This window comes from Crocuta crocuta, unplaced genomic scaffold, assembly GCF_008692635.1.
Source record: "Crocuta crocuta isolate KB4526 unplaced genomic scaffold, BGI_CrCroc_1.0 scaffold223, whole genome shotgun sequence".
NCBI classification, from domain to species: Eukaryota; Metazoa; Chordata; class Mammalia; order Carnivora; family Hyaenidae; genus Crocuta; species Crocuta crocuta.
Window position 1 is genome coordinate 5,434,334 of NW_027529426.1, and position 72,089 is coordinate 5,506,422.

Sequence of the window (72,089 nt, forward strand, 5' to 3'; positions counted from 1 at the left end):
TATTTGTTTTTTGGGTGTTGAGTATGATAAGTTCTTTACAGATTTTGGATACTAATACTTTAATATGTCGTTTGCAAATATCTTCTCCCATTCCATCAGTTGCCTTTTAGTTTTGCTGATTGTTTGCTGTGCAGAAGTTTTTATTTTGATGAGGTCCCAATAGTTCATTTTTGCTTTTGTTTCCCTTGCCTCCAGAGACGTGTAGAGTAAGAAGTTGACGCAGTAAGGTCAAAGAGGTTTTTACCTGTTTTCTCCTTGAGGATTTTAATGGCTTCCTGTCTTACATTGAGGCCTTTCATCCATTTTGAGTTTATTTTTGTGTATGATATAAGAAAGTGGTCCAGGTTCATTTTTCTGCATGTTGCTGTCCAATTTTCCCAGCACCATTTGCTGAAGAGAATGTCTTTATTCCACTGGATATTCTTTCCTGCTTTCTTAAAGATTAGATGGCCATACGTTTGTGGGTCCATTTCTGGGTTCTCTATTCTGTTCCATTGATATGGAAAATATCATATGACATATCATCTGAGTGTTTTGGGGACAGTACCATAGTGTCTTGATGATTACAGCTTTGTAATACATCTTGGAGTCTGGGATTGTGATGCCTCCTGCTTCGGTTTTCTTTTTCAAGATTTCTTTAGCTATTCGGGATCTTTTCTGGTTCCATGAACATTTTAGGATTGTTTGTTTTAGCTCTGTGAAGAATGCTGGTGTTATTTGGTAGGGATTGCATGGAATATATAGATTACTTTGGGTAGTATCAACATTTTAACAATGTTTTTCCAATCCAGGAGCATGGAGTATTTTTCGATTTTTTGGTGTGACTTCTTCCATTTCTTTCATGAACTTCTAAAGTTTTCAGTGTATAGATTTTTCACCTCTTTGTTTAGGCTTATTCCTAGGTATTTTATGGGGTTTGGTGCAATTGTAAATAGGATTGAGTCCTTGTTTTCTTTTTCTGTTGCTTCATTATTGGTGTATAGGAATGCAATTGATTTTTGTACATTGATTTCATGTCCTGCAACTTTGCTGAATTCATGGATCAATTCTAGCAGTTTTTTTCATGGATCTTTTGGATTTTCCATATAGAGTATCATGTCATCTGTGAAGAGTGAAAGTTTGACTTCCTTCTGGCCAATTTGGATGCCTTTTGTTTCTTTGTGTTTTCTGATTGCTGAGGCTAAGACTTCCAACACTATGTTGAATATCAGTGGTGAGAGTGGATATCTCTGTTGTGTTCCTGACTTTAGGGGGAACGTTCTCAGTTTTTTTACCATTGAGGATTATAGTAGTGGTAGGTCTTTAATATATGGCTTTTACGATTGTGATGTATGATCCTTCTATCTCTACTTTCTTTTTTATCAAGAAGGGATGCTGTATTTTGTGAAATGCTTTCTCTGCATCTATTGAGAGGATCATGTGATTCTTGTCCTTTCTTTTATTGATGTGATATATCACATTGGTTGTTTTGCAGATATGGAACCAGCCCTGCATCCCAGGTATAAATCCAGTTGGTTGTGGTGAATAACTTTTTAATGTATTGTTGGATCCAGTTGGCTAGTATCTTGTTGAGGATTTTGAAAGCATGATTTTTTTTTTAAGATTTTTAAATCTGAGGTACCTGGATGGTTTAGTCATTTAAGCATCTGACTCTTGATTTCAGCTCAAGTCATGATCTCATGGTTTGTGAGTTTGAGCCTCACATCAATCTATCAGCACAGAGCCTGCTTGAGATTTTCTCTCTCTCCTCTCTCTCTCTGCCCACCTCCCACTTGCATGCCCTCTCTCTCAAAATAAATAAACATCAAAGAAATTTTAAAGATTTTTACATCTTTAAGTAACCTCTACACCCAACGTGGGGCTGCAACTGACAACCATGAGATCAAGAGTTGCAATGCTCTTCCAACTGAGCCAGCCCGGCACCCTGAGAGCACAGTTGTAATAGAGAGGAGAAGACAGAGGCTACAGTGAAGTGAACTGACTCAGCAAGGAGAGAGGAACTTTAACTGCCATATGCAAGTCTGTCCCCATCCATGTGGCCTGTTCCACTACTGCTTTAGGAGAAGACTGCGCTGGTGTGATGGAGCTCTGTAGCAGAGTTCTTATGACATGGTAGCGTCATCATACAAACCAGGCAAATTAAAAGTGTTCAGATACAATGTCGTCTGTCACTTGGACTTTTGAAGAATTCTTATTGGAGCATTATATTGGACAAGTGGTTTGGAACAGACTTAGTTTCTCCTAAGAAGACACTCAGCTGGTCAGAAGCACTTGCCACTTCCTTATTATCAACTTCACCAGTGGGAACAAGGATGATGATTTTCATTGAATTTTATATTTTTATATTTTTTTAATTTTCTCCAATAAGTGTGTATTATTTTGTAATGGGAAAATTCTTTAAGGTTTATCTCTGCTCTTCATTTGGGTTATCTCACTTGCAGGAGAGAGTCAGCCTTGTTCCTCAATATTAAATTAGAATTTGATGAAGGAAGAAGGAAGGAAAAGATGGAAACAAAGAGAAGGAAGAAAAGGAAAATTGGAAGAAAGGAAAAGTAAAGAGACTATTAGGTTTTCATACAATTCTCAACCTTAACTAGGCCCCACTGCCTCTTGGTAATCCTTCTATTCATCTTTTATCCACTTGCCCTGCAAACACTGGACTGAGCCTCAACCAAACCCAGCCAAGCCCTGCACAGGGCAAAGTTGCCTACCTGAGCCCAGCTCACACTGGCAATCCTCAGGCTCTGCTAATTACATGGCTGTTGCCTTAAGTCACTTTTTACCAGGGAGGGAGGGAGTCGGGGCGGGGGGGGACGGTGGGAGGAAGGTGGTTCTTACTCAGCAAAAGCTAATTTATACAAGTGAGTCATATGTTTTCCAAATCTACCTTTCCTGGCAATTTTCCCATATTCCACAAGTTCTCCATCATTAACACACTCTGTGTTAGGATAACATCTAGAGATGTTCTCAAAATGAAGAGAGAGTCTTCTGAGTGAGCAGTATTTTGTGTGTGTGTGTGTGTGTGTCACTACACATCAAGGCTTCAATTTCCAATTACTCTTGGCAGGCTGCAAAATCACACCTGGACCCAACACCACCTACCAATCATCACAACTCACGTCTTTCTGTAACCAGTGATAAGATTCCCTCCACAAATCTGTGCTGAATTCCTCTTTGATGTTGCAGAACCACAGAAGCTCCTATAGGTTTGAATGCCCCTTTGAAGAAAGACCCCACACCTGTCACACTGACCAGCATTAAATAGCCAAGGATCACTTCCTAGATTTGTAAATTTAGGCAAATTACTGAAGTGATTCTTTTTAAAAATTTTTAGTGTTTATTTATTTTTGAGAGAGACAGAGAGACAGAGAGAGAGAGAGAAGCAGAATGCAGGCGGGGGAGGAGCAGAGAGAGAGGGAGACACAGAATCCGAAGCAGGCTCCGGGCTCTAAGTTGTCAGCACAGAGCCCAAAGCAGGGCTCGAACTCACAAATCGTGAGATCATGACCTGAGTTGAAGTTGGACGCTTAACTGAGCCATCCAGGTTCCCCAAGTTAAGTGACTTCTATTTGTTCTCAATGTCCTCACCTATAAGAAGGGGCTAAAAATAATAGTGCTTACCAAACAATGTTGTCAATGAGATTAATGAGTTAATAAAGGTAAACTAATTAGAACAGAATCTTGCATGTAGTAAAGCCCATGTTTATCATTTTTATTCAGGGCTGCAATATTTCTTTTCTCTCTTCTCTGGATCTTATCAGCCTTTTCTATCTCTCTGCAGGCACCACAGGATGCTAAGCTAACACGTTGTTTCTTTCAGATGAAAATTAAGCAAACTCCAATCTTTTGGGAGTTCTTCAGGAAATCAGGGATTCTTCAGGAATTCAGCGGTTGTGCTGCTTCATAAATAGTATAATGATTACTGTTAAAGAAAAGTTTGAAATTATTTTCTCTTCTAAATGATCAAGATTTTGCCAGGCAAGCTTATCCAAAGCCAGTAACATTTTATCAAGTTAAAATTTCACGACGACAATTTGAAAAGATTTCAGAATTCTTTTAAGCCTTGTTCCCCCAATGAGATTTTGCCTGGAGCTGGCCGGGTATGTGGGAAAGGACCGTCAAAGGCAAGTCACTTCCGGCGACATGTAGGCCGGTGCAGGTGTGGAGAAGCCTCACAATCAAAGTGGACATTCGTGCTAGATATTTGTAAGATGCTTTAAAATATATAGGTGAACTCCATGGGACACCTGGGTGGCTCAGTCAGTTGAGTGCCTGACTTCGGCTCAGGTCATGATCTCACAGTTCGTGGATTCAAGCCCCACGTTGGGCTCTACACTGACAGCTTGGAGCCTAGAGCCAGCTTCAGATTCTCTGTCTCCCTCTCTCTCTGCCCCTCCCCTGCTTGTGCTCTGTCTCTCTCTCAAGAATAAATAAACCTTAAAAAATTTATATATATATGTGAACTCCAAAGAAAGAAAAAAAAGCTTCCTAGGTGTTGAGGAAAAGATTCCCAGATGAACTGGGAAGAGCAGAGAAGCAGCAGCTGAAACACCCATGGCCTCAAGGGCTAGGAGTTTGACACCACTCTCTCTCCCTCCTTCTCCCTCTCCCACTCTCTCCCTCCCACTCTCTCTCCTTCTCTCTCCCTTTCCCTCTCCCCTCCTCCCACCCCCACACATACTGGAGATACATATTGACCCCGGGCTTATACCAGGCAGGGTGATGTTACTGACTCAGTTGCTTTTGTCCCTCCCAGCCATGCCCCCCCAAAGTTCTATGTTTTTGAGTTTTTATTTATGTAATCTCTACACCCAACATGGGGCTCAAACTCATGTCCCCGAGATGAAGAGTTGCGTGCTCTTCCGACTGAGCCAGCTCGGTGTCCTGAATAAGTTCTACTGGATTCTTTTTTCAAATCTCCTGTTCTTCTTCATGATGTGCTATCTTATCCCAGTGTCCGAGAAACCTGAAGGGATGCTCCTCTGTGAGAGGGAACTCGAAACAAAAGTACCCCTGATCCAGGACCAGGGAAGATTGTAGTTTGCTTGAGATGCTGGGTGAGGATGGGGGTTGGGAGGGATGGGCAGCGGCAGAGGTGAGGAGAGCAAGTTCAAGATCAGAAATCAAAACTCCAAGTCTGAGTGGATGAAGTGTGAATTTATGCTCACAAGTTAGTATCAGAATCCAAAGCTAAAGAAAAAAAAAAAGGAATCCAAAGCTAATAAAATTCCCATAAACACTCATCACTAGCATTGTTAGAAGAGTTGCAAATATAGTTTCCCAGTTGTCTTTTAACTCTGTTTCTTATGGCTTTTATTATACAAAAGTTTTACATTCTAATGTGGTGGGATCTTTTTTTTTTTTTTTTTCTGAGAGAGAGAGGGAGACAGTGTGAGCAGGGGAGGGTCAGAGAGAGAGGGAGTCACAGAATCTGAAGTAGGCTCCAGGCTCTGAGCTAGCTGTGAGCACAGAGCCTGATGCGGGGCTCGAACCCATGAATCATGAGATCATGACCTGAGCTGAAGTCGGACGCTTAACTGGCTGAGCCACCCAGGCACCCCTGTGGTGGGATCTTTAATGGCACAGGCTTTTTGTCTTGGTTAAGAAGTCCTCCTATACCATAATATCATAGAGACAATCTAGTACAATTTCTTCTAAAATGCTTAAAGCGTTCACATTTAGGTTTTAAATCCAACTGGAATTCACTTTTGGATATGGTTTTGGATATGGTTTGAGGTGGGGATCTAACTTTAGCTTTTCCATTTGGATAGCTAATTGTTCCAGAATTGTTTACTCAAAAATTCTTTCCCTACAGACTTAATGATGTCATGTTGGTCGTGTACCAATTTCTTCTACATACCTGTGCTCATTTGTTGTTTTTTTCCCCATTGGTCTATTTGTCTATCTCTCTGTCAAATGTACTTAATATATCTTTAGAATAAATTTTAATATTTGGTAATACAATTCCTCTCTTCTTGTTAAGAACTGAAGAGTCTGAGAATTTATCTCATTTGTGAGCAAACAAGTTAGCCTGTTGCTGGTCCATGGATACAAGCCCAAGACCTTAGAGGCTAAATGGATCAGGAGCAAAGGACTTTCACGCTTACAGTGTAGCAACAGTGCAAATTTCAGGTTTGCCTCAGTTACCCTGGTCTCCAAGTCCCATATGTGACACAGAAGAGCTGAAATCACTGCTGCACACAGCACCGTGAGAAAACCAAGGTTAGGAAACTTTGGTTTGGGTCGGGGGGGGGGAGGCTAGCAAACCTGCCCTTCCTTTTGCCCAAGGAGAGATATTTCGTAAATATCCTGTATGTCTGACAAATCTGCCCTCTGACCTGGAGGGAGACATTATCTCTGTCTTCCAAAGCGATTTCCTATACAAACATCCTTGAAAAGACTTTCCAAAGAAAATCTGTCAGTGCCTGTGCATAGATGGGCAGAAAGGCCAGATGCCAGGGGAGCACTGTCCTCCAGTCTCTGTGCTTCTTCAGTATTATCTTGCTTCTTGGGGCCCTTTATTCTTCCATATGAGTTTTATTTTATTTAAATGTTTATTTTTGAGAGAGAGAGAGAGAGAGAGAGAGTGTGTGTGTGTGTGTGTGTGTACAAGTTGGGGAGGGGCAGAGAGAGGGGGAGAGTCAGTCCCAAGCAGGCTCCGAGCTGTTAACACAGAGCCCGACATGGGACTTGAAATTACAAACTGTGAGGTCATGATCTGAGCCAAAGTCAGACGATTAACTGACTGAGCCACCCACGTGCTCCCTTCCATATCAATTTTAAAATCAATTTGCAGGGGCACTTGGGTGGCTCAGTCAGCTTAGTGTCTGACTTGGGCTCGGGTCATGATGGGCTTGGGTGGTTTGGTTCATGAGTTCAAGCCCCACATCAGGCTCTGTGCTGACAGCTCAGACCCTGGAGCCTCTTTGGATTCTGTGTCTGCCTTTCTCTCTCTGCCTCTCTCCTCCTTGTACTCTGGCTCTTTCTCTCTCTAAAATAAACATTTAAAAAATTTTTAAAAATAAATAAAATTAATTTGCATAGTTGTTTTGGTTAAACTGTTGCCAGATATAAATCTATACAAATCATTTAAAAATATACTCTTTACAACCACATATAAATAATAACTTATAATTAATTAATCATTGTAATTATATGCATGCAAAGCAATTAACAGCTTTAAGTGAAACCACAGGGATTCCTGGCTGGCTCAGCTGGTAGAGCATTGTAACTCTTGATCTTGGAGTTCTTGTTTGAGCCCCACATTAGGTGTAGAGATTACTTAAAAACAAAATCTTAAAAAGATGAAAATAAATAAAAATAAACCACAAATCTACAACAAAAATAGTTTAAAAAGCAAACAAAACGATAGCAGTGACTATAGCAACAAAACAGAGAACCCTCTGGGATTTTGTAGAAGTAAATACAGAATAGCATTGTAGTCACATGTCTACTGAATAGGCACAAGGGACTCTCCGAAGTTTAAAAACAAAACAAAACACAAAAAATGACCTTCTGTTGAAAATAAAAACAAGCAAATTCACAAACACTGGAAAGCAATCCATTGCAAGAGACAGCCAACACACCCAACAATCTGAAGAAATATCAGAAGACTTTCGATTATAGAATAATCTGAGAGAATAAACCAAGCATATGAAAATTAAATTTTTTAAAAGCTCAAAAAGCAAAAATAGGAACCAAGAGAATGGAATGGAATAATAAAGAAAAGGAAGCTTTTGAAAATAGATCAAAGAGAACTGCTAGGGAAAAAACAATTGAAAACTGAAACTCAAAGAAGGGTAAAATAGCAGATTAGAAAAAGCTAACAAGAGATTAGTGAACTGGAAGACAGCTCTGAAGATATTGTTGATAGCAACCTGGAGATAAAGAAATGGAAAGCAACACTATTCCTAAAATCATAAGGAAACTACAAATCACCAGGCATAAAAAAAGTCTTACAGGCAATCAAATAGCAAAAGATACAATCTCACTTACATGAAGTTCAAGAACAGGCGAANGATAGCAACCTGGAGATAAAGAAATGGAAAGCAACACACTATTCCTAAAATCATAAGGAAACTACAAATCACCAAGCATAAAAAAAGTCTTACAGGCAATCAAATAGCAAAAGATACAATCTCACTTACATGAAGTTCAAGAACAGGCGAAACTAATCCTAGGATGTTAGCTGTTAGAATAGTGGTTATCGCGGGGATGGGGGGTTGGGGGGGAGAGTGCAAGAGAAGGGTTCCCACTGAAAAGGGCACAAAGGTACCCTTTCAGACACTGGAAATGTTTTACACCTTCATGGTTACATGGTTGTATAACTATGTAAGAAGTCACTGAGCCGTACACTTAAGATGCACTTTGTGTATATTACACCTTAATAAAAGTACTTTTGGGGCACTTGGGTGGCTCAGCTGGTTAAGCTTCCGACTTAAGCTCAGGTCATGATCTCACGGTTCATGCGTTCAAGTCCCCTGTCCTGGCTCAATGCAGTCAGCACAGAGCCCGCTTTGGATCCTCTGTTTCTCTCTCTCTGCCCCTCCCCACTCACTCTCTCTCTCTCACTCAAAAAAATTTCTAAAAAGTATTAAACAAATAAGTAAATAAAAATAAAAATACTCAAAAAAGGCAATCAGAAAAAAGGGGGAAATTACCTACAAAGGGGTGACAGCTAAATTAACAGAAACAAAAATAGTCAAAATATAATTCAATGGTGACTTCAAGGTGCCAGGGAAAATAGACATCAACTTAGAGTCCTTTACCCAGCAGAACGATCATTAACAAATGAAGAGGACTAAAGACATCTCCGGGTCAAAACTAAAACAACCTCTAAAATGTGTGTTTCAGCAAGAAGCAAATCACATTAGCAAACAGGTTAGTGAATATATATATATAAGCATTAAGTTTCAATAATAATTATTTTGAAGGGTTTTAAAAATTAGTTGGGTTATACCATAGACACACACTCATGTACGCACACACAAAATTATGCATGACAAGGTTATTTATTGCTGTGTTGTTCAAAACAGCAACATTAGAAACAACCTCAATATTCATCCATACATCGAAATACTATTTGGCCATTAAGTTTTTGAGTATGGCATGGAATAAATGTATTTACATATGAGTCACATTTTTCTGACTCATTAAAAACTATAACATGTTAGTTGGTTATAATAATGAACACGGATTTTTTCATACTTCCATACACTCCATCTACATGGAAGGAATAAGTAATTGCAAACATTAATATACAGGATGTCTCACTTGGTAGAGCATTGCTACTCTTGATCTTGAGGTCATGAGTTTAAGCCCCACATTGGGCACAGAGCCTACTTTAAGAAAAACTTTCACAATTGCTCAGTACAAAAAAAAAATTGCAGGACAGAGAGTACGATGTTCTACCATTTGGATCAAATGAAAACAAAAGAATCCATCACATAATTGTTTTATACACAAGATCCCTAGAAGAATAAACTTGAAACTGGCAAAGGTGATTGCCTTCACGCAGAGGAAATGACTGGCCATGAACACTGGTACCATTAGAGATATTTCACTCTATACCTTTTCATATCTTTTGAATTTTCTATCATTTGAATATATTATCTAAGCAAGAATTAAGTGTCCTGTGTTGTTTGAGTGGAGACTATATATAGTAACTTCAGACATGTTTAAGGAGATGTACATGTTAAGATTTTTAAGAGTAACTACACACACACACACAAGGAATTGAACATACAACTAAAATGGCACAGGACACAAAGAGGGGTAAAAAAAATTATCGTGAGCCTTTTTAAAAGACTGATTTGAGAGTCGTTTATGCTTCCTTTTCTGTGAACTGTCTTTCAACACATTTGCCCTCTTTTCTATGAAATTCTTCATTTTTATTACTGATATCCAAGGGCTCTTTGTACATTAGGGAGAGAAGCCCTTTGTGATAGAAGTTGTAAATATTTTTGCCCAGTTTGTCACAGATTTTATTTAGTGTGGCAGCTTTCAATCTTTTCTTTTGAGCCTTAGTTAGAAAGGCTTTTCTCACTCCAAGGTTGCAAAAGAATCAGTCCCATATTTTCTTCTAACACCTCTGTAGGTCCTGCATGAGTTTCATTTCCCCAGGCAAGCTTTTCTTACAGGCAAGAGAAGTAGTGAGTACATCTGCATGTCAGTCAGTCCATGGGGCCTGAAGTCCTTTGTGTGATTTCTCCAGTAGTTAATAAATTTCTCCTGATATCCTCAATTTCTCCCTAATCACCCATTAAAGTTCTGTATTTAAAAGACCTAGACAATTTAAAAATGTCAACAGTGAGTTTGAAAAATAATTTGGTTTCATCCCCACTAGAGATAAGGGAATTAAGGTTAAGAAATGTTAAGAGGCATCCCACAGTTAGAAAGTGATGGGGTTGGAATCGAAACTCAGGTTGTTTCTACACAGTCACAACCTTAACCCCAAAGGTCATAGTGGGTGCAGCCTAGAAATACTGACTTTCTTCTCTCTTTAAAAATTGCTGTCAATATCTGGAAAATGAGAGCAGCAGAAAGATAAGTGATTTTCTAAAACAGACTTACAAACACTAAGTGGGTGAATTACGAAAACAGTTTATAAATCTAATTTGTTCATTTATCCACTGACAGTCATACTTAACACTTGGCAATTTACAGTATTCTCACAAGGATCACGTCATGTTCCGCTTTTAACAGGAGGTATTTTAGCAGTTAAAATAGCATTTGTTCTATGGTAGAATGAGAGGGGAAATGCCATATGTACAATGTTATTCATTGCTGTTATGTGAGCAAAGAATTGGAAACAGCTTTCATGTCCTTCTTTCAACTAAAGGATGGAAAAGCAGAGCAGAATGATGTGTGCATCATGCTACCATTTGTGAGCAAATGCCTATCTCAACGTCATTATCATCCTGAGTTTCTAAATTCAGAAAATGGTCTGTTCAGTATTTCTTTCAACATTGTTATAGTAAAGACTCTGCCATTTAAGATATATACCATGGCTACTGGTTCAGGGTCTGTTTCATCCACAAGGTCAGTCCGTTCACCTGCACCTATACTTCTTTATTCTTTTAGGGGTCCGTTCATCAGCCCACCTCTGGCTTGTGTGGTGACTGGTGATTCTCAAGCAGAACAACCCTTTAATCTTATTTTTGGTATTGCTGATAAAGGTGATATTGATGATAGAGCACAACGCTAGGACCTCACAGACACCTTTCAGAATTTCTTTCTTTGTTTTACTTTGTGAAATTGATTTTTGTTGCTTGCTACACCAATGCATACTCTGGGGCAGATTTCACAGCATTGCACAATTTAACAGCTTTCTGTCCAGCATCCTTTCCCCACAAGTTACTAAATGCAGACTCTCTGAACAGATATAGAAGGTAGATCTCAAACGACACCATGCTCATTTAAATCTCTTGATATCTTATCCATAAAGATCATGGTTGCAATTCTCTCTCTGAAGGGAGACTGTCGTATTTCCTGACTTGTGGATCCATCCACCATGTGGCTGGTCCACTCAAGCAAAGCCTTCATTGGGTCTCTTCGTGGATTCTTGCACCTCATTCACATTCCTCCCTTTCTCTGTTGGTCCTCATAACTCAACGTTGTTCTATAACAGGCAAGTAATCTATTGAAAGAAATCACTGCAGGGGTGCCTGGCTGGCTTAGTTGGTTGAGCATGTGACTCTTGGTCTTGGGACCATGAGTTCAAGCCTCATGCTGGGCACTGAGTTTACTTTAAAAAAAAAAAAAAAGAAAGAAATCACTAAAATCCTTAAGGTGTGGCAAGTTGCGACACCTTAAGTGCCATTGGAGCCCAAGAGAACTGGGAACAGTGCCCCTTCATTCAAGGTTGACAAAAACTACAAATGCCACCTGAGATTGCTTCCCAGCAACCCTTGCTCCTTCTGAGGGAGGCCGACCTCCACCAGTATAACACTGGACACATCAATTCATCCTTCTTCTTCTTCCTCTTCTTCTCCTTCTCCTTCTTTTAATGTTTGTTTCGAGAGAGAGTGAGAAAGGGGAAGGGGCAGAGGGAGAGGGAGACAGAGAATCCGAAGGAGGCTCCAGGCTCTGAGCTGTCAGCAGAGAACCTGATGCGGGGCTCGAACCCACAAACCATGAGATTATGACCTGAGCCAAAGTCAGACACTTAACTGACTGAGCCATCCAGGTGCCCCAATTCATCCCTTTTCTTAACTGAGCTCCGTTGTCATTTACCTGATGACTCTTTCATTATGGAGGGCAGAGCAAGGCAGGCACACTGGCTGATGTCAGCTAATGCAGGGCACTTGGAAAGAAGATAGTATGAGTAGTACCCCTCCTCCACTCCTGTCAAGTATTCTTGCCAAAAAATCAAATCTGAATCAGATCATGCCTCTCCATCCTCTGTACCACTTCACAGGAAATGTAAGGCACAGAGAAATGGGTTCACTACACCATGATGAAGCAACTAGCAAAATCCAAAATATGGGAACTCCTGCAGGAGAAATCATTTGGTCAGTGGGAACAAATTACAAAAAGAAAAAAAAAAAAGAAAGGAGATGAAGGATTTATAGATGAAAAGATACTGAAGAGAGTCTAGAGAAAGGAACCGTAAACATCTTTCGTTGTGGCAACAATATAGCTATGGGTTTAAGTAAGGACTCGATCTTTTATGATAATATTTACAGACGCAAGGACAGGTCTGGGATTTGCTTCAGAATGGGGCGTGAGGGGGCTGTGGATGTAAGCAGATTGGCCACGGATGGAAAGTTGGCCGTGAGTGGAGCTGAGTGCCGGACTCTCAGAGGTCCACTGTACTAATTCTTTATATATGTTGACTGTCTCCATAGTAAGTTTTTAGGAAAAAGATTAGGGTAAAGTCAGACATTGAAGTCACCGAAGGTTCTGGGCAGGTGTTTGAAGCAGAGGTGCGCAGAGTGGATCAGAAGGAGTGCAGCTGGTGCCCTGAGTGGGTAAAACTGACTTGCGGCTGAGCCGCATCAAATGCAATCTGAGACCCCGGAGTAAGGTTTAGGTAGACAGGGGGTAACCGAGGGGCGGAGCTTAGGAGAGTTCTGGAGTCCTATACTTTAGAATACACCAATGAGTGCAAAGAAGTTTTTTTTTTTTTTTTTTTTTTTGAGGGGGGGGGGGAANGCTCAAACCCACAAACTGTGAGATCATGACCTGAGCCGAAGTCGGATGCTCAACCGACTGAGCCACCCAGGCGCCCCGAGAAGCTTTCAAGAGGGCAGAGAATCAGTGATTACACCTTAGGGAATGAACCACCTTAGGGTTCAGAAAAAATAAATAAATAAATAAAAGGAAGTCTGTTGAGCTAGCAAGGCAGATAATCAGCCCAAGCCTCCACCTCAAGTTTACGTTAATTTTACTAAATGATAGGACCACTTGTCAGACCAGCCCCATTTCACTCTTGCCACCCAGGGATGGTGAGTTCCCCTCTCCACACCCCCTCCCCCCCCCATTAAGCAGCTCAGAACAATGTATTTTAAGGACACAATCAGGCTCATCATCTCTGAACTGCAACCCCAACTTCCCTCTGAGGTTTCGCCGTGCCATTTTGAAATGGTTTCAAGGGCTACTTGGACTTGGAACTGGCTCTTTGGTCTGTGGGCCCACCTCCATTCTGTACCACGTTGGGGCCACATACCTACGCCGTTTTAGCTGGACCCGGGTGGGACAAGACAGAGCAACAGTTCTGTCTTTCACTGTGTATTTTCAAGGATGCACCAAGGGGAGGCAGGTCAAAAGAAACCTGGCCCCAGGAACACTGCTCTCTATGCTGGTACCCACGTTCTGGTCCTGGAGGCTCAGCCCTCGGGTCTCACCTCTGCAGACCGTTGTCCTTCTCCTCTGGCTCATCCCAGTAGTAACTGCACTCTGCTTAAATAGGGAAGTCTATGGAATGAAGGTATTTTAAATGTTTATTTTTTTTTAATGTTTGTTTATTTTTGAGAGACAGAGACAGACAGCGAGTGGAGCAGGGGCAGAGAGAGGGAGACACAGACGCTGAAGCAGGCTCCAGGCCCCGAGCTGTCAGCGCAGAGCCCAATGCGGGGCTTGAACCTCAAGATCATGACCTGAGCCCAAGTTGCCGCTTAACCGACTGAGCCACCCAGGCGCCCCAGAAGTGACGGTATTTTAAACTTTGATGCTCACCTGCCTCGGAGACACCTTGCTTTCAATGGGTGTTATTTTACACAAAAGTGCTTGGAGCAAGGCTGGGGCAAAGGACGGTGAGGGGAAATGAGCTAAAAGTAGCCTCCCAGGAGGATGGTTTTGAGCAAAAATGTTAGGGATTTGAAATGGGTAATTTGGAAAAAGACAAGTCCAAGAGGCATTAGAGAGCTGTTTGCGCATTTGGAATAGTTCGCTATTGCGGTTCCACACACAGTACTGCATGATCTGGGCACACATGCATCTCCCCTGCTGGATGAAGTCTGAGATCAGGGTGGCAAGTGCGTTACCAGTATCCAGACAAGGGGCTGGCTCACAGCAGGGTTCTAACATGACTCAGTGAACATACGAATGAATGCACAAATAGCTCTGAGGATTTGGTCTCTTAGAACATAGAAATTATACAGTAAAACCTTGGATTGCGAGTAACTTGTTCTGCAAGACGAGAAAACAATTCTAATAAACTTTAACTTGAGAAACGAGTGATGTCTTGCAATACGAGTGGTACCTGACGCCGAATGTCACGTGATCACAACTGAGCCAACGGTTCTTGAAATTCACTTTGATATATGAGTGCTTTGGATTATAAGCATGTTTATAGAACAAACTATGTCCTCAAACTAAGGTTTTACTGTAAATGTGATTTAGATGCTATCCTTTCAAAATTCCTCTAAAGCAAGACATACACATTTGTTCCATCACTTAAAGCATCTATTTTTATTTATTTAAAGTTTATTTATTTTTTAGTAACCTCTATACCCAACATGGGGCTTATTAAACCTATGACCCCAAGATCCAGAGTCTCATGTTCTTCTAAGCCAGCCAGGCGCCCCAAAGCATTTTTTTTTTTTTTAAAGCCAAGGGCTTCCAAGGTCAGAAAAGAACAATACTTTCCCATGATAGTATAATGATTGAGCTACATTGATGAGATAAATGAAAGGCACTCTCATTTTTCTCTTAAAGAGTAACAGCTGTTATTTCAGAGCCCACAAAGAAAATAGGAAGTTGGCCTGCATTTCCTCCTGCAAGTCAGTCTCTCAGACTAGGGATCGATCCTTTCTGGGCACCAAGGAAAATGATGCCACCACCCCACTCAAATCAGACCGCCTTTGGGGCACCTGGGTGGCTCAGTTGGTTAAGCGTCCGACTTTAGCTCAGGTCATGATCTCACAGTTCGTGAGTTTGAGCCCCACGTCAGGCTCTGTGCTGACAGCTCAGAGCCTGGAGCCTGCTTTGGATTCTGTGTCTCCCTCTCTCTGCCCCTCACCACCTCCACATAAAAATAAATATTTTTTAAAAATTAAAAAAAAATCAGACCGCCTTCCCCAAGCAGGTGTAGCTGTGACTGCTCAGTCCCGATCTCCTCCTCAGCCCCCTGCAGAACATTTCCTGGCGCTCCAGGAAACGTGGCCCTGCCTTGCTTGTCCCCAGTTTCAACACACAGCCTTCAGGCTGCGAGGCAAGGCAGGGGATGAACTCAAGGCTCATACACAAGGTACCTCTTTGGTATCAAGTGTTCCCCCCGCCGAGGACTCGTTAAGCATTCTACCAAAGGGAATTGTCAATGATTTATTATTGCTGATAGTGTTTTCCACATAATCTAAAGATTTGCAAAATGAAATGACCTCAGACATCATTTAATAAAATCTTTTAATTTAAAAACTGACATGGGGAGCCTGGGTAGCTCAGGTAAGTGGTCGACTCTTGATTTTGGCTCAGGTCACGATCTCATGGTTCGGGAGATTGAGCCCTGTGTTGGGCTCTGTGCTCTCAGCCCAGAGCCTGCTTGGGATTCTCTCTCTACCTCTCTCTTTGCCCTCCCCTGTTCACTCTCCCCCCCCAAAATAAATAAATAAACATAAAAAATAATAAGAAAACAAAAACTGACAAAATTATCACCCAAAATCCACGGTCTACATTGGAGTTCACTCCTGATCTGGTACCCTGTATGGATCTGGACAAACGTAGAACGCACATAGCCACCGTTAGAGTGTCATACAGAGTATTTTCACTTCCCTTAAAATCCTCTGTGCTGCACTTATTCACTGCTCCCCTCCCAACCCTGGCAACCAATGCTCTTTTGTCTCCACAGTTTGGGTGAAAATATACCAGTGTAGTTCCATCAGCTATAACAACTTACCACTCAGGTTTCCTACTTATGTAGGGAAGCAGGAGGGTGATGGGGTTATTTCTGTACCTTCTTCCCAGTTTTGCTGTGAACCTAGAATTGCCCTAAAAAAAAGTCTTCTAAAAGAATAACAAAATTGACACTTGAGAGATTACGCGACTTGACCAAGGTCACAAAGATGGTTCACAGCAGACCATGGTTGGAACCCAGGAAGATCTTGTGTTGCAAGCTTCATGCACCGCACATTAGGCTACATGGTGTCCCATAACATAAAAACTCATAAAATGTTTAGTGTGCATACATGGTGTGCTATTTCTTTTTAAAAAAATTTTTAATGTTTATTCATTTTTGAAAGAGACAGAGAAGTGAGTGGGGGCAGGGCAGAGAGGAAGGGAAACACAGAATCCAAAGTATGTTCCAGGATCTGAACTGTCAGCACAGAGCCCAATGCGGGGCTCGAACCCATGAATCGTGAGATCGTGACGTGAGCTGAAGTCAGATGCTTAACTGACTGAGCCACCTAGGCACCCCCATGGTGTGTTGTGTTATTTCTTAGAAATACAAGTGACAGATAGAGTTGGGGGACATCCTCCAGGCCCAGTTGAATCACCAGTTCACATGAGTGGCAGAGAAGTGGGGGTATGTCCTAAAATGCACATGTGGGGCGTGTTTTCACCACCCCCTCCCAAAACACCCACACACATACCCCAGCACTTCTATACTTTTGTTGGTGCTGTGCTCTATGCCCTTCTTCTTCATCTTCAGCTCCTACTCCCCGCCAGAGGCAAAGCAGCCATTCATCTCTCTTCCAGGAGGCTTTCTCTGGGCAGAATGGATCCCTCTCTCACACTTCTGAACTCTGGTGCTTTGCAAATAATTCCGTTAGAGAATTTGTAAGCATTACAGTCACTCCTTAGCTCTCCAGTTAGACTGTGGGCATCATCCCAGCAGGGTGGGTCTCCACCACCTTTGAATTTCCAGAAACCATGGAATTTCCATGATGGCATATAGTTTATAAGCTCTGAAAACTGCATCAAGGATACAGACTTTATTTCTAGAATACAGCTTGAGACTACAAAACATTATAAAACAAAAATACATAACAGCTACAATGAAACAACTGACAGCATATATTGAATATTATAGATTCAAGAGTTCTGATAGGGCACCAACTATGGATCACGAAGACATAAAAACATTTTCTCTTTACTTTAGAAAAAAGCCAATAGGATTGTAATTTTTCATTGTTCTGAAACTGTTAGTAGCCATTTATGTTAATAATAATAACAATGGGCAATCATTTGCTTTAAAAATAGAGAATCACATAAAATATAGAAAGTATATAAGGAACAGCTTGGTCCTGACTCACGGGCGCTCAAAGGGAGTAATTCTGGATGGTTTTGAGGCCATTGGTTATGAGAAGAACAGAAGGCACAGGTTAAATATAAACCTGAAAAGGAAATCTAATAGCTTTAGATTTTAATCACATATGATCAAGGCAAAAAAGCAAAGTCAGGTAAATAGTTAAAGCTGTAGCCTTTGTGCCTCAGTATCAAAAATTACATTAACGTGTACCAAAGCAACAACTGCACAATAAAGAACTTTGCAGTTTCAAATAACCAATTTTTAAATTCCAGATTTAGAGAGATAAAATGAATGTTAATGCTCTGAACAAAGATGATTAGGCTGTTTTTTTCCTAGCATGTAAACACTGTATAATGATGCATTATTACAACTAAAAAGTTTTAGGTCAAAAATTTTATCTTTTTAAAGTATCTTTTCCTCCACTTTATAGGTTCCTGTTTTTCCCTAAACATGAAGAGGACATTCAATTTGTTTATATATTTTACTTTATAAGCAATTGATAGAAATGTAAATATACATATACCTAAGAAGTGGTTATCCTATGATATGACAGCCCAGAATTTAGTAATTGTATAGGCTTTCTGGCAATTTCAGTTATTCATGAAAAAGAGTGATAGAAAAGACACATGTATTATTTATTCTAATTAAAGCATATGAATTACAATGCAGTTTTGAAAGTGAGCTATTTTTAAAATCTTCCTTTTTTAATTCAGACAATGCCCAGGCTTAACCTTTTAATAGGAATTAAATTTAATTGGTTTATTGGGTTTGGCCATCTTTTCTTTACTTGTCTTAAAGGTAAAAAATAGAACAATGAGGAATGTAGGTCTATTAAAAATATATAAATACTTAGAGTGACCGTTTAAATCATTTGGTCCTCAAAAATATTGCTTAATTAATCAAGTTCAGCTTAATTGTAATTATGCCCACGGCTGAAATATTTTACTCTGCCTTTGGTTGCAGGTTGTACTTTTGTGGCTGGAAAAAATGTTCTTCAATAGCACTGACTAGTTCATTTAGTTCCTTCTTCAGCTGCTCAGGATCACTGGAAGATAAGGGAGAAAATTCCAGATCAGTGGATTATTCCAAAGCATATTTTAAGTTCTCTCCACATTGGGAAAGTAACATTGAAATTTAACCTTAAGAGGAAGGCTAAATCAGCCAAAATAGAACTCCAGAGACTTAAGCATGAGAATGCATCTGTTGATTTGGACAAAAAAAAACCCTAAACAAACAAACAAAAAACCCATGAGACAATATCCATTATTTCCCCCAATGGTTTTCCCAAGGTCTCTACTAGAAACAAGATCATCCTTTTGCATGTCTTACAAGAATTTTTAAGAAACACAATTTTTGCTTTAGCCTCGCTGAAAGATCTGCAAAGTTTGAACCTGACAGTGCAAAGAAAACTTTTATAACTTCAGTTGTCATTCAATCCTGTTAAACTTTTACAAATGACACCTCTGTTAAGTCCTCGGTCTCTCAGGATAGGAACGTTCCTGATCCTGATTTCCTTCAAAATATTGGAAGCTAAGCAGCAGAGAATGGGAGCCTCCTAGTGGGCCTGCTAATCACACACCAGGCACTCAGTCTCCCCAGCTTTTCTCATTATTCTACCTCCAGGGTCAAAACTAAAGTATAAACGAAAATCCAGGGAACTAATCAAACTTTCAAGCATACAGACAACACTCATTTATATGCAAACAACTGGAAGGTAGATAATGATAAAAGGAATTTGTGATTATACAGGTTTCTAGCAGCTCCTGTTAGGGGCAGGCCTCTAGCGCCGTGTATTTACGGGAAGTACTTCAAAACAAAAAGCCGAATTTAAAAAACCAAATCCTTCAGTTCAAACGTACATTACCTCATAACTGACTCTCTTCAATATATGCACCTTTATTTAAATGGAATTGGAAATTCTTGTCATTAGTTAAGTTCATTTTTACATTGTGGGAGCTACCCAGCACAACTAAAACAATCCATTTTATTGCAGACATGAATTCTGGCTCTACAACTGGCTGTCTGCCCTTGGGCAAGTGGTTTAGCCTCTCAAAGGCCCAGATTTCTCATTTGTAAAATTGGGATAAAGACTTTACTTTCCCAAGAGAGTTGTTGTGTAGATTGAGATAAATTATATAAAGCAATTAGCACAGAACCTGGCCCAAAAACCTCAATAAGTGTAGCTATCATTAAAATTATTTTTACCCTCACTGGTAACATATAAAGTAATTATGCTTCATAAATACACATGAATCACATTGGTTGTTATTTCTCTCTCCATAAGTGCATGTTGAAGAAAACAGCATTTCTCAGGAAGGCACACAGCTAACAACTACTGTTTTTTTTTTCCAAGCAATATACCTAAAATTAAACTACCAGTGAATACAAATATATAAATACAATGTGTATCTCCTCCTGGTTTTTTTCTCTGTTAGAAGCTTGCCTGACATAATTGTTATCTAAATCGTGATACAGTAATCGAGTATCCTTGTTCTAAGGGATTCCTTAGAGCATCCTTGTTCAGTTTTACTGAGGTCTGCAACTTACTTTCAAATGACCCTGCATATACAATACAGGTACAAAACCTGCATATACAATAAGATACGGTGACAGATAGCAAATATTGCAAAATGTTAACAATTGCTTAGACTAGGTTAGAGTAGGTTAACTATGGCTAGCAGTCTGCTGACAGCCTGCTTTTATAAATAAAGATTTATTGGAACAAAGCCACACCTCTTCCTTTGTGTATATTCCTTCTTTCTGCTTTTGAGCAACAGCGGAACTGAGTAGTTGCGACCATATGGCTTGCAAAATTTAAAATATTTACTATCTGGGTCTTTACAGAAAGAGTTTGCCAACCCTTGGTCTAAATGAAAGGTATGTGGGTATTCAGTGAAAATTTCCAAAATAAAAAGTTGGGCAAAAGACATCTACTGATCAAAAAATATTTTTTTAAAAGCAGGACTTAAACTTGAAAAGGACTTTCCATTCTAAAGGATGAGGAGGTTATGGAATTCTATAAGTAAATAAATAAAATACAGTAATAATATTAAGGTGATCAGACAGTAAGGAAACCTTGGCCATGTCTTTATTGCTCTTGTACGTTAGCTATGCTGTTGACTTGCTTGGGCCCTGTTAGCATATCCGTGGACTGACCTAGCACCCAATGTTGCAATTAATAAACTGGAACAGCATTTCAATGAATATAATAAAAAGACAATTTTTCTAAGTGTTTTCAGGAAGTTGTAAACTATATTTGAATTTAAGTTCACCCAATAAGCCATGTGAAACATATAAAATACCAGATCCTTAAACATTAAATAGTATGGTTATGGGGCACCTGGGTGGGTCAGTCGGTTAAGCGTCCAACTTTAGGTCAGGTCATGATCTCGTGGTTCGTGGGTTCGAGCCCCGCTTCGGGCTCTGTGCTGACAGCTCAGAACCTGGAGCCTGTTTCAGATTCTGTGTCTCCCTCTCTCTCTGCCCCTCCCCCACTCATGTTCTGTCTCTCTCTGTTTCAAAAATAAATAAACTATTAAAAAATTTTTTTAAATAGTATGGTTATTATAAAGTTTTCTGAATTATAGTATTTTCACAGAGAAATGACAAGGAAGGGACTAATATATAAAGAAAAAATGGATCTTTAAGTTGGACTAATGCCCCTTTGTTTTTAGAAGAAAGGCACCGAAATACAAAAACATTACGTGAGAATGTGAATTACAAAGAAATGTCTGGAAAATCCTATACTCCATAGAGTAGCAAAGAGCTTAATATTTAACACACAAACACTGATACTTGCACAATAGTACAATCAAATGTTGGTTATACAGAATGCTTAGAAAATGAGAAGCTTTATGTGTTTAAGTTGCTCACTAGCTGAGTTTTTACCCTTTCAGCACAAAAAGGTTTTGGATGGGAATCTGTAGAAAAATAAAGAACACAGTCTCTGACTTCTTAAATATATTGGACTGACCTGAAGCTCTTATTCAGAAGAAGATTCAGGGCCAATTTGGATGTGGAATGCTTTCCCTTATGATAAAGCAGTGAACATTCTGAGTTTCTGTGTCCATGTTTAATACTTTTGTTTTAATGTTTCTTTCCTTGCTGTCAGCAGTCATTTCCTCCTGTCCAAAGAAACAATTCTGTCCCTGCCTCTCCAATTTGCTACATTTAATCTGCTAAGGGCTGGCCAATTGCAGATGTTCAGAAAATTTCCTCTGCTTTTATTTCCACATAGTGCAAATTTGATTCACCAGATCAGAAAAACTCTTCAGTGACAAGGCTTTGGCTGGTAAACATCAGATCCATGGTCCTAACTACTGTACTGAGCACTGGAAATGTGGCTGGCGTGACTGAAAACTGAATTCAAGTTTAATTAACTGATGTTCAAACTGAAAAGCTGACATTTAGGGGCACCTGGGTGGCTCAGTCAGTTGAGTATCTGACTTCGGCTCAGGCCATGATCTCGTGTTCGAGGGTTGGAGCCTCGCGTGGAGCCTGCTTTGCATTCTGTGTCTCCCTCTCTCTCTGGCCCTGCCCTGCGTGTGCCCTGCCCCTCTCTGCCTCGCAAACAATAAAACATTAAAAAAACAAAAAAGCTGCCACTTAATTCAATTATTGGAAAACTTAAGTATGTTTGGAACAACNTTGTGCCCTGCCCCTCTCTGCCTCGCAAACAATAAAATAAAACGTTAAAAAAACAAAAAAGCTGCCACTTAATTCAATTATTGGAAAACTTAAGTATGTTTGGAACAACTTAGGTATACAAATCTATTTTTTCAACTGTAAATTTTATAAACTCTTAACACATTTGGCCCTTCAACAGCCTGGGGCTTAGGGCGTTAGTGACCCCCATGCAGTGAAAAATCCATGTATAACTTTTGAGTCCCCAAAAAGTTCACTCCTTTTGACCAGAAACTCTACCGTAACACAGTCGATTAACACATATTTTGCTTGTTACGTATATTCTTACAATACACAAAAAAAGTGATTAAGAGAAAATACATTTATAATATTATACTATATTTATTTTTAAAAAATCCACATATAAGTGGACCTGCATAGTTCAAGCCCATGTTGTTTAAGGGTCAGTTGTATGGAACAAGTATTTCTTAGAAAATCAAGCATTTTAATTGAGATATGTGGTTAAGTGTAAAAGAGTAAATGGATTTTGAAGATGTGAAAAAATGTAAACTATCTCATTAATTTTTATATAAATTATATATGGTATAACAATATTTTCATATGTAAGTAGATTAAATTACTAAAGTAATTTTATCTGTTTCTTTTTACTATTTGACTATTTATAAAAAATGTTTATTTTTGACAGTGAGAGAGACTGAGTGCAAGCAGGTAAGGGGAAATGAGAGAGGGAGACACAGAATCTGAAACAGGCTCTAGGCTCTGAGCTGTCAGCACAGAGCCCAATGCGGGGCTCAAACTCATGGATCATGAGATTATATGCTCTGAGCCGAAGTCAGATGGTCAATCGACTGGGCCACCCAGGCACAGCTCTTTTCATTATTTAAAAATGTGTCTAGTAGCAGGGCACTTGTGGGGATGAGCACTGGGTGTTAAATGGAAACCAACTTGACAATAAACTATTTAAAAAATTTTAAAAAAATTAAAAAAAAAATAAATAAAAATGTGTCTAGTAGAAAATTTCAAATTGCATTATGTGGCTCACATTTTATTTCCATTGGACAGTACTGACTTAATTAATCTTTAAAAAAGTTGTCCTGATTCTTTACTCTGAATGGAGAAGTGCTAGTTACCCAAGTGTTAAACGAGTGTGCAGTATCGTATTTATACAAGCTAACTATATGCACCATGGCTGTTAAAGTTTAAGGTGTTATGGTATTGTAAAGTAAACTCAAACCCTTTTCCAAGGTCACAAAAACATGACCCTGAACCTACTAGACCATCAGCTTTTTGGAGGCAATGACTCTTTCTTCTATGGCTCTTTATCCTCCCCAGAACCCTGCACAGACTTATGCACAGTAGGTGCTCAAAGATATTTGTTCAAGGCATGTACAGGGGAATTTAAAGTATTGGAGTGCTTGGGTGGCTCAGTCGGTTAAGTGTCCAGCTTCGGCTCAGGTCATGATCTCTTAGTTCATGGGTTCGAGTCCCACGTTGGGCTCTGTGCTGAAAGCTTAGAGCCCGGAGCCTGCTTTGGATTCTGTGTCTCCCTCTCTCTCTCTGCCCCTCTCCCACTCACGCTCTGTCTCTCAAAAAGAATAAACATTAAAAAAATTTTTTTTTAATTATTGTATCAGAGACAAGGAGAAAAAGAAAAAAACTCATTGGTATTAGTCTCAAATTAAAGAATTAAAAAAGGAAACTGTATTACTATTACTGAAATCTGGAATGAAATTTCCCCATACAAAAAAAGGAAAGAAATAAGTAAGTAAAAATAAGCTCTCGTGTCCTTGGATGGTTCAACCAGCTGTTACTATCACAGTATTGCTGCAGGTTTTGAAACAACATTCCTAATTAAAGTATATAATACTGGAAAGGCAAAAGGTTTTACTTAGCATTTGCACAGAACCAATTAGGAACTTTAGGGAACAGCAATCACAGGCGTGCCCTTCATATCATACCTATTTCCAGGGGGGGCACACAGTTCCGAATAGTACTTGATCTTGGGCTCGGTCCCACTTGTCCGCATGCTGGCCACGCCTCCATTAGCAAAGGTAAAGGTGATCATTTGGCTGCTTTTGCTAGTAGGGAGAATCTAGGAATTAATTTACACATGTTATACATTTAAATTGTAACATGAACTATTCTGGCTCAAATAATAGTTTCCCCCTATACATGCAAGAAAATAAATGCCAAGCAAATATATTAGTTTAAGAGAAAAGGATATTTTTGAGGAAATCAGAAAATATTTTCCATACGATTTAAATACTAAATAATAATAATAATCAAGTGATTTGTGGAATTAAGTCATTTGTATACTTGCATTTTACCTCCCTAGTTTTGTTAATTAAAGCTACTAAAGTTTTTGGTTTTTTTTAAAGAATTTTATTTTTAAATGTTTATTTGTTTTGAGAGAAAGAGATAGAGAGTGAGAGAGCAGGGGAGGAGCAAAGAGAGAAGGAGACAGAGAATCTCAAGCAGGCTCTTCACTGACAGTGAGGAGCCCGACGTGAGGCTTGATTTCACCAACTGCGAGATCATGACCTGAGCCAAAATCAAGAGTTGGATGCTTCACTGACTGAGATACTCAGGCGCCCCTAAAGATTTTAGGTAATCTCTACACCCAGTATGGGGCTCGAACCTACAACCCGAGATCAAGAGTTGCATGCTTTTCCAACGGAGCCACCCAGGCACCCCAAAGCTACTAAAGTTTTACTAACATTGAAACATATCATTTCATAAGAAATCAATTTAAATAGATTAATAATGTATGAGCAAAAAACCCACAATAAACCTTAATTTACTTCATAAAAAAAGTTATATGAAGAGATCTTTTTTAAGATAAAATTTCTGGCAGAAGATGTATTTATAGCTGATCACTCTCCATACTCAACTAAAATGACAGAAGTGTGTGTGTGTGTGTGTGTGTGTGTTTGTATAAAACACAAAGGCAAAGAGGGAAAGGAAAACAGTAGTTAATTAGGCTGTCAATCAATCCTGGGGGTTACAAAACAGAGGGAGGGGCAGAATTGATCTGATGGAACACAGGACAATGACGGCTGAGCACCTGCAAGGAACAAACAAGACCTTGGCCGAGCTCTGCAGAACTCTGGCAAACTCACTACCTGGAGGCACCAGGCACTGCAAAAGGCAGGTGGGAAACGAAGGTAGTATGTGAAAAGACCTATTAGACCCTCCAGATTCTCACCCTCTGCCCACACAGTCAGGCAACCGCCTTAATACGAGATGGTTTAATTCTCTGGTGTAATTGAATAAGAAAGGCTCAGGAGTTGGGTACACCAGGCACTGTGAGGCAGGGTATGGTGAAAACAGAGAGTAACTCAGAGTCAACAACCTGAATACTAGCTGCCCTCCCTCCAGACTCCCAGGCACCTCTCCAACGCTTTCAGGTATCAACATCCCACCTTACAGCTTTTAGGCAAGAGATCAGGGTGAGAATTAGGATCCCCCAGATAGGGAGCCCTGCATGTAAGAGTTAATTTGCTATCCAATCCCCTGAGAGTAAACTTTGTCAGTTGACAAGGCTTGCTCATGTATGTAGAACTTCCAATCAGTTTTTGAGTGCCCCAAAACAATTAGGGATTACCAGACTTTGGGAAAAGACAGCTAAAAGACAAAATCCAAAAAACCCAAATAATAATAAAAAAAGAGGTTGGGAGATATAAAGACAATATGGGATAAAAAAAAGTCTACATTTTCAAAAGCTATAATGATCATCCTTAAGAGAGATAAAATATTACATAAAATAAAACTATTGGGACTATACCGAAAGAAAAAGCTTCTGCACAGCAAAGGAAACCATCAACAAAACAAAAAGGCAACCTACTGAATGAGAGAAGATATTTGCAGATGATATATATGATAAGCAGTTAATATCGAACATGTATAAAGAACTTATAGAACTCGGGACCAAAAAACAAATGGATTAAATATGGGCAGAGTATCTGAATAGACATTTTTCCAAAGAAGACATAAAGATGGCCAACAGACACATGGAAAGATGCTCAACATCACTGATCATGAGGAAAATGCAAATCAAAACTACAATGAGATATTACCTTACACCCAGAAGGATGGGTAAAATAAAAAAGGCAAGAAATAACAAGCGTCAGTAAGGACGTAGAGAAAAAGGAATCCTTGTGCACTGGTGGCGGGAATGTTCATTGGTGCAGCCACTATAAAAAAAACAATATGGAGGTTCTTCAAAAAACTGAAAATAGAATTACCATATGATCCAGTGATTCCTCTACTGGGTATTTACCCAAAGAAAATGAAAGCACTAATTTAAAAAGGTGTATGCAGGGGCACCTGGGCAGGTTAGTCGATTAAGTGTAGGACTTAGGCTCTGGTCATGATCTCGCCATCTGTGAGTTCGAGCCAGCATTGGGCTCTCTGCTGATAGCTCAGAGCCTGGAGCCTGTCTTCAGATTCTGTGTCTCCCTCTCTCTCTCCTCCCCAGCTCACTTTCTGTCTGTCTGTCTCTCAAAATTAAATAAAAATTAAAAAAAAGAAAAGATATATGCACCTCTCAGTTTATTGTAGCAATATTTATAATAACCAAGATATGGAAGCAGTCCAAGAGTATATGTGTGTAGACACACACACACACACACACACACACACAGAGAGAGAGAGAGAGAGAGAGAGAGAGAGAGAGAGAGGAATATTATTCAGCCATTAAAAAGAATGAGATCTTGGAGCACCTGGCTGGTTCAGTCAGTAGAGCATGTGACTCTTGATCTCGGGGTCATGAGTTTAAGCCCCATGTTGAGTGTGAGATTACTTAAGAATAAAAGAAAAGAAAAGAATGAGACCTTGCCATTTGTAACATGGATGGACAACATGGAGGGTATAATGTTAAGTGAATTAAGACAGACAGAGAAGGACAAATACTATTTAATTTCACTCATATGGGGAATTTAAGGAGCAAAACAATGAACTAAGAGAAAAAGAGACAACAACATCAGAAAATATAGACTCTTCATATGGAGAAGAAACTGGTGTTTGCCAGAGGGGAGGTGGGTAAGGGGATAGATGAAATAAACAAAGGGGGTGAAGAGTGCATTTACTATGATGACAGCTAAGTAATGTATGAATAATTCAACAATAATGTTGAGACATTATATCATTAAAAAAAGAAAAATATTATATATATAAAACAAGAAGAGGATGCTACTTTTATTTTTAAGATATTTTTATTTAAGTAGGCTCCATACCCAACGTTCAAGAACTCACGACCCTGAGATCAAGAGTGGCATGCTCCACTAACTGAGCCAGCCGGAGCCTCAGGATGTTATTCTTAGTAAGTTGGACAATAAGAACTGAAATAGTAAACAGAAGCTCTGAAAATTAATGTTGATGTAATCTCCCAAAAAGTAGGGCAAGATAGAGATGGACAGTAGGAAAGAAAGAAACAAGGAAAGAGAACATTAGTCCAGGAGAGCCAGCCGCTAACTAAGAACTCAGCGAGAAAGGGAGGCCAGAAATGCAGGGCAATAGGATATTTGGGAAATGAGCATCCAGGCCTCTTCTCCAACACAAGATTAAGAAAATTACTCAGAACTGAAAGAAATGACTCCAAAGATTAACAAAGACTCACTGACTACCCAGAAAAATGATGAAAAAAAAGACCCATATAAAAGCAAATCACTGACATTTTAGAACTCCAAGTTTTAGCAGACGATACCTGAAATCTTCCCATAGAGAAAAAAACACGTTGCATGAACAGAACCGAATCAGTATGGCACTGACGTCTCTTTATGTGGTTCATAGTAGGCTTCAACTATTTCCTGAATGAAAGATCAAACCCTCCACAGCAATACTGGGGACTAAAACGTAATGGAACACTGCTGTTTTCAAAACTGCGAATCAATCAAATGTGAGGATAGAATAAGACATTTTCAGACTTAAATGCCTCCAAAAATTTACCTCCTATTCACTTTGTTTAAGGAACCTACTAGGAGGATGTGATTTAGGAAAACAAACAGAGGAAGAGGAAGTCATGGGGTCCAGAAGCAAAGGACCCAACTCGGTAAGTGGTGACGGGCATTCCCAGGATGACGTGTGTAACCAGCACACAGAGGAGCTGGCCCTGCGCGCACAGAGGGACCAGGACGGAGGCCACTGGAAACAAAACTGAAGAAACAGCACTGATAAAACAGCACTAGAGCATACGGAAAACCCTACTGGAGGCGTCTGAAGGACGTGAGAAAGACTGGTGAGAGTTACGTAAAAATCCAACCACACAAAAGAACAAAGCAACTATTAATTATAGGAAAAATAATTATACAATTTAGGGGAACCTAATCAAAGTACACTACTTAGCTAAGCAGGAAACAATAGTTACTAGTCATAATAATACAAGCATGGAATGTGATCTCACCGAATGTCGTGGCGTACGTGTTTGTGAAGACAGAGGAGAAGGCAGAATAGTGAATGTAAGAAATGTAAGATTTAAATCCTTATCTCCATAATAAAAAATTAATAAAGTCCAACAGTGAGAAGTCAAAATATCACCATATGAGCACATTATTTAGAAATCTGGTGGTAGGGGCGCCTGGGTGGCTCAGTTGGTTAAGCATCTGATTTCAGCTCAGGTCATGATCTCACAGTTTGTGAGTTCGAGTACCGCATTGGGCTCTGTGCTGGCAGCTTGGAGCCTGAAGCCTGCTTCAAATTCTCTGCCTCCTTCTCTCTCTGCCTCTTCCCTGCTTGCACTCTGTATCCCTCTGTTTCTCGAAAATAAATAAGCATTAAAAAAAAATCTGGTGGGGGGCGCCTGGGTGGCTTAGTCGGTTAAGCGTCCGACTTTCACTTAGGTCATGATCTCGCGGTTCATCGTTCGAGCCCCGCGTCGGGCTCTGTGCTGACTGCCAGCTCAGAGCCTGGAGCCTGTTTCAGAGTCTGTGACTCCCTCTCTCTCTGACCCTCCCCTGTTCATGCTGTCTCTCTCTCTCTCTCTCTCCTAGAAATAAATAAAAAACATTAAAAAAATTTAAAAAAAAATCTGGTGGTAAATAGCAGGCAAAACAACTGAGAGTGACGACGGTGGTCTTGGCGTGGCAAAGAGATGGCTGGAGCTGCCATGTTTCATCATGACTCTTCCAAAAATACTTTTCTAAAAAATAACATCGTGTACAGACAAAAATTTTAAAGAAAGGTAACTATCAAGATGTCTACTATCTCATAAGGCGATTCTTGCTCTCCTTCCCGTGTGCTGCTATTAGTTAGCAATACTCTTCTGCCATATTTGAGCTTTCTTTTGACGCCAGTGGGGGATCCACACAATGTGAAGAATGCAAACTCATGCTTTATAGCTAACAGCTCCTGGACATTCAGAGAATAGGGTAAAACTAACTAGGAACCAAACAACGGTTCTCGGAACTTGTTAGAAATGCAATTCTTGGCCCCCACCCCAGATCTACTCATTCAGAAACACCTGGGGGGGGCGCCTGAGTGGCTCAATTGGTTGAGCGTCTGACTTTGGCTCAGGTCAAGATCTCACGGCTCGTGAGTTCGAGCCCTGCGTTGGGCTTTGTGCTGACAAGTCAGAGCCTGGAGTTTGCTTCAGATTCTGCGTCTCCTCTATCTCTGACCCTCCCCTGCTCACACTCTGTCAAAAATAAACAAACATCAAAAAAATTAATAAAAAAAAAAGAGAAACACACACCAGGGTGGACTGCCCTACTCTTTCTATATATCTTGATAGCTTATTTATAATAATGCCTAGATGCCTAAAATCAGCTTCAATTAATTCCATGATTAAATAAGTTAAGCTATTCAAAGTATAATAGAAGGTAAATAGAGAAGAGTTTAACTGATCAAAGATATAACTTACAGCTTTTTTATCAGGTTGGCTATCATCGTAGCCAGTTGTAAGGTCTCTAATACCAGAAATTGCAAATCTGCCACAAGTTTTTGGATAATTATTCTTCCCATCGTAGTTTCTAAGGTTTTCAAATAATTTTTTAATGGTGCCTTGATCATGGCAAATAAAATATGAAGCTTTGGTAATATGGTAGCCATATCTATGAAAACAAACACAAATAATTTTAGAAATTAAATGATTAGAAAAACATAAATAATACACAGCATGGTGATTATATTTAATACTATTGCACTATATGTTTTGAAAGTTGCTAAGAGCATAGATCTTAAAATTTCTCATCAGGAGAAGAAATATTTGTACTTGTGTATGGTATGGATGTTACCTAGATGGACTGTGATCATCACTTTGTAATATACACAAATATCGAATCACTATATTGTATACCTGAAACTAATGTCGATTATATCTCAGTTAAAAAAATACAAATATGCAAAATGAGGAACATATAATTGTACACAATGTACACAGAACATGTATCAACCAGTATATTTTAAACCGAATGAAACAAACAACCATGACTACCTTCCAAGGAATAATTTAGCATAAAAAAGAGCTACAATTGACCCCAGGGACTGCCAAACTACTGCATGGCCTTCAGCTTGTATTTGTAAATAAAAGTCTTATTGCAGTGGATTGCCCCTGACTGCTTCTGCACTTTAAAAAGGCAGACTTGGGTCATTGCTCTAAAAACTTAATAGCGGTTTCTTGAACACCTTTAATCGTTTTTGACATCAGGCACTTAAAACCACATTTTTTAATTAGCTATTTCTGCAACTGATGTGCTCCTTTGTTAAGGATTCATGCAATCATGAATAATTACTATTAAATGGTTAAGTATCAAAAGAAAGTGTGATCCTTTATTTAGTTTTCATAAGAAATAAAATTCATGAGGCACCCGGGTGGCTCAGTTGGTTGAGTATCTCACTTTAGTTCAGGTTATGATCTCACGGTTTGTGAGTCTGAGCTCCGCATCAGGCTCTGTGCTGACAGCTTAGAGCCGGAAGCCTGCTTTGGATTCTGTGTCTTCCTCTCTCTCTGCCCTTCCCCCCTCATTTTCTCTCTCTCTCTCAAAAATAAACAAACATTAAAAAAAATAAATAGAATTCACAACCAAAGTAAGAGCATTAGAAAGAATATTAGTATCTCACACGTTAAACCATAATAAAACATATAAGACTATTACTTCAATTAAACAGTTACTGGAAACTTACTCAACATAGATGGCCTTCAGCTGCTGAGACAAAGTCAAATTCTTGGTTGCTAGATAGCTAGCCAACTCTGCGCTTATGACGGCGGCACTGACTCCATCTTTGTCCAGAACAAAAGGGCAGCACATATATCCTGCAGAGAAACATGTGTCATACGTACATGCTTAGGAGTGGGCTCCTTTACAACACTGTACATGCACATACCTATATGCAACCTGCCCATCTCCATCTCATAAGAGGTTGTACAGCATGAATATGTGAATGCTTCCCATTTACCATTTTTTTAAAAATTAAAAAAAAATTTATGTTTATTTTTGAGACACAGAGAGAGAAACAACTACAGCATGGGGGGGAGGAGGGGCAGAAAGAATGAGACAGAATCTGAAGCAGCCTCCAGGCTCTGAGCTGTCAGCACAGAGCCTAACACGGGGCTCGAACACATGAACCATGAGATCGTGACATGAGCTGAAGTCCGACGCTTAACCGACTAAGCCACCTAGACGCTCCTCATTTACCATTTTTATATTCGAGAAACCAGCCCAATGCCTAGTACATAGCAGGCCTGCAAGATGTACTGGTTGAATAACCTATAAGGAGATATTCTCCCTCCTTGATAAACTATTCATTCCCCAGGTCTAGCCCCAACCCCACCAGCTTACACAAAATGGTTTCCAGGTGCTCTATTCAATGCTTATTCTGTCTTCTCTGAATTCCAAAAGTTCTTGAGAGTTATGTCCTTCACCTTGACACCTAGCCTATGCTCTCTTGTGTGGTTACTAACTAGATAGATGCAAAGTGCTATAGGCTGAGGTCAGTGTCATCCATTTCTTTCAGAGTCACTATGTAACTGATAGACAATAAATATTTGAACGAAACATTTTTTAAATAAAAAGGTATAGAAAGGTAAGAGTGCTATTTGTGATGAAGGAGCAAAAGCTGAGCTGTTACACTTCATTTGATTAATTCGTTAAATAATATGTGAGCATCTGTGCCGCAGGGACTAGATGAATCTTCTTATGTAATAAGTATAAGGTATAATAGCTTTTACTAAACAAGTAGCTAAAATATCCCTCACAAAAACATCTGAATTTCAAGTTTCTACACCTCACTCCCCTTTCTCCTCGTTTATATTGACAACTTAAGATGAGTGTTTCTCAGTCATTCTGACTTGACTTGGGCGGTCCTTTTGGGTGATGGTCGCTTTGATGAAAGTCCTACAGCCAGGCCTTCTCTTTTCCTCTGGACAGATGTCTGCCCAGCACTTTTGGAAGAGGAGTGAACCATATCAGACCTGGAGATCAACACCACAGATGAGGAAATCCAACAACTCCCCCCGAATGCGTGGGTTCCTGAGCTACAAGCAGTCACATGCAGAACATCACTGTTTTCAGTCATCGGGGAAAGAATTCACTTTCTCCTATTAATGGCTTGGCTTTTTGAGAGACATTCTTTTTAGCCAGAAGCAAGTCTGAGATGCCAATTTCGGGGTATGACAGTTCGGTGTTCTTTGAGCGCCACTGTACCCCTGTTCTACTGTTAATTTCTCAAACCCAAATCCAAATCCCATTTATTTGCATTCTATATATTAACTAATGGTGCAATCACCATTATCTCTTCTTACCGATAGCTTCTTCAAATGCAAATAAGACATTCTTCCCCTGGTCTATTAGCTGTCTGGCTCGGTTTCCCATCCACTTAAAGCCAGTTAGTGTTTCCTAAAGGGATAACCCAAAAGAGAAAGAAATGCCTTAGGCCTCCTACAGAGTAAAAGGAATTTAAGAGCAAGTCTCCCGGAAACACCTTACCTCAAAGTGAAAGCCCTCCTTTAAGGCAATGGCTCGCAGGATTTTGGAGGAGACTGTGCTGGACAACATGTATATGTCTTTGAGGGCACTGTGATCTTGGTTCTTTTCTTTCCAAGAAGTAAAAAGCCACCAGCCCAAGAGGGCCCCCAACTCATTGCCTGAAAACACTCTCCATTCACCGCTGAAAGAAAAAATAACCAATGCATTGATCTTAAGAGAGACACTGGAAGTGACTGGGACAGGACAGTTAAGCCAAACAAGGCTCAAAGTGGTTTCTGTAAGAATGTTCTTCTCATTCTTGTTTAAATAACTGGTCGAAAAGGTGACTGTCACTTCACAAACCTTTAAGCAGCTACTCTGTCTCAATCGGTTTGCTCAAATACCCCATCTTTGAAGAGCGACGACACATAGCACTTTTATTTGTCTCTGGCAAAGGCTTTGGCTTTAAAGATGACAGAAATATGCTGCCCCCTTTCCTCTCCCCTTCTGCGCCCCCCCCGCCGCCAACAGAATTATAGTTTGTGAATCTCAATTTCTGGTCTGGTCAGTATCGAGGGTTCTGAGAAGTCCATATCCTAGTGTGCCTCAAGAGCGAGTCTGCACTAAAATGGTCAGGACACCACAGAACAGACGTTGTGATATATTTTCCTCTCTACACTGGGTGGCTAGCAGTACCTCTTGCGTTTCAGCATGCATCACCCTTGCTTAACTTTCCAGAAAGTGATTCGAATTAAACCTGTCTGATCCTAATCTAAAACCCCAATCCTCTGGCAGCATCCCCGGCTTGCTCGCTGCTCCCAAAACATCACATGTGCTGTTTGACACCCAAAACTGCTTGGACCCCTGCCTGCTTTCCATCTTTTCCCTCCACGTATGCCCTATTCCTCTGCACAAATTCTACAGTCAAACTTGTCTTAAACACTGGGTACCCCAGTTCTATTCCTCTCTGGTCCACTCAACCTAAATTCAACATTTCCTTGAAGGTTGAGCTCCTTCAGCAAACTCTTCAGTAAATACTGAACTGTAAAGACAGCAGCAAACAAAGTACTTGCCTGCATTAGAAACAGTCATTAATTATAAAATCGATGAGGAAATGAGAGAAGATAGGTAGCAATTTCAATTACAAATACATCCTGGCCTGGTTTACTGTGCGTTATGCTTGCCAATCATCGTGTGGCATTTTGCTGTATGTTAGGGGGTCAGTGAGGTGATGATCTGTACAATGATCAGTAAATACTTCCAGGAGCAGTTTACTGCTGAAGACGTTGCCCGTTATGTTTTCTACTAGATAGGTAATCACAATCAATTGTACCTGTCCTGCTTTTCTGCCACAGCAAGTCTATCAGCATCTGGGTCGTTGGCTAAAACGATTTTGGCCTTGGTTTTGTCAGCCAAGGCAAAAGATAAAGTCTGAAAAAGAGGAGGAAAATAACAGATTATGTCAATCAACAACTGAACATATTGCCGTCTTCAAAAACATTCAGTTCTTCAAGAACTAAAAGAACTTTCCCCAAAGGCTGAGTTTTATTTCTGGAGCTGGTCTCAGCTGGTCACAAATTACTTCCTAAGCCAGAAGTCAGATAATAGGAACATCAACACATGACCCACACCTTCCTGTGGGATTCACCTCACGTCCAATAGTGTAGGTGTGGTTGGACTAGTATATTTCTAGGCCTTGCCAAGTAACCAACCGCAAAACAAACCAAAATAAGCCAATTTGTTGAATATCACTGTTACCCTTAACCTTTAAAAACGCGAAAGGAACCATAATTTAAATTTTTTTTTTTTTTTTATGTTTTATTTATTTCTAGGAGAGAGAGAGAGACAGCGTGAGCAGGGGAGGGTCAGAGAGAGAGGGAGTCACAGACTGAAACAGGCTCCAGGCTCTGAGCTGGCAGTCAGCACAGACCCCGACGCGGGGCTCGAACCCACGAACCGCGAGATCATGACCTAAGTGAAAGTCGGACGCTTAACCGACTAAACCACCCAGGCGCCCCATGGAACCATAATTTAAATAGCACTACTTCAGGGGCACCTGAGTGGCTCAGTCAGCTAAGAGTCCAACCTTGGCTCAGGTCATGATCTCATCGCTGGTGGGTTCAAGCCCCACGTCGGGCTCTGTGCTGAAAGCTCTGAGCCTGGAGCCTGCTTTGGATTCTGTGTCTCTCTCTCTCTCACAAAAATGAATAACTTAAAATAAATAAATAAATAGCACTACTTCATATTAGAAAAATTACAGAATAAAAATATTGAGGAATAAAAATCATGTGATAAATATTCATTCTACTACTGTTTCTTTAAAACATTAAAAAGCAGAGTAAAACTTAATTTAAATCTAATTAATTCAATTTAAAATACCATTTCAATTTCAGCTCTCACATCCTGATGCTAAGAGATGTGTTTTGAAGGTTCCGATAAGAAATAGATAAGTAACAGGGGTGCCTGGGTGGCTCAGTTGGTTAAAACTTCGGCTCAGGTCATGATCTCACGGTTCGTGGCTTCGGGCCCCACATTGGGCTCTGTGCTGACAGCTAGCTCAGAGCCTGGAGCCTGTTTCGGATTCTGTGTTTCCCTCTCTCTGTGACACTCTCCTGCTCATGCTGTCTCTCTCTCTCTCTCTCAGAAATAAATAAAACATTAAAGAAAATTTTAAAAAAAGAAATGGATGAGTAATAGATATAAGTATTTCTCATGATAAAATTCATTTTCTGTTTAGCACAATGAAAACACATAAAAAGGGGTGCCTGGTGGCTTGGTCGGCTAAGCATCCAACTCTTGGTTTCAGCTCAGGTCACAGTCTCATGTTTTGTGAGATCGAGTCTGCACCAGGCTCTGTGCTGACAGCATGGGGCCTGCTTGGGATTCTCTATCTCTCTGCCCCTCCCCCATTCACTCTCTCTGTCTCTTAAAATAAATAAATAAAAGTTTTAAAAAAATACATAAAAATTATTTTACTTGATAGTAAGAATTTTCAATATAACAGGTAAGTTTTAGAACAAAAAAGATTAGGTTACCAAGACTCCTTTACCCTCTTCAGGATTTGGGTATTTCACTGTTGGGAACTCAGGATCTGGATCTTTCTGTTCAGGAACAGCCTCAGGAGGAGCTAAGTCAAAAGCCTTGAAAGCCGACTGCACAAAGTTATGACCCACACCGTGGACAGAGGTGTGCACAAACTTCACCTTGGTCTCCCTGTTCACACTCCTGGGATTAAACACATCATGGGAAAGGATAAAATATAGATAAAATATTTAAATATGGCTCACAAAACTAGAAACTTTGCTATTAAAGAACCAGATTCCTAAGAAAGGAAGAAATCAATGTAATAAGATGTACAAGACAACGATGATCTAATTCCATTTAAAAAAGAAGTGGGGTGCCTGGGTGGCTCAGATGGATAAGCGTCCAACTCTTGATTTTGACTCAGGTAGTGATCTCGAGGTTCGTGAGTTCAAGCCTCATGTCACGCTCTGTGCTGACAGTGCAGGTCGTGCTTGGGGTTCTTTCTGTCTCCCTCTCTCTGGCCCTCCCCCACTGGTGTGCCCTCTCTCTTCTCTCTCTCTCTCCAATAAATAAATAAACTTTAAAAGAAAAAAAGAAATTGTTTGATAAAGGTGATATTCCCAATTAGTCAAAAAAGATAGATTCTTCAATTTAATGTGTTGGTATAACCACAAAACTTAAAAATAAAACACCCCAATCCTTTTCCTGCTTTTGTGTCTCACATAAAATTAAAACTCACCAGTGAATGAAAAGATTTAAACATTATAAAATGTAAAGATGCAAGTCCTAGCATAAAAACAAGGGGAATTTTTAAAAAATAATCTTGGTGTAGAGAAAGTCTTCTTAAATAGGACATAAAACTCAGAACTCATAAATTAAAAAATTGATCTTTTAATCAATTTTTATAAGAGTTCATCCAAAAGTTTCAATAAAAAAGTCCAAAGGTAACAATAGCAGAAGGGAAAACAATATTTGAAATAAGTGAAGACTATTTTTGTATATAAGCGAAGAGGTTTTATAAATGCAAGATGAATAAATACACAGAAAAATAGAGGTTAAATGAGTATGAAAAAATAGTTTATTCATACTTAAGGAATCCAAATAAAGTAAGATATTAAGTTTTTTTTTTAAAGAGAGAGAACAGGAGTTCAGGTGCAAGTGGGGGAGAGGCAGAGGGAGAGAGAGAGAATCCCAAGCGGGCTCCACGTCCAGTGCAGAGGGCACAGAGCCCAGCTCCCAGCTGGCACTCAGGACTGTCAGATCATGACCTGAGCAAAATCAAGAGTCGGGCACTTAACTGACTGAGTCCCCAAGGTGTCCCAAGATACTACTTTCATCTAGCAAAATAAGAAATTTGATAATACTATTATGGGTAAGATGTGGACCTTATATATCCAATATATGTGGATCATATATTATTATGATATACTTGATATGTGATATATTACATCATTGTATTTGATATTGCTATGATTACGTTGGTGGGAGTGTCAAGTAGTATAACATTTTTGGAGAGCAGTTTATTAATCGTTGACAACTCTGTAAATGCATGCACAGTGCTGATGCCAGCAATGTCTCTTATGACACACACCCGCACACAAGCAAGTTCTCAAGGAACTGTGCTGGTGCATGCTGCCGCCAGTGCTCCGTGGGGTAGCAAACAACTTGAAACCCTCACCTTTGTGAAATTCAATCAGAGGGACGAAAGGAAGACGCACAGATGTATTTTGTTTGGTATATACACCATTTACAAAATGGTCCCCGATACTTAAAAATTAGGAGATTTCACACAGAAAACGTAGGTTTTTCATTTCTCTTACAGAGAACAAATCAGGTGATCTGGCCACTCTGAACCTCCATTTGCTCATGTTAACAGCCAGCCTGTAGGGCCACTCCCTTCAGATGCAACCGGCCCCAGCGGTCCAACAAACACAATATTAGAGACAGTCTAGAAATTATGCTTCTTTAAAATCAGTGGTTTCTTGGGGCACCTTGGGTGGCTCAGTTGGCTGAGCGTCCGACTTCTGCTCAGGTCATGATCTCACGGTTTGTGGGTTCGAGCCCCGCGTCGGGCGCTGTGCTGACAGCCAGCTCAGAGCCTGGAGCCAGTTTCAGATTCTGTGTCTCCCTCTCTCTCTGACCCTTCCCTGCTCATGCTGTCTCTCTTTCTCTCTCTCTCTCAGAAATTAATAAAAACATTTAAAAAAATTAAAAATGGAACACTATTCTAAAAAAAATAAAAAATTAAAAAAAAATCCGTGGTTTCTTGCTGGAGGACAGTCAGGAGTGGCAGGACCCAGGCATGCTGCAGAAGGACAACACTGTCACTCGGCTGGGCTGCTTCTCACCTAACCAACCTCAAGTCTGAGCCACTGGGTTAAATCAATCCCTTACATCATCCCTTACAGCAGAGGAATCAGGACCAACCGGGGCCGACACAGAAGGCATCCATGACAAATTACCCGGAGGAAAAAACTACATGCACACTATATTCCAATTTATGGTTTTGAAACATATTACACATATAATATGCTAGCATATGCACAGGAAATTTCTAGAAAGATGAAAAAATCAGTGTCTCCTTTTGCTACGTTTCAGCAAGTTTATTTTTTTACATACACATACACATATATACACTCACATGCATATATATGTGTGTGTAGATATATGTGTGTGTATGTGTGTGTATATATGTATGTGTATATACATATATATATCTATATATATATGATTCTACCACAGAGGTCACCAAAGTACAGCCAATGTCAGCCACCTGCTTTTGTAAATAATTTTTTTTAACCTAGCTATGTTTGTGCTCATTCATTCCTGTATCATCTATAGCTGCTTTCCTACTACCACAACAGTTTGGTATTTGTAATAATACAATGGCTCGCAGAGCCAAAAATATTTATTATCTGTCCTTTCAAGAAAAATTGCCAACCCCTGACCTATGGCCTCTGAAACCAGATGCTGCTACAGAAGATGTATCAATTGAAGAGAAAAATTTAATGAAAACTGATCGAACTTGACTAAATCACATATTTTAACTGACCTGAGGGGAGTTTACAATTGATCCATTTACCTGTGAAAACAGTATTTTTTAAGGTCTTCAAAGTAGCTCTTACTGATGGAAGCACTTGGGTCATGAAGCAGTGGACTGCCATGAAGTAAAGAATCGTCCCAAGCTTGAGGCCATGGCTCTAGATTTTCTTCAATAGCTTGAGAAATTCCTTTATCATGAGGAGAGGTGATCTGAGCTCCATTGTCCCAGTAGACCTGGAGAACCCAGGAAAAATCCAGAAGGCTTATGGTTAATGGAAAGAAAGCCTTTGTTACCTACTCAGTGAAGGTGTAGGATACACATAGAAGGACACAGGTGTGGAGGGAAAAGCGCAGAGTGAATACCTTGTAACCATTATCCTGCTTTGGGTTGTGGGAGGCAGTTATCATGATTCCAGCACAAAGTTTCAAATGCAGCACGGTGTAGGGCTGTCAAGGCAGGAAGCAAGAACAGTTTCAAACAAAGAACAGGATATACTTAGTGTGTTAATTGTATACTCTTTGTATTGGCTTGTTTTCCTTTAATAAACATAAACATCATAACGTATTATTCAATATTTTTGTGCCACACCCAAGTATACTTGCATTTCCCTTAGAACTGACTCACTGCTCAAAACTCTGGGATATGCACCCTAACAAGACAGATGAGGATTTTCCTAGGTGCCTTCTCATTTTGTCTTCCACTTGGTAGAGCAAGAAAACTGTTCAAATAAAAAGTTAAAAATTTTTTTAATGTTTATTTATTTTTGAGAGCAAGAGAGATATAGCGGGTGAATGGGGAGGGGCAGAGAGAGAGGGAGACACAGAATCTGAAATGGGCTCCAGGCTCTGAGCNATTTTTTTAATGTTTATTTATTTTTGAGAGCAAGAGTGATAGCGGGTGAATGGGGAGGGGCAGAGAGAGAGGGAGACACAGAATCTGAAATGGGCTCCAGGCTCTGAGCTGTCAGCACAGAACCCAATGCAGGGCTTGAACTTACAAACCATGAGATCATGACCTGAGCTGAAGTCAGATGCTTTACCAACTGAGCCACCCAGGTGCCCCAAAAAGGTCTGAATCTTTCATTTCACATTCTTTTAAGCCTTCTGCTTGGAACAGAAGCGTCTGGATTCAGTTTCTTCCCTCCAGTGGCTTTCTCTTCTTTCCCATTTGCTTTTAGGGAACCGTGGAAGGAAATGTTGAAGACATGGAGAGTGCTCCTATAGCTTGCTCACTCATCGCCTACTCCAGGGTTAGAAATCCTTCTCGTGTATTTCTGCTTGGCCCCCATCTTTACAAGGCTACTTCTCCAAATAGGGAGAGGGGTGGGCTTAGCCTCCCTATGGCTGCTTTTGAGATTTCCTCTACACAGGCTACTGGAGATTCTAACCATCTGCACCCCTTCCAGCCTCCCAGCAAGAATCTCTGGGATCATTTGGCCCTTTAGGAGTTATTTTACACCCCCAAAACAAAGGAAAAAGGAGAACCACTCCACAGCATGAGAAAATGATCATGAGAGACTCCTATAATTCATGTCTGATATAAAAACCATAGCGGTTAACACTTACATAGTACAGAAGTCCAAGGTTGCTTGAACACATTGCAACCTTGCCATCAAACTGTGAAACCCGAGCTACGTTTGGACGGGACATTGCGTGTGTACTGGGTTATTTACAGTCTGGGAGGTGATGCATCTACTTGTCAGCACACTAGAGCCAGGAAGCACAAGCTGCGGGACTGCCTCTGTATTTAGACGCTCTCTTCTCCACTCCATGTACGTAGCTTCATTCTAAGCATGTTTTTGGCTTAATTTCTGAAAATGCATATTCTCAGCATCTGGCCCTGTTCCTAACAGTTCTGTCTACTTAAAAACAACAGTTGTCACAGACCCTATTGTCTTTTTCTTTAGGTTCTGCTACATTAAGAATTACATATAAAACTTACTAAGATGTGCCAAGCACGCTTCTTGTTCTGGGCATGAAGTGTTTAGAACGAAACATTTGTCTGAAAAGCTGGTGCATCAACTTGTCAAAAATATTCAGGGTAAGGCTAGTTTGAAGTGAATTCAGATTTAGACCCAAGACATTTCCTTTGGGGCCCAAGGCATTGTGCCAATGAGAAAAAGAACTACAAACCGAATGAAAACACAGATGACCAACAAAATATTTTGCTAACCAGCTAAAACATCCTTTGAATGCTAACCAAAGGAAAACTGCACTTAGAAAAAAAGTCAATTCTTGGGGCGCCTGGGTGGCTTAGTCGGTTAAGCGTCCGACTTTTGCTTAGGTCATGATCTTGCGGTTCGTGGGTTCGAGCCCCGCGTCGGGCTCTGTGCTGACTGCCAGCTCAGAGCATGGAGCCTGTTTCAGAGTCTGTGTCTCCCTCTCTCTCTGACCCTCCCCTGCTCACGCTGTCTCTCTCTCTCTCTCTCTCTCTCTCTCCTAGAAATAAATAAAGAGAAAAAGAAAAAAGAAAAAAAGTCAATTCTTGGGTGCCTAGGTGGCTCAGCCGGTTAAACATCTGACTTCAGTTCAGGTCACGATCTCGCGGTTCAGAAGTTCGAGCCCCACATCAGGCTTTGTGTTGACAGCTCAGAGCCTGGAGCCTGCTTCAGATTCTGTGTCTCCCTCTCTCTCTCTCCCCTTCTCATACTCTGTGTCTCTCTCTCTATCTCAAAAATAAATAAAATAATTAAAAAAAGAAAAAAGAAAAAAAAGAAAAATTTAAAAAATAAAAAAAAATAAATTCTGACACACTGGAAGTTGAACACCATAGCAATATTACCAGGGTGTAGGAAAACCATGCCCAGAGAGATGAGAGAATAATGATAAATGCCAAGGGGCTCTTCTGTCATATAAATACCCAAATCCCAAAGACTGTAAAATGCAGCCACATCCCATCCTGATCCCATGATAGAAAATTATAAACAGAAAGGGATGCTTACCACAAAGGGGGTGGGGGTGATATCAGAAAAGAGGTACACAGGAATCCCTTGAGTGATGAATGTGGTTGCAGCAAGTCGGGCAAACCTGGAAACGCAGCGTGATGAGAGAGAAAGGAGAATTAGGACTGTCGGGACCGTGCGTGAGGGCGAAGCAGGAAATGAATGTCCGACCACTTCTTTGGGTTCGTTTGTTCTATTTCCATTGGCAGAGAGCATTCAAGCTGGAGGCATCCTAGATGTCGTCTCGTTCTACCCCTTTATTGGACAGAAACGGGACTAAGGCCAAGAAAAGCCAGACAGTTGTCCCATGTCAAACACTCTTCTTGGAGCTGGGTGGGCACAAAGAAATCTCTGTGCTTTAACAACTCAAGCGTTAAAATTCTTAGGATCCACAGAAATACAAAAATGATTTTGACAGCAAAAAAAAAAAAAAAAAAGCTTCTATATAAGGAAACTCATAAAAAAATAAAATTCAGCAAAAACAGTATTAATAAAAATCTGAATGAAGTCTAAACTGCATTCATTAGAACTGAAATGACTTGATAGGTTTATCACATGTTCTGGCTGCTTTTAAAGGCGCCATCTTAAAAGGAGCAAGGGAGGCACTCAACATATACATTATATACACAAACTAAGTTACCAATCTGCACAAGAAAGATTCAATGTGTTCTCTGCATATGCTTGACAGTTACTGTTTATGTTTCTCACCAGATATTTAAAATTGGAAGACGGAGGAATAAACAAACAGTTCCTTACATAAAATTCTGAGACTGCAATGGTTTCTAACTCTTTAAGAAGATTCCATTTACTCATCATGAGTGTTTTATCGTGAATTGGTTTAATACTTATGCTGCAGTTTCTAAATATCTGCACGTTGTTGGTGATAAGAGAGCAACCCGGAGCTCCACTCTATCCCATCAAACACTGAGACGTGAACCATAAACTCATATGGCCGTCACATTAAAGAAGTGATATGGCTCCAAGGCCAGAGCAAGGAATATCTATAACTTCACTGACAATATGAGCACATATGAAGGATGTATCAACCAGAAGCAGGGCTGTCAGCCTAAAATGAAGAAATTTCAGAAGCTCAACAGTGCAATTAGCCACATACAGCACTGGGCATGCTCTGCCTGGATCATGTGATTCGCCTCTGGGCCAGGGAAGCATGTTATGACCTAATTCTAACTGTAAATTCACTAAGTGAAAACTGACAAACTGATTTTCTCGCTTATATGATGTCACTCTCTTATAAATCTAGGGCTACAGTTCCTCTCTAGCGCTGTTGACATAACACACATTTTTGAGCCTACAGCTTAAGGGCAAAAATCTTACGTCACTGTGAGTTCAGGCTGCGGGCTGGTGTCATCTAATCTTATGCCCCAGCTATGTTCCCCTCCTCAGAGCTGCACAGAGAAGCTCCTGATGGGCAAAGATTAGGACTCTATGAACTCAGCCTGTACCATAAAGGTATGGGGACTTTCCATTAATATTAAATACTTGTATGTTCTTCTAACCTAAGAAACTACTAACACTTCTACTCTACAGTGCCAAAAAATTCATCAGAATAGAGGAAGTGTTCAAGTAAAAAAGAGGGTCAAGAGCAGGGGTTGGCAATCCACAGCCCATTTTGTAAATAAAGTTTTATTGGAACACCTCCATGCCCGCTCAATATGTATAATCTATGACTGTGCTTGTGCTCCATGCCAGAGCTGAGTAATTGTGACAGGCTGGACAGTCCACAGCGTGTAAGATGTTTACTCTTTACACTGATGTCAGCTTCGTTAGGCTGAAACTGTGGCTCCTTCTCTCACTTCATGATCTCAGAAGATCACAGAGAAAAAAGTACACTTTATAGGCTGTTGTGACAATGAAATGAGTAAACACCTGGGGGCCTGGTTCAAACTCAGCACTGGAATAATTGCTGCTATTACCCTCATCACCGTCATCATCTGCCTCATCATCATCTGCTTATAGCTACATGAGAGTCTCAATGGTTTAGAAACGATACAAGAATGCAGCTTAAAGCAGGTGTTCGAGAATGGGAAGGAGCTCATGTGGCTTATGAAAAGTGGAAGAAAAAAATGACATAAATGGAAGAGAGAGAAAGGGAGAAACAATGTTGCCCCTTTAAAAATGTCTTTCATTTAGATACATATTAAATTCTAAACTGTCTAAATAATTTCATTCTCTTAAATGAAAAATCAGAATTCTTAAAGTTGCGAACAGAATGGACTCATTTTTAGAGTTAAGTGATATAGCTGACAAATGTATGTAAAGTGATTAAAAACAAACCCACCAAATACACTATAACAAAATGGTTTCTTAAATATCTTTAAATACCTTCTGCTGTTACCTCCACTTGGTGGATGAGCTCGAGCATCAAAGCTAATCACGACACCTCTTTGCTTCAGGTCGCTGAATTGTTTTTCCAGGTATCTGCAAAATCCCTGAAAAGTATCCCATGGATAATGAAACAAACTGAATAAGAAAATAACAGCTTCAGTTACTGTCTAACTATATGTAGCAGGTACTGTGCTAGACACTTAGTATCTATTATCGGCAACCCCCAGATCAGTTTTGCCAAGGAATCCATTTTACAGTTGGGAAAGTTAAGGCTCAGGGAGGCTTGCCGGGACACATGAATAGCAGAGCCTGGATTTCTGCCTGGGTCTGGTTGGAGGTGGTACAGTGTAGGAGTTCAAAGCACACATTATTGGTGGACTTTATACTCAACTCTGCCACCTATGAGTAAATGACAAATCCCTTCATTACTTGGTGCCTTGGTTTCCTGTTCTGTCAAACGGGGAAAACAATAGTACCGACCCCAAAGGGCTGTTTTAAAGATTAAATCAATTAAAATATGTTGAGTGCTGACAATCCAATTCCAAGTGAGCACCATGTGTTTGCTGTTATGAACATTATTTTTATTATTTTCCTTTAAAGTCTATATTCCTCCCTTTATACTAGTTCTGAAATGTCTGACTGGGGACAGGAGATGTTTCAGACATTTCAGCCTGCTCTGTAACATCAGAAGATCAAAGAAACTAATATGCTTTGTAAGCTTTTTGACAATCACCTGGTCTAAACCTGTTCTACTTGTGATCTTGTTTTCCAGCAAGCCAAACTTTCATGGAGGCCTTATCAGTCTAATTACACAGCATAGTCAATTATACATATAAAAATTGTGCAGAGGTTGGGCTATTATCACCTGCCTGCAACTGATGGAACACGTAATTCCTGTATCTCAGTGTGTGAAATAACCTCACATTGATCTGAAATATGAAAGATTAGAAAACAGTGAACTTTGAACGCAATAGGTTTATATCACTAGAAAAAATAGGTTTTAGTACAGAACAAACAGAACTCTGGCTGACTGGGTAAGAACATTACTTACTTTACTTGGACTGAAGAAAGTGGGGTTTTTTGTCCCCTCCCTTGAAGGAGGTCTTTTAGAAAATAAATGTAACTTTTATTTTTGGTAGGGGAGATATTTCACAGTTTTGTGGCCAGAACAGTGCCAATTGAGAATGCTTTCAGTTTTTTTGCAGGCAAAAATATTGCACTGGGCTAATCTTTTGAGTTGAGCAATATAGGAAATAAGGACACATGTACATTGGTTTTGTGGGTTTTCCGGAAGGTACCCAGATGCCTCTAAGGCTTACACCCTCTCCCTAGGCCCAGTCGACCACTGTCCTGTGGCCCCAGTGTTCAAGGGCACAAAAATCACTCAGTCTAAGCCCAGAAGCTTTACACCACCAAACCTCTTTAAAAATACTCCGAGGCTGGGGCACCTGGGTGGCTCAGTCAGTTGAGCGTCTGACTTCGGCTCTGGTCATGATCTCCCAGGTTCATGAGTTGGAGCCCCACATCGGGCTTGTCTGCTGTCTCCCTCTTCCTACCCCTCTCCTGCTTGCACCCTCCCCAAAATAAGCAAATATCAAAAAAGAAAATAATACAAAACTCTGGGGCCAGCTGAGATTAAGGGTTTGAGAAAATGGCTAAGGGAAGAGGGTTTGTTTATTCTAGAGAAGGCTCAGTGTGGGATGAGGGCGATTTTCAGAATTGAAATGTTATCATAGGACAGAATAAAGGAATTCTGTATGGTTTCAAAATCTCAAACTGTGAGTTGTTTGTCCTGGGAATCCTCTTTCTCTGATTTTGAAACCACGCCTAAGACTTTAAAAATGTACCTGCAGATGTCATAAAACTGTCACATCTTTCAACTTCTGTGTCGCCTATTGTAAATTTACAGTGTAGGCCGGGTAATCAGTTCAAAGTGGTGGGGGACTGTAGAGGAAATTATCACAAGGGGTGGCTGGTTGAATCGGCTGATCTTTAAAGGATCTACTCATTTTAGTTTTGTAGGATTCTTAACGATCAGAAGGTCTACTCCCAGAAGAGGCCAATTCCCCTGGGGGAGAAGATGTGTGAGACAGGGCCCAACACTTTTCTGAGGATAAATTTCATCATACTCAGAAACTAGATGTAGATGAATACAGGAGAAAAGGCTCCAAGTTCATCTAGAATCCCTTAGAATCCTCTAACAATTAAGCCTAATGGAGATGTAACCAATTGGACTTTCCAAAGATAGCCATGTGGATACATCCCATTCCCTGGGCTCCTCTAATGGGACAGTGACGTTCCTCCGTTGAGAGGTGAGCATCCATGTGCCCTCCCCTGAACAGGAACAGCCTTACTGAGTCGCTCTAACAAATAGAGAATATGATGGAAATGACTGAATTTGTGTGACTTTCAAGGCTGGGTCATAAAAATCAATACTGCTTCCACCTGTGCACACTCTCTGGATGCTGTCATTGGCTGCTCTCTGAGCCATACTGTAAGGAAGCCCAGGGCACACAGAATGTTCCAGCTCCAGCTAAGCTCTCAGCCAAAGTCAGCAGTAACTGCAGATGTGTGCATGAATGAGCTTTCAGGTGATTCCAGCCTCTAAGCTGGCCTAGGGAATGCCAAGTCCAGCAGAGATGAGCTGTCCCCACTGACCTCCACCTCCGCTACAGATTTGTGAGCAAAATAAATGCGGCTGTTGTTCAAAACCACTATGTTTTGGGTGATTAGGTATACAGCCCTTTTTCCTAGAGCAGAGGGTGACTTTACCGAGGCATAATCCCATGCAAACCATAAACTAGAACAGGATTCCCAGGCTCACTCCATTGTAAGCCTCCCCTCAAAAAAGATTTCAGGAATTTGTTGCCAGGGTTCCCATGGCAACTCCATACCCTTACGCAAGACTTCCTTATTAGGGTTTCATTAGAACATGCCCAAGTCTGCCTTTTATACTGGGAGGTACATGTAAGGTACACATAATCATTAGTCAATTTTTCTAGCCCTTTTTCCCTTCAGAATTAAAGTCACCTACATTTTCTTTCTCTCTCTCTTTTTTCTTTTTTGAGAGAGATAGAGCATGCAAGCATGCATGTATGCATGTATGAGTGCAGGTGGGGGAGAGGCAGAGGAAGAGGGACAGAGAGAATCCCAAGCAGTCTACACGATGTCAGTGCACAGCCTGACACAGGACTCGATCTCATGACCTGAGCTGAAAGATCATGATTATCAAACCGTGAGATCACGACCTGAGCTGAAATCAACAGTCCAGCGTTTCACCAACTGAGAGACCCAGGCGCCCCAAAGTCACCTTCATTTTTTAACCTACATTTTATATAGTTGAAGAAACTGAATTAATCTGTTTTTCATTTCCCTCATTAACAAAACTCTGGCTACTCTGTGGCAGATCTTCTGTTTCATCAAAAGATTCATCTCTATTCCTAGAAGCTGGGTGTAGACTCTGACAGTAAAATTTACAAATGAAGACAAAGGAACTCAGCAATAATTTCCACCTATCTTATAAATTAAAGTGAAATCGAATCTGCCCCTGGTTATTCTGACAGTTAGAAACGCTTTTCGATGCTTGCACCTTCTCCACCATTGCAAACATTACAAGACCATAAAAATCATCAGTTTAGCTGGTGGATTTGCACTGGAATGAAAGTTACACGGGAATCTGTTTAGTCACTGTTATATCTCGAAAGCCCGGCAGAGAGTAAGCATTCAATAAATCTCTGTTAAATGAAAGGGAGGACGGCTATATGAATTTTTAAAAATGTTTTTATTTACTTTTGAGAGAGAGAGTGCAAGCAGGGACAGAGCAAAGAAAGAAGGGAACAGAGGATCTGAAGCAGGCTCAGAGCCGACAGCAACGAGCGCAATGTTGGGTTCGAATTTATGATACATCAGATCATGACCTGAGCCGAAACCAGACAGACACTCAACCGCCTGAGCCACCCAGGCTGTATAAATTTTGTATGAATTTTGAAACAAGTATCCCTTTAACCAACTGCACAAGCCTTACTTTACTGAGTAAATGTCCCTGTGCCTTGGTGAACTCACAAGACCCGGCCATAATTAAAACAAATTAGGTCCCTCAAATACAAAAGGAGCCTGGGGTTATATTAATTAGACAAGGAGGCCATTAGACTGAGGAGGCTTTAATGCCTTCCTGGTCTATAGAAGCGAAGGAAAGCCCAAGCCTGGAAATGCCTCAAGGTTAAGAAATTAAAACCTAAGGACAGCTAATTACAAACTGCCTCCAAGTCTTCCCCAAATAAGGCAACCCCTCCCCATCTATGAATTTCCTTGCCTCGTTCCTGCCTCTCCTTTGTGAGTTTTTCTTCCAGCCCCTACAGTGGGGTGTTCCTAACTACTTCCAGTTTGGCACTGCCCAATTCAAACAGACTTTTGCTCAAATGAACTCTTAAAATGTTTAACATGCCTCAGTTTTATCTTTTAACGCTGAGGATGTGTTAAGAATAACCAAGAGGGGCGCCTGGATGGCTTAGTCGGTTAAGCGTCCGACTTTCGCTTAGGTCATGATCTCGCGGTTCGTGGGTTCGAGCCCCGCTTCGGGCTCTGCGCTGACTGCCAGCTCAGAGCCTGGAGCCTATTTCAGAGTCTGTGTCTCCCTCTCTCTCTGACCCTCCCCTGTTCACGCTATCCCTCCCTCCCTCCCTCCCTCTCTCTCCTAGAAATAAATTAATAAAAAAAAAAAAAAGAATAACTAAGAAATATGAAAATGGGATACCTGTGTAGTTTGGATGATGGTCAAGTCATTCATATGAGAAATTCCTGCTCCCATAGCGGCTCGAAGGCCAGCGGTTCCGAACTCCATTCGAGCCCCAAAGCATTTTTGTAGTTCTTCTTTATTCCCATCTGCAATTAGTTGTTTCACTGACTCCAAAGTTAAAGGATTCTGCAAAACAGAAATGTATACAACAGACACAGCCAGCTGAATAACAGAATAAAAATCTGAAATATTAAAAAAAAAAGACCCACAATAATTTAACCTGTAGAGGGAAAAATGTATATATCTGAAAAGCTATATATATATTTGAAAAGCCAGATATATATTTGAAAAGCCATATATATGTGGCTTCTCAATTTTCTGGTGGATTTGCAATTTGAAATATAAGTTTTTTGTTGTTGTGGACACACAACGTTCCATTAGTTTCACATGTACAACATCGTGATTCAATTTTTTAAAAATTATGTGTGATATTGTGAATGATAAGAAATATGTTATTTTGGTTTTGTCCCTAGTTCCTGTAACAGAGCTTCTAAAACCCTTGTAACTTCCCAAGAGGTAGGGGTAAGAGTATCTTTTGTTATTCATAATAAGCCCCTTTCAGCCACACCTGAGTTTATGCTAATGAGGGACTCGTGGTGGGCGGGGCTGGTTGCCAGGGGAACCAATTTGGGATTAGTGGGCTCAGAGGTTGAGTCCACTCACCAGTGGCCAATGATTCAGTCGCATCTAGGTAACAGAACGTCCACAAAACCCCTCAGCAACCCGATCCAGAGGCCTTCTGGGCTGGTGAACACTTGGGGTGCCAGGAGCGCAGCACCTCTGGAGAGGGCGTGCAAGGTCGGTACCGCTTCCCACATACTCCGTCCTGTGCAGCTTTCCATTTGGCTGTTCCGGAATTGTGTCCTTTATAATAGCAAAGTGCTTTCCTGAATTCTGCGAGCTGTTCTAGTAAATTATCAAACCCGAGGAGGGGGGTCTCGGGAACCCCTGATTTATCACTGGTTGGTCAGGAGTCAGGTGACAACCTGGGGCTTTGGACTAACGTCTAAAGTGAGGCCAGTTTTGTGAGAAGGAGCCCCTAAGCTCGGAGAGGGAGGTCTGTGCTGACTTTGAGTAGTTAGTGTCAGAAGTGAGTTAAATTGTAGGAAATCCAGTTGGTATCCATGGAGAATTGCAAATTAACTTGCTGTGGAAAACCCACACATTTGGGGTCAGAAGTGTTGTGAGTAGAAGAAAATAGTTTTGTCCTTTATTTTTTAAAATTGTTAAATGCTTATTTATTTTTGAGAGACAAAGACAGAGTGTGAGCAGGGGCGGGGGCAGGGCAGAGAGAGAGAGGGAGACAATATCTGAAGCAGGCGGTCAGCACAAAGCCTGATGCAGGGCTCAAACTCACTAACTATGAGATCATGACCTGAGCTGAAGTCGAATGCTTAACCGAGCCACGCAGGCAGCCCATTTTCTCCTTTATCATGTGTTGTGTTATTTTATTTGTTTGTTTATTTTGCCTATCAAGGCAAGTGCTTTTGGAGAAATGGAATGAACACATGGTTTTGGAGTCTAACACCCAGAATGGAATGCCAGCTGCATCATCACTTACTGCCTCTATGTACTTGGGTAGACGATTTAGCTTCTTGAATTCTCAGTTTCCTCATCTGTAAAATGGGAACAGTCTAGACCCTTCTTTACAAGGTGGTTTAGAGGTAGTTTACATTAAATTAATGTAAAACCTTGCTCTCTGCCTGGCACTTAGTTGTAATCTAATGTTCATTTTCTTCCCTAATATCTTCAAAATTTCCCCCAGAGTTATGAGATTTTACAATTTAAATCAAAACCTTGCGGGGCACCTGGTTGGTTCAGTCAGGTAAGTGTCTGACTTCAGCTCAGATCATGATCTCACGGCTCGGCTTGTGGGTTTGAGCCCCGCGATGAAGAGCCTGCTTGGGACCCTCTCAGTCCCTCTCTCTCTGCCTCTCCCCAACTCAAGCTTTTTCTCTCTTTCAAAATAAATACATAAATAAACTTAAAAAAAAAAAAACCTTAACTATTGTGTCATAATTTGTCCAATTCTCTCAAATGTGAAGTATGCAATGGCTGCAAGAGGCAGACAAATAACAAAAACCCCAACTCGTCAATGGGGAAGACTCAGATTAAGTGACTTGCTTGAACAGTGATCTAGTGCTTTTTCTATTACATTAAGTGTTTCAAATAGAGGCCCATATGAGCCATGTAAGTTCATTGTACATGGCCCTATTTTCTTTGTACAAGAGTTGCAGAAAATGTTAAGAATGGAGGAAAATGACAATCACATTAATTCCACATCAGGCTTTTAAAGTAACACATCAGAAGAAAAACAGAGTAAGCACTTTATCTTACAGTCACAATCCAACTACATGAACATGCAGCCAAGATAGGCCACACCATTAAAATCTGAAATGCTACTGCAATAAAACCTTTGCTTTCTGGAATGAACCCACCTTTCCAGGTTGTTCTACCTTGATTAGGGTCACATAAAACCCCACCTTTTGGGTTAAGAGCAATAGCCAGTGATCATAGAGCACAATCCAATCAATCAGATTGTCACGTGCCCTCAAGGAAGGGCTCACATCTGGAATATTAAAGAGGCTCAATAAATATTTGCTGAGTGAATGAGACAACACAGACTTTAAGGTCACACACAATATCGTGATTCTCCTGTGTACACGGTAGATTTGGAAAATGCCAACTATCCTTTGATAGCCATAAAAGACCAAATAGGCTGAGAGAAACCAAAGGAGGCAGAGAGATAAGAATACAAAATCAGGAGGGAAGCAGAGATTAGAATCAGTATGAGGGTGACCAAAGCCGACAGCCTAGACAGACAGAATGAAAGCACGGTGGAAACGCAGAGGGTACCTGCCTTGAGCAGTGCACTGTCAGGCCCTACGCACCAGTGAGGGAGTGGACAGGAACAGCTATACAACGTAGGGCAATCAGACCAGAGGGCTTGCAGTGCCTTTGGTGGACAGGATGGTCCCCCACCTGGGGTCTGTCTTAAACCAAGGAAGACACGGAGAGAGGAAAGAGCAAGAGGAGCAGAAGAAATTAAAAACTAAAAAGGATAACGTGCCCTTCGCCTCTACCCAGGGAAGTACTCATTCCATACACAGATACAAGATCTTGGCGGAAATTGGGTTTCAATTTCTTCAGTGAGAAAGTTTCGTGGGTTTAAAACGCATGATCAGTTATGACTTTAAAAGGATTCTGCCCACTTCAAGTTACTAAGTTATCAGAAATGGAAACATTTTCCTTCCCTAAAGAATTACAGGGCTGTCTTTCCAGGAAAAGAAAAGCCACCCAAGGAGTTGCCAATGGCATCCTGCAAGAGATGTGCTCACATTTCTTTCATGCGTAGGGGCCGTGGGGAAGGAGGAAGGCCTGGCCCCTGCTAACAGAGCTTACACTCTCCCTCCTTTCACCCTACCAGCATCTTAGGGATCTGCTAGGTGCCCTGGGTCAGGCCCTGAAAACCATGGAAGTTGGTGGAGGAGTGGACAGGCACAGCTGTGTAACTTGTCTGGGTCCAGAGCAAAATGAAAACATGGGACTCCTTATTCAACAAGTGAATTTCAAAACAGGACCGCAGAGGGCGGGGCCCTCCTAAAACAGGGTCTGTGCCACCCCTACACACGTCCTGCCTTTGAAATCAGCCCTGGGGCCAGACATTAAACAAATAAACTTACCAATTTTTGTGGGGGGTTTTTGTGTTTCCTATTTGTTTTGTTTTGGCGGATGTAGACCAATTAGGGAGATATAATTTACCATCGGTTTCCAGGGAAGGCCTCTCTACATAAATCACATTTAAGTTCAGACCTGAAACAGGAGTAACTGCTTGAGAAACAAATTCAGCAGAAGAGCGAGGGAACATTCCGGGGAAAACAAACAGCCTGTCCCAAGGGGCAAGTAGGAAAGTTAGACAGGAAGGGAGGAGGTGCTGTCTACAGCGGGGTCCCTGATCCTCTCCCTCTGCTCTAGCACCTAAGAGAGTGAACAGGAGAAAAGCTAGTGTGCTCAAGGCGTTCCCTTCTGTCTTTCCAGCAAAGTCGGAGACCAGAAGAAAACACCTGAAGCCAGGCGGGCCCAATGAGGAGCATGCACGTTCACAACCGAGCACCTGTGAGAGGTGGATGGGGAATGCTGCTCTCTGCGAAGTTCCCAGGAGCAAAAAAAAAAATAGGCTGGACGGGACAATTCCGGGTCTCTGGGGATGCACAGCCTACTACTAAAGGACGAGCCAGCGGTCTGAGTGACGCGGACACGTGGGCACGCCCCAATTGGACACGACCCCAGAGCCCGGCCGAGTCCGGATCAGCTCAGTCTCGCTCTCCCACTCCCGGACTTGCAGCCCCAGGCGGCCAGATGGCTGGCTTTGTCCCGGGACAACTTTTCCGGGTTTGCTCCGGATTTGCCAAGTGCAGGCCAAACGCAAGGAGGCCTGGCCACTCCCTGCTTCCTCTTCCTCCGTCTTCCCGCATTTGATGAGAAAAACATCTTTGTCGTTCTGAGTTGCTGCCAAGTCATTTGAGAACATTATAACTCTGCTCGCACCCAGAGGCATTCCCGCCCCCAAGTTTTCGCTTTGCTTTTTCCGGGGCACCTTTTAAATAACCACTCAGAGTTCAGCCTGGGGAAAAGTTGGAGACCGCCGCCCTAACCACTTTCTAATGGGCGTTTGCTACCCTGCCCTCTCTCTGGTGACCTGGGACGGAGCACTGACCATGCCCCGGCTCTCTGCATACTGCCCCCCACCCCTTGGATCTGTAAGTACTACAACCTATGAGTGGCTCTACTTCCTTTGTGTGGATGTATTGAAACGCGCCTTGCATCAATATGCCCCGGTGGGTTCCACTTCCCCAGAGAGGAAGCCCGGCCGCTGAGGGAGCGAGCTGTGGCCTCATGGGGGTGCTGGTGACTCCCTAACAGCAGGTCGTAATCTGCATGTTCGTAATTCAGTACTCCAGCTCCGGTTCTCCGCCGGCCGCGGGCCCTGCAGGTGCGAGCGGCGGGCCGGAAGGAAGCTCCCGCACCCGCGCTCCGCGCAGGAAAGGCGGGGGCTCCTGGGGGGTGCGGAGGGGCCCCACTTCTCCATCGCATGCTCCCACCCCCTGTCGTCCCTCACCTTGTCCCACTGCAGCCACCGCGCAGTCTCCTGGTCCAGCCGGGTGTCCATGTCCGGTGCTGCCAGCAGCCCAGTTGGGAAAGCTGCGGGACTGCTCTTCCGTCCCGGCCGGGAGAGGCCGGGACCNAGGTGGGGAGGACGTCGCTGAGATCTGGCACTCGAGAGTCTTTATCATCATCTCTGAAAGATCCCGAGGACTCCTCCATCCCCACAGCAGCTATTCATTGAGTTCCTAGTGTGCGCCGGCCCCTTGTCAGTACTGGGACCAAGGATGAGTAAACTCAGATAGGAGCATAAAAGCTAGGTAGAAATTCTGAGGGTCACAAATAACTGACACAAATTTTGAAAAAGAAGAACACAGTGGGAAGATTGACATGTATAGACGGTGGAACAGAACGGATAGCCCAGAAACACTATTACACATGCATGGACAACTTATTTCAGAGGTGACACTGTACAGCAAGGTGAAAGGACTTTTTAATTTTTTACATTTAATGGTGGTGGTCAACTGGATATCCAGGTCGCAAAAAGGGGAAAAGAAACTTGAGCCCCTGCTTCATACCACACGCAAATACTACGCATTCCAGGTCAGTTGTAGATCTAAGTGTGAAAACTAGAATGAAAATTCTAGAAACTAAGGTAGGAGTACATCTTCATTACCTTGGGATCATTAAACCGTGAAGAAGATGCATAGAGTGAGCATGAAACGGCGTGTATAAGAACGTTTCTACCAGCATTATCTGCAATAGCCCCAAATTAGAAACAATTTTATGTCCACCAACAATACAGTGGATAATACTGTGGTGTGTTCATACAGAAATGTAACTAAATTATGGTAAATTCATACAGCAATGAAAATGAACAACTGTTATACACATCATGGACAAATCTTACTAACATTAGGTTGAGTGAAAGAGGCCAGCCCTTCTCTCTTGCCTTCCCCCGCCCCCACTCCAAATACTAGACCATTCCATACATATGCCATGGTAGGATAGGTAAAACTACAGGGAAAGAAAACAAATCAGTGGGTTACAAGAACTGGGGTTAGGGAGAGGGGTTGATTACAAGTCATACAAGGGAATTTTGAGGATGAGGGAACTGTTCTGTATCTTGACTGAGGTTGTGATAAACACAACTCTGTTTATGAAAACTCACAGGATTGCATACTTTGAAAGGTAAATTTCACTGTACACAAATTCATGGTACATACCTCAATTTTAAAAATCTTAACAATTAAAAACTTGAAAAAGGAGGTAAGATTAATCTTTGGATGTCAGGGGGAAGTGGTGACTTTGAGAAGGAGGAGAGTGCTTTCTGGGATGTCTGCACTGTTTTATTGACCCCTATCGTGGGTGCCCAAGTGTATTCATTTTGTAATAATTCACCGGGCTGAGCTTAGGAATTGTACATTTTCTATAGGTTCTATTTCAATTTTAAAAAGAAAACAAATATCCAGGATTTATGATATCTGTTTATAGAGGCAGATTAATCATATAATTATACCAGTTTCTATATTATTACAGACTGATAAAATTGTTGGGAGAGAACCAATGAGATTCCAGAAGGGTGTTCGTTAGGGGGCCTTCCTGCTCTGGGAATCTTCCTGCACACTTGAAGCGTATGTGGAGACATGAGGGAAGTACACAGTTAATGTGCAGGAGGCAGCCTGGAAACTGCTTTCCAGATAGACCCTGGGAGCGTGGTCCTTCTCCTGAACCAAAAGGCCTGAGAGACTGGAGCATAGGCAAGTGGCAGTGAAGAAGGATGGGCGGACTGAGTCTCCCCATCTGTCAGGTTGTCAGCACATCTGCCCCACTTGGGGCTGTTTCATTCTCTCCCCCAGACCAACCTTCTTTTCAATCATGTTAGGACAGAAATTGCAGGACCAAGAGAGTCTGAGGCCAGGCAGTCTCACTTGGCCTGTGTTTCTCTCTCCTCGGCCAGAGCTCTCCGAGATCAGTCTGTGTGGCTTCCAGATCCAGCCAGGGTGGGGTGGATGGGGTAGGGAGGTAGTGGCTTCAGGCCCTATTACTTCCTCCATGAAGAGAATGACTGCAGGTGAGTGCTGCACTTCCAGAGGTGTGAAGAGTGGGGTTTGAAGGAGGATATTTTGATACTTTCCATTGTTTTCCTTGGCATGGTATTATGTGGCCATGGCATCATCCAGTCAGTACTATTTTCACCCCTATTTGGGATACCAAGGGGGCAGAGTTCTCAATATTCAACATTCAAGGAAAGAAAGGAATAGGATTTTTAAACCAAGAAAAATTTTTAACAAAGAAGTTGCCAAATTGTCAAAAGACATGAATAGACAATTCTCCAAAGAAGACATCCAGATGGCCAACCAACACATGAAAAAAAATGCTCAACATCCCTCATCATCAGGGAAATACAAATCAAAACCACAATGAGATACCACCTCACACCTCTTAGAATGGCTAACATGAACAACTCAGGCAACAACAGATATTAGCGAGGATATGGGGAAAAAGGATCTCTTTTGCCCTGTTGAGCAAACTGGGGCATCCACTCTAGAAAACAGTATGGAGGTTCCTCACAAAATTAAAAATAGAACTACCTTACAACCCAGCAATTGCACTACGAGGTGTTTATCCAAAGGATACAGCTATGCTGTGTCGAAGGGGCACATGCACCCCAATGTTTACAGCAGCACTATCGACAATAGCCAAATGGAAGGAGCCCAAATGTCCATTGATGGATGAATGGGTAAAGAAGATGTGGTATATGTATATGGAGTATTACTCGGCAATCAAAAAGAATGAAATCTTGCCATTTGCAACTACGCAGAGGGAACTGGAGGGTATTATGCTAAGCGAGATTGGTCAGAGAAAGACAAATATCATATGACTTCACTCATAAGAGGAGTTTAAGACACCGAATAGATGAGCATAAGGGAAGGGAAGGAAAAATAATATAAAAACAGGAAGGAGGACAAAACATAAGAGACTCTTAAATATAGAGAACAAAGGAAGGGTTGCTGGAGGGGTGTGGGAGGGGGGATGGGCTAAATGGGTAAGGGACATTAAGGAATCTACTCCTGAAATGATTGTTGTGCTATATGCTGACTAACTTGGATGTAAATTTAAAAAATAAATACAAATAGGGGCGCCTGGGTGGCTTAGTTGGTTAAGCGTCCGACTTTCGCTTAGGTCATGATCTCGCNTAAAAAAGGAAGTTGCCATATTGTAAGTAAATTCTCCTCCCTTAATCTGCAAAGGGCACCAAGCTCTCAAGTGCTGTGCTGAAGACAATGGACAGTGGTCTCATGTTAATACTCCCACCTGCTTCTCATGTGAAGTACCAAACAGTCTACCGTTGCTTCAGGGGGTCTCTGTTGCAAGGGACTTTCCTAGAGTCTCTTGTAACTGAGATGCCTGGACCAGAAGTCTCTCCAGTTCTGATAATGATACTTCAATGACCTGGGGTGGGCGATTCTCACACATGACCCCAAATAACATTTGTTAGAATAATTCGAGCAGGAAGGGGTCTTTGGGAACAGTTCAAAGACCCTTGTTTTGCAGACGAGGGAACAGAGATCCAAAATCTAAGAGTCCTTCTCTGAGACACTCAGCTGGTCAGTGACAGAGCGAGGATTCACTGCCCAGTCTCCTGATTTTCTAATCCAATGTTTAATCTCCTGTCCCCTCAGCCCATTTCTGCACGTGTCCATGGAAGGAAGTTTCATGAACTCTGATAACCTGTTGCCATGTGCCAGCAGCCAGCTGTGGTTGAAAACTAATTATTAACCATCTCTGGCATCGATAATGTTGGGTGATGCTTAAAATAATTCGAGCTGTTTGTTTGTGCATGCTCCTCTGCTGCCTAAGAACTGTTTCACATGTGGATGTCCCATTTTCCTTGGAAGCTTCCCAACGTCCCCAAACACCTTTTCAGTGATTCTACCAGTTCCTTTATATCCAACCCAGCAACAGTTATTCTAAAACTTTCCATCTTGGAAAGTTTAAAGTATTTACTAAAATTGACCCCAATCTAACTATCACCAGGCCAATGATCCAATGATCCAATGATCCAATAATCATTAATGGCCAGCGTTGTTCTGTCTATCCCTTCTCCCCCCTTCTGTATACTATGAAGGATATGCTAGACATCGTATCATTTCATCTATATTTTAGCAGATATCTCTAAAAGGTAAGGACACATTAAAAATAACCTCAAAACCATTATCTCACCCAAACTTTTTAAAGTGAAAAATTCCTTAATATCATTAAATGTCCACCTAATCTTCAAATTTTCAAATATCTAGTAAGTACCTTCACTTTTTGTTTGTTTGCTTACAGTTTGCTTGAATCAAGAGCCAGATAATCTTGCCATTGGTTGATAAGTCTTTTGTATCTCTTTTAATCTATAAGTTCTGCCTCAATTTCCTTGCAATTTATTTGTTGAAGAAACAGGGTTATTTGTCCTGTAGAGTTTCGCACAATCTAGATTTTGCTGACTGGAGTCTCTTCCTCTTTCTCCTGTACTTCCTGTAAATTCATTTCATTATAATCTGCTCTTCACAATCTCTCCTTCACTAAACTGTGAGCTCCTAGAGGTGTTTTATTTATCTTTGCCTACCAAGAGGCTACCACTGTAGGTGTCTGATAAGTGGGTGAAGAAATGCATGAAGTCAGGAGGTTATGTGTTCTTTCCTTATGTAGGAAAAGGGAAGGCACCAGAGTCAGGCCTGAATCTTGGTTCTGTGGGGAATGCTGGACAAACCATTTAACCTCTCTTGGCCTTAATTTCCTCATTTCTAAAAGGAAACAATTATAGTGTGCACCTCATTGGGGCAATGTAGGTCTTAAATGAGGAAATACATGTAAAATGCTTACCATGGTGCCTTGTGTAGGAAAAGACCTCAATAAATGTCAGCAATTGTTATGAAAATACTGCTAACTTGAAATTCTGTATTAGTCACAATAGGCTAGGTCAAGCTGAAGGAATAAATTAATCCCTAAATCTCAGGGCTAAGTGAAACAAGGATACAAAGATTTTTTTTCTTGCTCATGTTACATGTCCAGAGTAAGTTGGTAGCTGGTATACTCCACACAGTCACTCAGAGATCAGGATACTTTCATCTTGTGGTTTCTTCCATCAATATGTGGCCTCCACAGTTATCATGGAAGACAAGAGAAAAATGTAGAGGTCACACAATGGCTTTTAAATACTTCTGCCTGGTAGTGGCACACATCAGTTTGGCTCACATTTCTTTTTTTCTTTTTAAAAAAAATTTTTTTAACATGTATTCATTTTTGAGAGAGAGACAGAGTGTGAGTGGAGGAGGGGCAGAGAGAGGGAGACACAGAATCTGAAACAGGCTCCAGGCTCTGAGCTGTCAGCACAGAGCCTGACGCGGGGCTTGAACCCACCAGCAGTGAGATCATGACCTGAGCTGAAGTCGGATGCTCAACCAACTGAGTCACCCAGGCGCCCCTTAGGCTCACATTTCATTAGCTAAAATGCATCATATGAACACACTTAATTGAAAGAGTGTTGGGAAGTGTAGACTACCCACGTGCCCAGAAAAGAGTGTGGATAGGAACAAGCCTTCATAGTCACTTCCACATACTCTATGTTGTCTGTGATTGAATGTTAGGATGATTGCAAATATCAATGGTTCTGGTAGATTTCCAACAAGCAAGGAGTAATTCTCAGATAGTGTTCACTTGAAATTTAGAACAATCTCGTGTCCTCTATACAATAGAGTGATCCTTTGTAATAGACATCAGCGCTTGTACCTCTCCTTTTTTCAATCCTTCCATGGCTTCATAAGTACTTATCATAAAAAGTATCTTTTACCATGGGCTTCAAAGTTCTATTTAATCTGTCCCCTGCCCACATTTCCTGCCACATTTCTCATTGACTGCAATCAACAGCCATGTTGTTCTCTGTGCTGATCCTTGACCATGTATTATTCCCTACCCCCTGCACCCCCCAGGTATCCTGATGACAATACCCACATTTAATTCAGGCTTCTGCTCAAATATCACCTTATCAGAAGGACTCTTCCAACTTGTAAACACTTGTAAGGTGTTGGTAAATGTTTAACCAGCTCTCTGGAATTAAAAAAACAAACAACCTGTTAGTATTATTTGCCAATTTCCATAGTATAGTTGTACTCACCATGGCTGATTTCTAGCCAGCAACATGACACCACTAAACACACAGTTGGGAAGAGGTGTGCGGTAGCACAACCTTATGTACAATTTCCAACGTGCAGATATAATAGATGTAAATAAAGAGCACAGATGATAGTAACAAGTAGAAAAATAAACATAAATGTTGGGTGTTGAGTATTTATTACCTTTGCTTTTATTGTAAAGTATTTTTACTTAAAAGCTTACATAATTTAATTTATAATGATAGCTGTTTTTAACATCTGACTAGCAAAATTCCTAAACCTTTAGTAGTCAGCTCTGATGAAGGTGGTGTCCGCCATCACCAACACACCGTTGCCTCTCCTGAAATGGACCTCCACCATCCTTGTATCCTACTTTATTTTTCTCCAAAGCATTTCTTGGTCCCTGCCATGATAGTATACTTTTGATTTTAATGCTGTCTCTCTACCTTGCTATAATGTAAATCCTTTTTTATCTGTGTCCCCAGCACCTAGAACAATATTTGGTTCATAATAGTTGTTAAATACGTATTTGTTGAAGAATGAATCATTGGGTTCCCTTATATTCATCAAGAAAAAAAGATGGATTCTAGTAATAATATAAGATACACCCATACAAGCCTTTTCTCTAAAATAAACGAGAATTTCTGAATTTGACCAAGAAAATGAAATGCTTGTCACTATTCTCTAGCACCCCAACTCAAGGTTGACAAGAGAATGAATAGTAATGTGTCAATAGGCTTTATCAGTGTACTCATTACTGCCCATAAACCTAAACACAGCAATTCTTTCTGCAGACCAGCTGGACGTCAATGGTCTTTCTCAGGGAAAAGATTTACATATCTATTATTTATGCCTCGTTTCATTAAATAACTTCATGGAATTGCTTAGTTTTCTCTCATTTTTTAAAAAGTTTATTTTTGAGAGAGGGAGAGAGAGAGAAAGAGAGAGTGCAAGCAAGGGAGAGGCAGGAAGAGAAGGAGAGAGAGAATCCCAAGCAGGCAGGCTCTCCTGGGGCTGGTCTCACGAACTGCGAGATCCTGACCTGAGCTGAAATCAAGAGTCTGAGACTAAACCGACTGAACCACTCAGGTGCCCCTCTCTGATTACTTATTTTAATAATTGTTTGCATTTGAAGTCCCACTAGGCCTTCTGATCATTAGAAGTTGAACACTGGGCCTCGTTTGTATTCCTTACCCCAGCTTCTGCTTTCAAAATTGTCACCTCTCTTTTTCCTTCCCATGGTGCCCTTTCCAGCACACCCGCCTCTACCCCTCACCTCTAAGCAGTCACAACTGCATAGATCAAGGGAAAGAGTCATTCATCTTCATTAGAATTTGGTTGGCTCTAGTTAAGCATCACCGTGTCCTTTGGCCTGAGGTATTGGCCAGGCATTAATGAGCCAGCAGACTTGGGAAAGTGCTGTGGCTGAACGGCTGTGTGTCTTGCTTCCTGCTGTGGTCAGATGAAGAGATGCCCTGACCACATTGTCAGCGTATGTGAGGGCAAAACTCTCTAGGAGATTCGTGCTTAAAAACTCAGGGTGCCTGGGTGGCTCTGTTGGTTAGATGTCCGACTTCGGCTCAGGTCATGATCTCATAGTTGGCAAGTTTGAGCCCTCTGTCGGGCTCTGTGCTGAAGCCCAGAGCCTGGAACCTGCTTCAGATTCTATGTCTCCCCCCTCTCTGCCCCTCCCCTGCTCACTCTTGTTCAAAAATAACATTAAAACAAAATTCTTTTTAATGCTCAACACCCACTAAATACTAACATTAAAGTGCTAGTACACTCAGCTTAGCTTAGGACTAAGCCTTTTACTAAAAAAATGTATCCCTACAAAAGGTTGTATTTAAGAGCCTTACTAGAAAGAGACTTTTTTTTTTTCTTTTTTCTTTTTTTCCCCTGAGGACCACATAATTTCTGGTGTTCCTGAGACATTACTGTTTTGTCAACTGAATATTGAGCCTCTCTTTCCAAGCCAGGACCCAGAGGACACACAGTTTCTGTTTGGGTAGCCACTGGGTAAATGGTTGGCCTCTGAATGAAGCCAGCTGATACATTGTGTTTTGCTTTTTCATCCCAATCATTTTGATCTACTGTCTTCTCAACTCAGTCTGATAATTCTCTCTGCATTAAAGTGGAATTTAGTTTGTACATCTTGAACTGAATAGCATTAGAAAGGAGTCCCAAGAGCATAGCACTAAAAGAAATACTGGTCTCCAATAAATTATGTTGCAAGGACAACTGACAAATCATCATTTAAGGTGGATAATCCAGCCTCAATTCCTTAGGGTTCCACTGTGCTGACATCAAGAAAAAGCATTTTCAACCTGTAAACTTTCCTATTCCAAACAGTGTTCAGCTTTTCTCAAATCCTCTTTTCTTAAACAATTTAACCCCCCTCACTCTCTCCCACTCTTGCTCTCTCATTCTCTCTCTCACTTTGTTTTTCTACCTGTAGAGATTATATAATTTCATATATATATATATACACATATATGCATATATATAACCTTGGATTGAGAGTAACTTGTTCTGTGAGTGGTCTGCAAGATGAGCAAATGTTTCTAATAAATTTTAACTTGATAAACAAGCAATGTCTTACAACATGGGAGTAGTACATGGTGCTGATCATGACGTTGGTCACTGTGCAATGGTTCTTGAAATTTGCTTAGGTATATAAGTGCTTTGGATTACAAGCATGTTTCCGGAATGAATTATGCTCACAAACCAAGGTTTTACCATACAGCGTGCAGAGACTTCTGTTGGAGGAGAAACTTCCCCTCCTCATCACTGCTGGGCTTGGCCATGTTACTTGCTTTGCTCTGGGGAATGTGGGGACATGAGACATGGGTCCCATTTGAAAAAAGTTTTAACAGGCACCACATCTTTCAGGCAGTTCTCCTTCCTTCTGCTACTAAGCATCGTGTCCCAGATGGTGCCACCCCATCTTCCATATGGGGAGGAGAAGCCACAAGCAGGGAGTTGTAGCAGTCTGGCTCCTACCCAGAGCCACTGCTGTGTAATGTGGTGAAGAGAGACACATTTGCTCTTGTAAACCACAAGGGGGTTAGGGGTCCATTCCTCACTGCAGCAAAGCTGACTGAGCCATCCCGGAGTGGACTTTGCCTTCTCTAAGATGACTGAAATAAGGAAATGTTTGGGTTTTAGGTCAGCCTTTTTAAGTTTTCCCGTGGCATATGTAGATAAAACAATTCAGTAAAAGTTCCCCGATCATATTTGACGTTGTGCCCTGGATCACCTGCTTGATGAAGGACAATCCGGGCTTCCAGCCTCCTCTCAATGGCAAAACCCCCAACTGTTTCTCAACCAATTCCAGGCACCACATACCTTAAATACAACTGAAAAGATTTGCTATTATATTTTTCACGTTTTGCTTTTCAAAATGTCCTCTGACTAGCACACAGATAAATAGGCTTATACAAGAAGCACGAATGAAATTTTTTCCACAGTTCTTGAATACCGGTAATTATCACATTTTGAAAAATACTATGTCCTACTTTGACTTGATGAAATCTTATTAAGATGTGGTTTGACAACTGTAATTTGCTCTAGACAGGCTCCTTCTCAAATTAAAGACTTAGATAATTATATAGTTGGACATCTAAATAATCAAGGGTTTTCAGTGAATTTTATCATTTCCGAATGTCAAATGTTCCATCGCTTAGCTTTATGTCTTAACATTCACTTACATGTTATGTATGCATGTATGTGTGTGTGATTTTTGTCGTTTTAGTAGTGGAGGGAAAGTCCCACACTCAGCTTTAAAACTGCGTTTTAGAACATTATTGTTTTTCACAAGAATGTGCTAAAACTTTGACTGCTTTAGTTTTCTCTGACATTGATGGCATAAATCTAATACACAGGAGGCTAGATGCAGGAGCTATTATGAGGAATAAGAAAAACAGAAAGCTACACAAACAAACTCAAACCATAGGATCAATCTGATAGATAAACTTTAAGGTATGAATTTTGTTAATGGTAAGACCTGGATTGAGACTTTGCACCAAAAATAGCAGGTTGCCTGCGTATTTCCTTCTCCTTCTTCTAAAACCATACTAGGATGGAAATAAAGGGACATTTTAGGAAGATATACACCCACACAGACAAAGAGAATGGGAAGAGGTGGTAGACAGCAACACATTTTGGAGGCTGGAAAGCCATTGGAAGAAAGTAACAGACTTAGCAGCCTTGAGAGCACTGAATCCTAAACTGGTGGAGAAGGCCAGGAAAAATCCAGTTCAAAGGCAGAACTCCAAAAGACTCAGGAATTGGTAGACCCAGATACTTCTGGAAGTAAACTAAAGGTGGGGTAAGAACAGAAAGATTGGTTGAAAGTTGATTTAAGAAGCAGTTAGATCTCAGGGCACCTGGGTGATTCAGTTGGTTGAGTGTCCAACTCTTGATTTTGGCTCAGGTCATGATCCTAGGTTCATGAGACAGAGCCTTACCTTGGGCTCCATGATGAGCATGGAGCCTGCTCAAGATTCTCTCTCTCTTCTTCTGTTCCTCTCCCCTAGTCATGCTCTCTCTCTCACTAAAAAAAAAAAAAAAAAAAAAAAAATTTTTTTTTTTAGAAATTATAACAAAGAAGCAGTTAGATCTCTAGACTTCTTGCCCTTCATGCCAATGACAATTGTTCCTTTGACACACACACCAGCAGGTTTATACTCTGATGTTTAAATTGAAGGTCTCTTGACTAAGGAATCTCAGATATGGGTTAGGATCAGGTTACCAAAGTGAAAATAGGAGGAATAAGTAAAAATTTATATGCTTAATATTGATACCACCCCAGGTTTCTTGCCAATCTATCTTACCAGCATGGGGGAGAGAGCAGAGCCTTATCTGTAGAGTATAACCAGCCCAAGGAGAAAGAAGCCCAATGGAATGGGCAGCTAAGTCATCTTACCCTGAAGCCATGTAGTACATCAGATTTCCAATTAGCTCTTTTTTGCTTTGTTCTTTGTTTTTAAAATTATTATTATTTTATTTTTAAAGATTTTATCATGAAGTAATCTCTGCACCCAACATGGAGGCTAAACTCACAACCCCAAGATCAAGAGTTGCACGCCTCCACCAACTAAGTCAGCCAGGTGCCCCTGTGCTCTACTCTCAAGTATGAGAAGATACCTAAGAATTGCCAGATTTTAAGCAAATCCTCCAATTTGAGAGACAGAGACCAAATAAAACAAGAGAAAGGAAATAATCTATATGAAAGAGATTATGTGTGGGAAAGAAAATGTGGGGAAAAAAACCAAAATTGGTATCTTGAAAAAATAATGAAAATTTGCATGTATGAAGTAATAACAGAACGTATAAAAAAATAAAAGAGGATTTAGAGAATGGAAAAGAGTGGAAATTAAAATCATGGAAATTAAAAGCATAATAATAGAAATAAAAAATCCTAAAGAATGGTTGAAAGAAAAAGGTAAGGAAATATCCCAAAAAGTAGAACAAATTATGCAAAGGGGAAAAATGTAAAGAAATTAGAGTATGTTAGGAATTCCAGGAAAGGAGAGCAGAGAACATGGAAGGAAGGAAGTCGTCAAAGAAATAACTCAAGAAAACTTCCCAAACATGACGTTCCAGACTGAATGGTCCACTGAGTACCTGATAAAGGATACCTGAAAAGACCCACATTAAAACACGGGGTAGAGAAGTTTCAGAGAACTCAGCCCAAATGAGGGAGTGAACCAAATGAGAGAAAGATGTGAGATCTGAGAAACAGGTATCTGTAAGAATAAGACGAAAGATATCCCTAAGGTGATATTGAAGGAAGCTATCTGAATGACCTCGGTGCAGCTGGCCTAGAGGTCAATGCATGGAGTCTAGCACAGATCAGAATGCAGCAAGAGAAACAGTTTCAAAAGATTGAAGGTATATGGGGCTGGGGTATATCGGGACTCCCTGTACACCCCCACCTCAATTTTATTGTCAACCTAAAACCTAAAACTGCTCAAAAAATTAAGTCTTTAAAAAAATGGAAAGTGATAAAGTGCCTGATATATCTGGACATGCTGAGAGATTTACTCAGCTGGAGACAAGATTGGGGATAAATTAGTGATAAGTATTAGAAATTTAAACAAACTTTTAAAAGCATCTAAAACTCTCAAGAGGTAAGTGGTACAGGAAAGAAAAATTAAGAATCCATGAATTAGCTGTCAACAGTGTTTACGTGTTACATGGCCATAAAACGTAAACTCTGAATATTGGTCTAACCAAACTTACAACACATTGGAAGGGTGAGATACTGAGAAGAGTTTGTGTGTGTGTGTGTGTGTGTGTGTGTGTGTTAGAAAATGTAAAATCATCATCTCCTATGGTGGGAAATAAATAATGTTTAAAGTAAAAAAATCAACGTTGTGTTTATATTAGCATGTTATTTCAAATTATTGAAGAAAATACAAAACAACCAATTAAAAAGAGGTAAATGAACTTGTGTTCTGGAAATGGTGTGGTTGTAAAGGCTGATGCTTTTCATAACAAGCCTTTTAGAATTACTCTTTACAGACATATGTAACTTTATTTAATAAAAAATATTGGGGGCACCTGGTTGGCTCCGTTAGTTGGGCATGCAACTCTTGATCTCAGGGTGGTGAGTTCAAGCCCCACAGTGGGAGTGTAGTCTACTTAAAAAAATAAATTAAAAATATTAAATCAAAAAATTTCTATCGAAGAAAAGGCTTTGAGGTAAAGCCAAATAGGCTATGTGTGAATTTGGCCCCACTTGGTTTTCTTTCAAGGACTAAGCTCTGGGCACAGATGCCTGAGAAGGCACAGCCAGAATACCACGGAGTGTGGTGTCCCAGGAGGTGAGTGACGTAAGTGCTTCTGGCCAGGAATGGCCGGTTTTCCTAAACACCACCGAGGGAAAAAAGGAAAGTTCAGAAGTTACCACTGGAATAAAGAACATGCAGGTTGCAGGTATTTGCTTGAGATGTCCAGCTGACAGAAAGAAGTGATTCCCAAACCAAAGCTACATAGGAACCTTATAAAAAAGCTTCTTCGGGGCACCTGGGTGGCTCAGTCGGTTAAGGAGTTAAGCCTGATTATTGATTTTGGCTCAGGTCATGATCTGAGTTGGAGCCCCACATAGGGCTCTGCGCTGACAGTGTAGAGCCTGCTTGGGATGCTCTCTCTCTCTCTCTCTCTCTCTCTCTCTCTCAAAATAAATAAATAAAGTTTAAAAAAACCAACTTCATTTGCATGGCTTTACACTCGCCCATCCAAACAGTCAAAGTCACACACACTCCAAACCTGAGCTACAGTTAGACGGTTGGGTTTTACGGGGTGGGGCTTAGCAATTAGCGTTTCAAAAAGCCAAAGTGCCGATGCTGGTGGTCAGCAAGGCCTGGGGAACACAGGCCTGGCTAGACTGTACCCAGAACAATAGCTGAGAGTCCGGCCAATGTCACACCCACAAATCCTGCCCCTTCTCAAACTTGAGATATTGTGTTCTCAACAATAATTCGTGTATCGGAAGCTTGTGTTAATGTGGGTTTCATATCTAGTACGTTTTTCTGTATCCTGTTGTAAAATGTTCATTTGCCTTAAAGAATACCAACGGATGGCACCTTGTGAGGGATTTTTCTTCTGGAATTTCACATCAGGACAGGTGATGTCTGTTTTCATGCATAAGCGCACTTGTTATTCAGACCTTGAAGAGAGTTTGTGTCATTTTTTTAAAAAATATTTTTAAAGATTTTATTTTTAAGTAATCTCTACTCAAGGTGGAGTATGTATACTCCCAGATCCCAGATACTCCAGATGTATAACCCCCAGATCACCAGTCATATGCTCTACCCATTGAGCCAGCCAGGTACCCCAGTTTGGTTCTTTTTAATACGAATGTTAGGCACTGAGACAAAGAGGCAAAACTGCTCTTTTAATAGCTTTTGTAAAGAACAATTTAAACAGCAAACAAAACAGTTTATAATTCAGTTATTTTTTTGAAATTTTAATGTTTGTTCCATTTTTCAGAGAGAGAGAGAAAGAGCCTGCGAGCAGGGGAGGGACAGAGAGAGGGTGAGACAGAGGATCTGAAGCAGGCTCTGCACCAACAGCACAGAGCCGGATGCGGGGCTTGAACCCACAAATGATGAGATCATGACCCGAACCGAAGTTGGATGCCCAACCAACTGAGCCCCCCGCTGCCCCCAGGCACCCTATAATTCAGTTAATCCTGTAGACATTTTTTTTTTTTTAAAATAAACTCTATGCCCAGTTTTGGGTTGGGACTCACTATGGAGAGATGAAGCGAGGCATGTTCTACCCACTGAGCCGGCCCGGGCTCCCTTGCAGCCATCTTTGAAACCACACAGACTTCCTGTCACAGTAAAAATAAGTATTTTTTCTTAAATTAATGGTTATTTCTTTTTTGCAACCTTATAAAACTTTTCTCTGAAAGTGAAAATACCTATTTTAAAAAGCTCTTTTTCTTTTAAAGACCTCTTTTTTGTTGTGGTAAAATATATAGCACAAATATAAATATAATAAATATATAATAAATATAAGTAAAGAAAATCAAGGCAATTATTAGCACATAATTCAAAACAGCGCTCCCTTAGGGACAGGGAGGGATGAAGAAAGGAGAAGCAGGGAGAAGCAGACAGGAGCTTCTAAGTTACTGGAATTTTCTATTCCCTAAATCCTCATTCTGGGCATGCAGGAGTTTCTTTCCTTCTCACACTTTAAGTTACATATTTAAAAAGCATCACGGCTGATAACTTGAAGGTAATTTAGTGCTTTACTCCACAGATTGGTTTACATGTTAGGAGTTGAGCAAATAGACCTTGGTTTTGTGGGAAAGGGTGCCCCCTTCTGGCAATATGTCCAATGTTATAAAAGTTTTTTCACAGAAAATGAAAAGCCTGGGTTTCTTGTCATTGGCAATAGCTTATATATTCTTGCAGGTATTTCAGAATTCTATTTCTATTCAAAGAAGGAAAATCTATGTAGATCTAAAGTCTTGTGGGGACTACTCTGGTTTGCTCAAATATTTAGCTTATGCCTCCATTTAATATGTGTTCTACACTATAGTTTATGAAAAGAATCTGAACAAAATTACCATTTAGTCATTAATTACTAAAAATATAGTTTAAGTTGTAAGATTAGTAGCTTGGAATTAATAAATCAATTCTTTTGACCCAGCCACTACAATTTATTTAAATTTGTTCCTTTGTTAACTCACTGAATAAGCACTTATTCGTGATTATTATCATTTTAACCTTAAATATAGTATTTAGTTTCCAAGATCATCTTATACCACTTAAATAATCTTTTAAAAATTCCTTTTTTAACATTATAGGTTAGTTTGAAAAAATTACAAAATATTTCTTAATTTATTATCTTTCCTTACTTTCATGGCTACCATAAACTGAATTTCTGTGAGGGGTTTCACTGGTTATAAAACGGTTTTAGAAACACGTGTTGAGTAAAAAATGGGTTGCACTGCTTTTGAAAATGTATACTATTTTTATTATGTGTGGAAGAATGAAAAGTAGACCATAGAAATTAGAATCCTATTAATTTTTTAATGTTTATTTTTGAGAGAGAGAAAGCACACAAATGGGGGAGAGGCAGAGAGAGAGGGGGAGAGAGAGAGAGAGAGAGAGAGAGAGAGAGAGAGAATCTGAAGCAGGCTCCAGGCTGTCAGCACAGACCAGACTTGGGGATCAAACTCACCGATCAAGAGATCATGACCTGAGCCAAAGCCAAATGCCTAACCAATTGAGCCACCCAGGCACCCCTAGAATCCTATTAATTTTAAAACTAGAAGTGACCTGAAAGATTATCTTGTCTCATCTGAGTAAACTGAGTNGACTTGGGGCTCAAACTCACCGATCAAGAGATCATGACCTGAGCCAAAGCCAAATGCCTAACCAATTGAGCCACCCAGGCACCCCTAGAATCCTATTAATTTTAAAACTAGAAGTGACCTGAAAGATTATCTTGTCTCATCTGAGTAAACTGAGTTCTAATGTGTTCACTTGATTTGTGCCAAATCACACAATTTTACTAATTGAGATAAGTCTTTTAACCAGTTTTAAGCAGCAGGTTGGTTTTTTATTTAGTGGGCACATGGTATGCTCAGTGTTACAACACTGGGGAGCTGGGAGGCAGTGTTGTATAGCGGGAAAAAGCTTTCAAGTCAGAGAGATAGAGCAGGGAGCTGGCTTTCACCACTTGGTGGCAGATTGTGGGCAAATTACTAGGGCCTAAGTGGGAATAATAATAATATATGCCGTAGAGGGTTGTCATAGGGCTTAAAAGAGGTGCATAGTGGGGCTCCCGGGTAGCTTAGCTGGTTAAACATCTGACTCTTGATTTCAGCCAAGGTCATGATCTCACGGTCATGAGACTGAGCCCTGCCATGGGCTCTGTGCTGATAGAGCAGAGCCTGCTTGGGATTCTCTCTCTCTCCCTCTCTCTCTCTCTCTCTCTGCCCCCCCTCCATTCTCTCTCTGTCTCTCTAAAATAAAATAAAATCTTATAAAAAAGAGAGAGAGAGAAGCATAGGGCTTGGAACACAATAGATCTTCAATTAATAGAAGCTGCCATTATTACCAGTTGTATATTTTTATTAGCTGTATATTCTTATGTGTATCATTACTATTACTAGATATATAGTTTTATGTGTATCATTAGCTGTGTGTTTTTTGTTAGTGGTATTTTTAATGCTTATATGCATTTTTCATTTGAAATCCATTTCCTTAATTACTAGTTATGTGCTTTAATTCTCTATATTTTGCCACAGTCTGTAGTAGAGTGATTTGTATCATATTTAATGCATTGATGCCTCAGTTTCCTCATTTGTATTAGGAAGGGGGGATTGAAACAAATAAAATCCCTTTTAGCCCTAACTCCCCATGTGTCCACTAGTTGGTTTTTTGAATCCCCACATCCCTGATTCTCAGAGGGTTTTCAGGTATGAATTTCCTACATTAGCTTCCTACAATAATTCACTCCTCTAAATGAGCAATTGAAAATACTAGATTGAAGGGCACCTGGCTGGCTCTAGGGTTAAGCATACACCTCTTGATCTGGGGTGAGTTCATTGGGCACATTGGGCATAGAGCCTACAAAAAACATAATTGGATTGAAAAATCATTGTGAAGCCTTCTAAAAAGTGATGATGGAGGATATAAGTCACTGTTTAATAACTACTGTCAGGCAAGCAAGACAGAAGGGAGAAATATTCATGTGGAGTTGTGCTTCAGATTATTTATGAAAGTAAACTTCAGATGGATCAAATAGGTAAATATTTAATATGAACCTATTAATGACCAAAAAAAAAAAGTCCTTGGAGAAATGGATGCCTAATTTAATCCAGCTGTGGAGGATAGCTAAGTCTTAAGTATTGGCTAAGACCAGGGATGCCATGCGTAGGATCAAACACATGAAGTCAAACTAAAATTTGTGTGCACACTA

General features: G+C 40.7%; 1 protein-coding gene across 1 annotated transcript; it reads right to left on the bottom strand.

Moving 5' to 3' along the window:
• Positions 1–17,357: 17,357 nt before the first annotated feature.
• Positions 17,358–54,619, bottom strand: PGM2 (phosphoglucomutase 2). The gene is made up of 14 exons (XM_077758953.1): positions 54,500–54,619; positions 49,339–49,506; positions 44,583–44,689; positions 42,240–42,324; positions 39,661–39,744; positions 39,338–39,531; positions 36,267–36,456; positions 34,565–34,662; positions 33,253–33,433; positions 33,069–33,162; positions 31,451–31,580; positions 30,189–30,378; positions 24,292–24,425; positions 17,358–18,734 (listed from the first exon to the last, which is right to left on the bottom strand). Exons 1-14 carry the CDS (start codon positions 54,548–54,550, stop codon positions 18,632–18,634), a joined length of 1,809 nt encoding a protein of 602 aa, XP_077615079.1. The 5' UTR covers positions 54,551–54,619; the 3' UTR covers positions 17,358–18,631.
• Positions 54,620–72,089: the final 17,470 nt, after the last annotated feature.

Bases quoted from the DNA above. Each gene is read 5' to 3' on its own strand.
- PGM2 (XM_077758953.1), bottom strand. From the start codon at position 54,550: ATGGACACCCGGCTGGACCAGGAGACTGCGCGGTGGCTGCAGTGGGAC. The intron at 44,690-49,338 runs GTATCCCATTTT...GATACTTTTCAG, and splicing joins CCATCATCCAAACTACACAG to GGATTTTGCAGATACCTGGA. The intron at 30,379-31,450 runs GTAAGTTTCCAG...TTGTTTTCATAG, and splicing joins CTGAAGGCCATCTATGTTGA to ATATGGCTACCATATTACCA.